Source organism: Melanaphis sacchari, unplaced genomic scaffold, assembly GCF_002803265.2.
Source record: "Melanaphis sacchari strain LSU unplaced genomic scaffold, SCAv2.0 Contig0_pilon_pilon, whole genome shotgun sequence".
Lineage (NCBI taxonomy): Eukaryota > Metazoa > Arthropoda > Insecta > Hemiptera > Aphididae > Melanaphis > Melanaphis sacchari.
This window is the reverse complement of record NW_020270366.1, coordinates 18,095,057-18,167,145: the sequence shown is the minus strand read 5'-3', so window position 1 is coordinate 18,167,145 and position 72,089 is coordinate 18,095,057. Positions and strand designations below refer to the sequence as shown.

The window sequence follows — 72,089 nt, the reverse complement described above, 5'->3', positions numbered from 1 at the left end:
CCGTCCAATATCAATATTTTAAAATAAAAACAGAAGTCATTTTTATTAATATTTTTTTTTTAAATTTCAACTTTTCACATAAGATTAATCTTGATACATCAATTTATAATACTTATTATGCCTATGGGTTTGCATACGTATTTATTTAAAATCTTTTTTACCTTCTTCCAAGGCTGTCCTTAACTCTTCCGGTGTGACTTCAGGTAAACCAACTTTAACAACCCGGCCGCTGAAAAGTCCGACTGCCTTTTCGTAGAGCATTTGGTTAAGTGTTTCGTCTGGTTTTGTCTGGAGTTCACGTTCGTTAACTATTGGACCCTGGTCCGACCGTTGTCGACGGTGAGTTAAGTCTCCATTGACCAGGGTTAGTGATCCAGTTACAGGTAACGAGTCGTCCCGTGACATACGGTCCATTGTTACGATTGCCTTGGCTTTGAGACATGTGATGAAATTGTCTACACCGCCTCCATCGTCGCCGTCGCCGGATCGTAACCCACAGTAAGCTTCAGAACGGTCTCCTAACGCTAAAATCACCACCGCACACATTAACACTACAGATAATCGGCTCATTATACGTAGTATCAGCAAATCTTCTACACACGAATTGTCACTAGACCCGGTATCGAGTTATGTTTGAAAATTACCGTACGTCGAGTACAATATAATAATACAATAATGTTTTGTTAAGTTAAACGCGTAAAGATATAGATTTCGACAGTTGATGGTTTGTGCAATCACTTCGACTGCAGATGTAGATGTTTCGATGCCAGAAGGCGCACTGTTAGCTGGGTTTCCCGACCATTCAATATATATACTACCGCTACGACGCGGGGAGCGGAAAACGCGCACGAGTCACAACGGCTAGGTCCGCTCTTAGCCGACGCCCCTCCGAACGTGCACTTGACCTCTTACATTGTGCTTTCTTCTTATTCTCTCACGATTTTTGTTCGTGGAGTCTACGATGTGGACCAATGATTGTAATATTGTCTTAGCAGGGTCGCCGTGGTAAGGGGGTGGGTGCGGGATAATAGTCACCAGAGTAGAATGTAATATGTTATTATTTCACCTCGGGCATGTCCATATAGAATCCTATTTGGCCGTTTTCGCGAAATAAATGTTCATTTAATTTTAGGCTACCCAAACGTCTACTATATTATAATAATTCTTTTTTGTGATAATGCGTTTTTATTACGTGTAGGCTGGAAGACTTTCACGCGTTGTGAGTTGATGTTGATCATTTGGATTTCGCAGTAAATCGAAAATCGCAATAAAGTAGTATGAAAGAGCTTACAAATCAGTTGAAATTGGTTTTTATTTTTAATACGATTATTCTCCCATCCGATTTCCAATATTTATTTTACTATTTTTTTCGTTGTTATAAGTAGGTATATGTGTATAATAAATAATGTTTTATAGTTAAAAATAATAATAGTCTCGCAGTGAGTTTGTATATATTGTATTTCTTACATTAGAACACTTTATAACTTGAACCTTATGTGAGCATGTTCTTATTTAATTTAATCATGATATTTAATTTATTTTAAATTAAGCTTCATTGAAAACGTATACTATTCTTTATTATTTTATTATTAAATTTAATTAGTTCTTTGTTATTTTTTTTAATTTCATTTGAATTATTTCACGTTTTTATAAAACAAAAAAAAAAACATGAAAAACCAAACCATTTAAATATACAAATATTGATCATAGCTCTGAAATAATAGGTCTCTCTTTATCACTGTCAATGTAAAAACAACATAAGTCAGTCACAATAAGCACCATACGAAATATCATGATAATATTATTAGTTGTTATAATCCTACATCTTTGTTGTATATACGATATATCAATGTACAGTAAAATGTACACATTTCAAAAAATCTGTCACGTAAATCTCTCGTCTTGTGCATTTCAGATTCTTATAAGATAAGATTATTTCGAATCAACATACACCGACGTCCATAAGATTACAAGATTTCTGTCTTGTTATAATATTATTATTTTTTTTTCACAACCACTAAAAATGCATATAATTTTTATAAATTTAAAATATTTTTGTTGTTTACTGAAATTATTCTTGTTTATTCGGTTTCTTCAGTTCTATTTTTGTTTATAAAATGCTAACTACTAGTTTTGTCCGTAAATTTAAATAATTTTATAATTGAGACAACAAAACCTACATTGTATTTGTTAAATTTTTACATTGAATGTTGCATTAATTTGATTATTTATTTATTTATTTATTGTTAATGATTATTATACAACATTTTTGAATTTTTCTTCTACCAAAATATGAATAATAACACAAAATACGTATCAACGTATTGTTCTTTTTTTTGTAAATTTTATCAAAATTATGATTGTAAAATAAATATTACAATTTAAAATCTTTTTTAAATGTTGAATAGAATTATAAATAATAATATCTAAGTATCTAAGTACAATATAATATAATAGTTATGACCTAAAATAATATCGCTTAATATGTAGGTACATATTTACCTACCTATTATTAAACTGTAATTATATTTTTTGGATTTGAACATAGCAAAATATTATTATAACTTACGTGTATAAACGTGCAACACGTCGTATGTAAATGCAAAAGGATGTTATACACTTTCCATCCAGCACAGTAATACGTTTTTTCGTAAATTATGTTTCTTTCTTCTTGGGAACATAATATCCCAAAACAAAAGTGTATCAAGTCTACACGTCTTTGACAAAGACAAATAATAACATATATAACTCCTATGTATAATAAGATGCGAGAAATTTATTCTCACGTATGCAGTGGATAAAACGATTAAGAAGTAGATATAAGAATAAAATATTATTATAATCGCACGCGATTTCTCTGTATGTGCACAATATAATATTATTAAAATATGTATTATACATTAGATGATGTTTATGGTTTTGTTCGCGGATGACAAAACTGCGAGTCAGTATACGATATTGTAATCCTTAAAATAATATGATAACGCTTAGTTACATTATTATAATATTTTTATATTATCCTATCGAAACACCAAAACGGTTTCGCACAACGACATCAGGATAAAAAGACGCTAGTACCTTCGACACACGCATTGTCGATAATATTCATGTATCGAAGAAATCTCTTCCGGTGAGAATATTCGCAAATAATGCAAATAGACAGAAAATGAAAAACACTCGCAGAAACTGAAAGTCCGATCACATTATGATATTATAACGCTAATCCGCCACACATGCATATTATACAGATCATAAACGGCGTACCAGCAGGATTAATATCTTAGAGTTGATTAGAAATACTTTCTATGCACACATAATAATATTATTATCGCTATGAACATTATCACTGATTGATAATAAACGCTATCGTTGTATTATAAGCAAACATAATAACTATGTGTAACACCACAGCTGAGGCATGCAAATATGAAAATCGAACCACGTTATTCGTTGGATTTTTTTAAACGTCTGGTACGAATCACAATAATATAATGCGAAATCCGTTTTGATCTGAAATTGACAAACGGAATAATTTTTTGGACGCCAATATAACTACACTCGTTGTTTAGAAATTTGATTGAGAATTACTATATACCGTTATCGCACCACCACCACACCACGTGCCGCAAAACCCTTCGTTGTAATAATAAAAATATTGTTCCATATTATAATATTATAGTATTCATGGTTTCGGGATGCGTTCCTTATAATGAAATTTAGAGTAAATCGACCAAAACAGATTCGCACAATTCAAATATTCAAATTGAATAAAATGTTATTTTCGACACGGTATTATTGGCCTGCGCAAGCAGCTCGGTTACATGAACGTACTTTAATTTATAAAAACAATAAAAAAAAAATAAATGTTTTGACATTCAACGTATTTATTAAAGAGATTAAATCTGTAATAAATAATATACTTTTGTCCACCAGAGTAAGTTATCTTAAATAACAAATTATTGTAGTATATAAATTATTTTGTGATTTTTTTATGATTTTTTCGTTAAATTTGCTATAAGATAAACTGTGTTTACAAATTATATTAATCTATAGATTTTATTGATTTTCTTAGTATTCTAAACCAAAATGAATCAATACAAAAACTTTTATGTTCAAGTACGCAAACAAAGTTATTTTTATTTGATAATATCAAATGCTATAATTTATTTATACTAATATTTAAATCGTGGTAGTTTTTATAATTTTATGACACATTATTAAGCAAAATTAAAAATTGGATATAATTAAATGAATCATACAACATCTATGTATAAGACGTAAAATATATTCATTATATGATCTTTAATAATATTTATTTATTTCAATAATTATTCACGTATTTCGTATTTTGTGAAGATTTAATTTATAGATTTACAGTCTGAGTTAATGTAGTTAAAACTTAAAATGATTAATTACAGGCATTTTAATAGTTCTGAAAATAATTGCACTGCTATAAAAAAAATACGAGAGTTTTGAGAAATAATTTTTGTTAGATAATTTACTACGAAAAAAAATTCATTACATACATATACATCATAGAACACCCATTATTATTTTTTTAGTAAACCAATCAAGCCTCATAGTGGTGTTTTCAAAAATAAAATACAACGGATATTGATTGGATATAACCTACTAATCTGAAGTTGTTTTAAGAAGACTATTTACTTAACACCGCAGGTCATTTTTCAATGGTAATCCATTAGACCACTGAAGGTACATCAATTTTCGTAAAAGAAAAAAGTAGCGTTATGAATATAATAGTATCCTATTGTGGAGCAACAAATCATTTTTTTTTTTAAGTTTTAGATACACATATTCGAATTTTAGGGAGTTCCTATACGGTGTGTGATAAACTGGAAAATTAATAGTTTTATAAAGTTACGTGGCAACATTTTTTTTTTCAATATTCGAAAAGATTGTACTGAGGTATAAGAAATTGTTCGTTTAAAAATTACGTCTTAAATTGCATACAATGTACATCGCGACGACGGAATAATAATACACTTACGGTTACATTTAATTATATTAATCGACACTGATTTTAATGTTGTTATTAATGTTTCACTATGGTAAATTATCGTACACGTGTGAATATTAGATTTTGTAATAGAATTGTGTCTACGATTTCACGTACACTAATTGACCGGCAAAAATAATTACGAATAATAAGATATTATTTTTAATCTCCACCGGGTTCCGAAATGCCGGCGCAATTCGTTGATCATATTATGACGTTTACAGCTCTCTCTACATATGAATCGTGAATAAAAAGAGAATACAGAACGAAACAAAACGCAGAAACTCGTCACATTAAACGATGATAAAATATAATAAAAATAATGATAGGCTGGAGAAAGCCCGCCGCTGATGGTGTGTATGGCCAGACACATCTGGGCAGATCCATATACTTTGTGTGTATAACATTATTATACATTTGAAGATTATTATGTTGGTAATATAAAAAACATTGACCGGAGATACACACAAATAGTTGGCTTTTAGTACGATGACAGCAGTTGACAATAATATTAGCTTACGGTTATGATTAATTTTTTAATAAACGCGTCGCCGACAACGTTTAATTTATTAGTGCGAGACGGCAGGATGTGTATTGTATATAATGTATTAAAATACTATAATATCACATTCATACTTGGATTAGATGATTTACAAAATATTTGGAACTAATAGTTTAAGTATTTATGAAAAATAGTAAAAATAATTTTTTATAACACCACACTGCAAATATTTCTAATATTTTAAAAACTTTTTTTTTTTTTAATCCATACTTTGGTTATTTTAATTTATTCGATTTTGTTGAACAAATTGAGACTTATAAAAACACCAACTCGTAAACGGAAATATCAATACACTATAAACTAATAATAATCACACCATATTTTTTTTTTCAAGCCCGCACTGGTCCAACCAAAAAAATTGTTTTATTGCATTTTTCGTGGATCCTCTGTATTTGTTCGTGTCGAGTTACGTAGATATGCGCTATGAGACGAACGGATAATTTCTTTTTCACGCTTACTTATTTATATATGTGTGTGTGTGTGTGTTATTCTGCACCGAAATAGACAGTTCAATTTTATGGGTACATACAACGATAATAATAATATTATATAAAATCAACTATGTGTATATTATATACACTGGTACAATTTTATACACACTGACAATAGTTATATATGTTTATAGATTGGTTAGATGTATACAAATAATATGCACAGGTTCGGAATTTCTGTGAAATTGTCATGATATTTGTATTCGTCTGCGAATGCGATGGCATTCGTATTTGACTCTCTCGCAGAATCCCACCGTTTCGGTACATTGGTTCGTACGCATACGTTTCATTACCTGCTTACGCCTGCGTTCTACATATTAATCTACATTTATGTATGATAAAAAATATTATATTATGTTAATACACCAATAGTATGAAGTCTTTGTCCAAATCTTTCAAAACAAATTTAATTAAAATTATTTTTCTTTGTATTTAAGTTGTACCTATTCATATGAGATTTAAGGTGTCATATATGATGTGTCCACTGTCCAGTGATTAAACGATTTCAAGTTTCCAATAAACTAGGCGATACACAAATGTACAGCGTCTGTTCTATGACTCGACATTGTGTTCGGACACCAAACGTACTTTGAGTATTTTTATTACATAATATAATACTGAATGACGAAAAGATTTCGTCGAGGTTTTTTTTTTTAAATTTTCAAATAGTCTAAAAGACAATCATAATTTATTAATTTGAACTATGTGCATCAATAAACAAAGTTTAGACAAATAATTTTTTTTTTCTTTTTTAGACACATTTAGACTAAAATGATTTTCTATCATGATGTGGTCATCGTTGCAAACGTATATTAAAACGATGAAACATTTCTTTTTTTTTTTTTTTATTATTCTCAGATTGATGTACTTTTTATTTTAGATTCACTTAATAATTATTCCTTAAGTTATTTAATTTCGGGTTTTTTGTACTTTATATTTTCACCTTGAAGAATTTTAGTATTAATAGTTAAAAATAGGTTTTATTATATAGGTTTGTTAAATACATTTGTTTGTTAATATTTTGTTTGAATTAATTATTATATAAATTCTAATTTTGTATCTATAAAATAAATTTATTAATTAGCAAATTATCTAGTAACTTCATGCAATATACAAAATAATTTTTTAACATAATATAAAAAGTAAAGTTTTAAATTCAACGTGGATTTTAACATTAGCGTCTCACTTACCTACTTTTATATGATCAAATCGTTAAAAATACATTCAATTTAATTACTTTTTCAGCCATAGAGGAGATGTAGAAAATGATCTAGATAGGTATCTCCCCTGGTCTATACACACGACAGTATTGTCTGTTTTACATCGTTAAAATAATTTATAATGTATGAGTCTATACCGTATATATTTATTAAAAGAAAAAAGAAAATTGAAAACACTCATATCTGTTCGAACAATACATTCACACGTGCATAAAAAGAACGCATGTATGTCAATGTATATTGTACTTATTAGTTTTTTAATATGTCCATATGGACAATTCATTTAACAGTAATAACTACAATTATATATATATATATACAAAGAACGTGTACTTACTATTATTTAAGTTATTTATTGTTATTTATTGAGCTACCATAATAACGTAATTATTATAACTTATTTGTTTTTCATATCATACAAATTTCATTTTCGTCTCATAGAATAGTTATGATTCTCATTGCTTTGTAAATATTAAATTTAAACAAGAGTAATGCAATATGTTTTACTCATACATTTTTCAATACATTACCAATAGAGATATAAAATATTTAGTCTACCTTTTTGGTATAACTTACATTTTTATTTTTATTAATAAAATAGAGCACCTGAAGTATACTGGTTGGATCCTTCACACAAGTTTACTGTTTTGATATTGTTAAAAACATAAATTATTTTTTTTATAAGTAAGTACTATTAAATTCCTTTAATAATACATATACTTTTTGTAAAATTTTTTTATCAGAAATTAAAACAAAAACGTAATGAATAGAGTAAAAAATAATAATAAATACTTATTTAAGCCATAAATGTTTTCTATAAATCAATTTATGAACTTAATATAATATAAGCATAATGTTTATTTTCGAAAATAATATTGTAAAATAATTTAAAAATAAAAATAAACGTTATGCAATATAACTTGTTTGTAAGATAAAAATGGGTAAAATACTTCATTATTAATCAAACATGTAGGTGTATTGTGCAAGAAGTTAGTATAAATGAGCTTTGAATATTATATCGAAAAATAGATAAAAAAAAAGTTAAGAATAACTAAGTATTGAATAATTTATAAATTTAATAGTTTTAACAGGACAAGAAAATCAATAACTGAAGAGACATAATTGGATAAGAGCTGTGATAAGAACAAAAAGCTATAAAATTAAATAAATTGATTTTTCTTATGAATGGTATATTATGGTATATTGAGTATAGACTAGTTTATAGATTAGAGACTTAAACGATGATGTACGTTTAAAAACAAAATACGTAATTTAAATAAAACCTGATATTTGGAATGTAATGCTACACATGACTATAATATGTGAGCAGAACAATAAATTTATATAATTTAATTTTAAATTGAATTATATTAGTTGCAAAAAAAAAAAGTAACTTTTGACTACTTTATAGTAGATTTTGAGTGTATCTCGTCATGCAGTAGGTCATTTTTACTGATGTGTTAAATTTGAATTCAGTGATAACTGATGTACCACATCATATAAAAACGATTTTTGAATGGAAACAGTGTGTTAGCTATTATTTGTAAGGATATTTTATAATTTTGTAACATTACTTTAATATATTTTTTTTTTTTTTTTGAAGTTATACTTTATGTTAATCTAGCACTTTCTATTTATATCAAATGTATTATGTATAAAACATTTCTACATTTCTAGGAAAAAAAATTAAATACAATTTCAAAATTTAAAAATGCTTCTTTTATAGTTTAAAATTAGTTTAAATATTTTAAAATTTCCAGATTCATGGAAAAAGATAAATTTAGTAATAGTTAAAATGTTTCAAGTTTCTACAATTATTATTTATTTAATTTCAATAAATATTTGTAGAAAAATCATTATATTACGTCTGAATATTTAGTTTTGTTAAAATTTTAACTTTTTGATATTCATGAAAAATGAAAAAGATTTTATTCTATTTATTTTTTTTTTTAAATTCATAACTAAATATTAAGGAATATAATATGTCAACAATATTGTTTTAAATTTTCAAATTGAAGGTTGAATATAAATATTAAAAATTGTATGCATTTTCATGTATGAACTAATATGCTCATTTTAAGAGTTATGATATATTTTGTAAAAATATAAACTTCAAACATTTGTAAAATGTATTTTGTTTAATTTAATTTTTAAATTTTTGTAAGGAAACCTGTGAGGAATTTTGTATTGAATTGAAAAATAAAAAAAAGTTTATTACTTGAGATGTTTATAGACATATAATAATATTCCTATAAAATGTAATATAATATAATATAATATATTTAATGAAAATTTCAAGTAAAAATGTATAACTATTCTTTTTTTTTTTTATTTTAATTAAAAAAAAGAATAGTTATAATTAAATGTGGTCAAAAACTAGTTGCAAAAATATTCATTTACTTTTTAGTTTTCATGTAAAATAAAAAAAAAAAGAAGTAAAATAACAAGTAATATCCATATTTACATTTCTTTAAATAACGAGGGGAGAGATATTACTTACATCTTATTTTCTTTCAATAACTATTTTTAAAGTTAAAAATTAAATTATTTATATATTTATTACTGCTCTAAAACAAACAACAAACAAAGACTATACTCATTAATTTAAGCCCAATCAAATAGATTTATAGTTCATCTCAAAATTTACATAAAATGGCAAACGGCGCATCATTAGACTACAAATATTTACGAACGTTAAATGTAAAGTGAAGGTAAGTATGCAACAGGAAAAAATATACATTTCCATTCCTAGTTATCTTAAATTATATCATGATATATGTCTTATAATATTGTTATGATATTTTTGAATATAATATTAATATTATTGACTTACTATAATAATAATAATAAAAAAAAAATACATTATTTTTTAAGTTATGTAAGCATTCATAACTTCATAAAAAATTAAAATTTTACTCTTTTTAAAATATTTTGAAATTGTTATTCGTCTTCATAATTTAATTATGATTATTTTTGCAAAATGAAAACGATATAAAATATTATGTTGTTTCTATTTATTATTAATTACGATACAATTAAAGTCATACACATTGCATTATGAAAAAAATATGTTTTTAAATATTTAAAATGCGTAAATAAAACTCTTATGTGCTTATGAAATACTTCATGTACTTAATACCTATGTAATTATTTATTTTGAACCTATGATAGTTTAGTTAAATATCTCACTTAGTTTAATGTTGTTCGTGGAAATTTATAAATGTTCAAGTTTTGAACATCTTAGTACCATTGAAAAAAGGTTATATTGGCTGTATACGAAATTTATCACCGATAATTTATAGTATTTTATTTAGGTTATCTTCCAAACGATTAAAAACTAAAATTGATTACCTTTACTATAATTATTGAAATAACATGTTTTTGACTTTCAGAACCTGATTATTATTTATGTTTGAAATTTATTTTTTTACACTTTATAAATGAGTATCATACAGTAAATACGTTGTTATGAGAGCCATTGAAAACTAAATGTTTAGAGAGTTCAAATATTTACCATGACTTGTCAGCAAATTTTGGCATAAGAACTCGTAGTAGTTAATAATTATTATAGTGAAGTTTTTTGTGAAAAAAAATAAAAAAAATTGATAACACGTCGCCTTAGAATGAAAAAGTTCTAACGTAATTTTTATAATTGTTCAGGGGAAAGTTTTTAAGTTATAAATGGAATAATTTTTTTCACCGTAAATACTAAATTACGAAAATTTTATGTAGTATCAATTAAGTTCCAAAAAACACAACTTAACTTGAAATTGTATTTTACCGCAATTATTGATCAAGTTAATAATAATAAACTAATATATTGTTTTTAAAATTAAAATGTTGTACATGTAGAAATTTTTTATTCTGAGAATACAAATTATTTATCAAGTTAGAATATTTTCATTCTAAAAAAATATATTATTGATTAAATAAAACTTTTTGATACTGATTAAAATAATTTGTTTTATTCAGTGACGCCAACTTACTAGAGTAAATAATGTTAATTTCTTACATCACGTAATATTACAAACATTTTTATTATGTACTGTATTATTATTTAGTTTTGTAGTTAATTAGTAATTATCTATTAGGTATTATAAGAATTAATATATCAAATACATACTACAATATAAAACTCTACAATACTTTAAGACGTATTTTATGTTACCAAATGGTGCATCTTCAAATTTTAATTAATTACTCTGAGTATTCATAGACTCAAATGAGATTTAGCTTGTGCCAAATTAAAAGGGGTCGTACTCATTCACGTTTACATTATTTTTCACACCAATTAAGTTACAAGTGAATTATTAAGTTAAGATAAAAATGTAAACAAAATTATTTAAATAATAAAATTTGATTCAATTTAAAAATATACCTACTAAGAAAGTAAAATATGTTTTATAATAACCGTTAAAAAGTAAATAATTAAATTATTTAAAGACAAATTAAAAATATATACGAGTATAAACAAAAAATTATAATTACCTACTCATACTATAATTCATAAAATTTTCAATGAACTTATTTTAAAAAAAATCATACATTCTGAATTATACTTTCATTATACATTTTTTCAATATCTGACATTTAATGATAACAGTATAATTTTTATAATTAAAAATATTATGTCAATAATTATACTTATGTATATTATATTATTATCCTATCACACCGATAAAACAAAAATACACGGAAAAATATCTACATTTCGGAATAATATTTTATTATGGCCCAATAATAATTTTTATTTTTAAATATTATATCAGTATAGCCATATTATAACAGTATCTTTCAATTCTAAGATAATATGAGCAGATAATGTGTAATTGAAATTTAAGTAATAATAATGTATAGATATGCATTATTAATGGAGTTTATAATTATATTGTGTTATGAGATACTAAAAGTAATGTTTTATCATAGCTTTTTATACTAATTAATTAGTCATCTTTAAATTTTAGAAAAAGAAATTATTTCATGAAATATAAATAAACTACAAATAGTTATTATTGTGGTGAGACTGTGAATATACATGGATTCTATTGTTATTAATTGGGACCCTCTGTTAATTGTTGAGATTGGAAGAGAGATCTTGTGATAAATTTTAGAATCAATTCTACATTTCAAATCAATTTATTTTCAATTTCAGCGAGGTCATCATCGTGTGACAAAATATTTCACTCACTATAAATGTCAAAAAGGTAAGAGTTTCAATTTATTTCACCGAGTAAAATAAGTAAAAAATAAATAGTTTTACGTGAATATCAAGAAGTGGTGGGTCAAAAAAATTTTAAACTAGTAAAACATACGCTTTATAATATTGGTATTTCAAAAACATTTTTTTTTTTTTTTTTTTGTAAAACAAATGAACCATGAAATATATTTAACGATCTAGATCAATAATAGTCTAAGTAGTATAGATAGTAAAGTCTAGTAGTTGGTTTTATATAAAATTGTATCATAATATATTGGTTTATTATAAATAAAATACAAATCTCTAACTAATGTTTGGAATATGAAGATATAATATAAGTTATAATTTTTCAATAATTTATATACAAATAATTAACTGAATCAACTTAAGTACACATTCCGTTTACTCGATAATATTTTCTTGATAGTTGAAGAATTAATTACTGGACATTTTCCCTAAAAATGGCTTATAAAAGCGTTTTTATAATATAGTTCTTTTATTTATTAACAAGTTTACATTTACGTAAATAATGAATATAAAAGAAAAAAATGTTGAAATTAATTAAAAATTGGTAACGTACACTTGTTTTTAAATTAACAAAATAAATTATTGTTTAGTTGGTTTCCAATTTTTTAGATATTACCTTTATAGACAGTTATAAGAGATTCAGTTTTATAATCAATTGCTAGGTATTATAATTATCAGTGATAATTTATCACTTATTAATAAAATACATTTATACATATATATGGATTAATATATTTTAATATACCGCAGTATATTATAATATTAATTATTTTTAAAGTCTAAAACAACATTTATTATTATTACTATAATAAATAATAGTAAAAATAATTTAACCAATTTTTTAAATAGTCAAAAGCTAAAATTCCTATGTGTGGATCATGGTCTTCTATATCTCTTTTATATTTTTCAAATTCTTTAATTTACAAATGTTCAAGATTTTGACAGACTCCCTTTAGATTAAAATATTTTTAGTAAGATTATTACGTTAAATTTTAATGAGCTGTTTGGTTTAATAAATTTTAGTTCAAACTGGCATTTAGGAAATTATAAGAAATTAAATTCTATTTTTTCGTTTGACAGATATTCTCATATTGTTTATTACAACAAATTGTTTAACGCTGCATTGTTGTTTATGATTTTGACGAGAGCCGTTGGCGAAGAAAACAATACCGTACAGATAATATATCACTCTGTCAAGTAATTTGTCAAGTCATGGGATATTTACTGTCCGTCAAAATAAACTTTGAAAAAAAAGAAAAAACTCTAATTAAATTATTTTTGTGCTATTATTTGGTGATATATATATTATTTTCTTTCTATTCGCTCTACTTTCATAACATATATACATAAATACTGACATCTGTTGAAATGTGATACGTAGGGAGTTTGTACATTGAGTATGATAATATTATATATATATAACAACATTTTAATACATATATACACATACTAACTTGTACATTATTAAATTATAATCGTTACTTGCATAAATCGCATTTATTTTTCAATAGATAAAATATCAAATATCATTTATTTTGTAATAACAAATGGAATAACGTCGTGAAAGAAAAGCGCCGTAAAAGTATTATACCTATACACATAAATTGATCATATATGTATATGTTTATGAATATTATGCGAAATTATATTACTAAACAATAAAATATTGTCCAATATCGCACAAAAACAAAACTAATATATAGTAAATAATTGCTTGTGTCTATGTATCATATAGTATAATGTCCATAATATATAGTTCCATTTTTTCCTTGGGTTGGTTTCACACCACGCTTGGATTGGATAGAAAGCGTAATCCACATTTAACCGCAATGGCGTTGATTATAGCAATAAAGATTTGAATAAACTATTATTATAAAATATTAGTAGCCGATTTGATAATGAATGAAGTTTCATAAAATAATATCTTGGCTGACCGCTTTAATACAATATGTATTTACCATGTATAGAACATCGTCACCGCAACGTTTGCACTATTCGTTTTAAGCAAAATAAATCACCATAGGTATATGACACATAGATGATAAGTATAACTTTAAAAATAAATTAATCTGACAAAAATATGTTTTGTATTATAAAATATGTGACGATTGATGAATCATTAAATACTAACAATTATTTAAAAAAATAAATATAATAATATTAATCAACACACACACGTCATAATATATATATATTTATATTTACATGGAAGCAAATAATAAAGATATATAAAGATAGATTGTTCATATTTAGATTTTTAAGATATTTTTAGTTTATTGAAAATTATAGTATAAACCATGCGACAAAAATAATAATAATACAAGTCCTATACATAAATATTATTTTCCATACAAACTTTTAGGTATAATACTATAATATACAATATAAAAACGTTACGGTTTCTGGTTTTCTTCATAATAATATTAATTTATTTGGGTTAGATAAATTGCATTAACCGTTAACGTATAAAATATTATTGTATTATAATATGTCGTCAGTATTCGCATAGGTGACACACACACAGGACACAGTTTCCATCAATAAATAATGATATAATGCATAAATAACACGATTTTTGCTTGGAATAAACCAGGCTGTGACGTTATATTATTTATATTATTATTTTTATTATCGGCATATTTTCTTCTCTGCTTGTCAAATGCATACCAAATAATGTGTCCGTTCTTGAATTTTGATCAGATCAGATATTCTCAAACATTTTTTCTTCCGAATGCTTTGTGTGCGCGTAATTTCATTATATATACAGAATGTTAATATATATATATCATTATATATTATACATAATACATCTTTAGTGTTATAACCCGATCAATTTTTCAATTTCATAAGAAATTTACTGAAAATATTTTAAATTTTTGTCAAAATACATTATTATTATTATACAGCCAATATAGAATCCATACTGAACTTTAGTATAGGTTTATTAAAATTCTCATCGGTCTATTTAAGCGATATTATTTTCATTCTCCCAATTGCAAATATATTATATCGTATTCTTTATTATATACAATTTTGTCACATATATTTTGTTTATTAAAATTAAGGCCATAATAATTAGAGGAAGGACTTTTATAAATTTGCTTATTTTTTCTGGTTAATATTATCTTGTACTTAATAAATTTCATAATATTTGTGATCAAATACTAAAAGTTTTAATCCATTTTTCCATAGTTTGACATTTTTTAGTTAAAAGGTAATTTTTTGATTATAAGAGCAATTTTAAGTTTTCAGTGCATATTTTGATAGTTTATTGAAACTCAAACTCTTAGGAAAATTTTTATCTTGAATCAAGATCAACATTTTTATTAAACTGTGAATTTTTCATAAAAATGATAAAGACTAATTTTTATCTTAGTGGTCAGTGAATAGATTAGATCTGTGCTTATTGTATTATATTTTTTGTTTTATATATATATATAAGTACATAGTAAATTTAATGAAGTAAAATAATTAAAATAAACTAAAATAAATAAAATATTTAAAAAAAGAATATCATTTTTAGCACATATATATATTGAGGGCATTTTTAATTGAAGTGCTTAAATGTATATTTTTATATACACATTTGATGATTTTTTAGTGCATAAAAGTTCTTGCTCTTGTCATAAGTAACTATGAATATATATTTTCTGACTTATATAAATTATTGTGTTTACAAATTAAACATTTAAGATAAAAGTTCAACAAACTTAGTAAACTGAATAGTAAATGAAGTTTTTAATTCTTAATTATATTTAACCAGGTATATTCTTTTTTAACTTATATTTTTTGTTTTTTTTTATTTAAATTGTTAGCCGTTTTTCTTTAATATAATGTTGGGCCTAACTTATTTAGTATATATGTATAAATTGAAAGTTATAATCCGAACAAGTTATTTATACTCTATGTAATTTAAAAATTATGCTTTATTTTAAGTTATGAATAAATAAAAAATAATTATTTCATAATAACACTAAATAATATTACATATTTTTATTAAAATATTAATCATAATCAGTTTATATATGACGTTTAATTATCTAAATATAATATAATAGCAGAAAATGACGAGGACAATTTTAAATACCTAAGTGTTAAGTACCAACTCAATTAAAAAAAAGTGAATTTTTTGTGAAATAAAAAAAACTGTTAAAAAATTTATGATTTGATTTTTGTCATTGTTTAAAACATTAAAAATTTTATTTTTGCCTTATTTTTTTAAATAAAAAATGTATTAAATATCTGTGATTTACAATTTACATGAATGGGTTCACTTCACCATCAATTAACATAATTTTGATTACAATATTTTAATTATTTAAACATTTTAATCATAGTATTATCGTAAAAAAAATTCTCAAATATATTGTTTGTCGGTATTTTCAATTTTTCATCTGTTTGATATTAATTTATTTAATGTTTCTTTTTCCCTTAATTATTTAAATCGTTATAACAGTGTATATATTACTATATTATTTTTTTAATGTGCCAGTATAGTCTTAAATACAGCAATAATCATTTCGCAATTGTAACGCAGGTACATCATACTTCAAACATTTATAACTATTACGGATTTATTACGACGTCTATGTTACAAAAATTGAAAAATACAACAAATATAAACAATTTATTAATTTGAATAAACAGGAACTTTAATTTTTCACTTTAACTAACTTAAAACTACAAATTCAGTTGTTTTTTTCCTTTTGTGCAATTAAAAAATTTATTAGATCTGGTAAAATATTTACTTTTATTTTTAAATTGTCTGAATGAAATATGTTAACGATTCATAAGAAATAATTCGTGAAGAACTATTATGTTACATTATGACTGTATCTTATACATTATATTTAATATGGAAAATATTTACTGAGAAATAAAACAAAATATTTTTTTTTTAGTTGTACGCGTGTCATAATATGGTTATTTAAATATATTACTTAAAACCGTAAGTATACTGATTAGTCATTACAAAAACTAGCAAAATGATATGGAATAGGACGTGATTTCATTTCTCGATCGAAATTATAGAAATAGGTTAACTCGACTTGACGAAGATACAATATGGCTAATAATATTTATTAGGTGAAGAGTTTTAAACGACACTGTGTGCAGTGAGTGTGCAAAATCAAAAAGACTCAAACATTAATATATTATGATTTGTCTCGTTGTCCCACACATCTGCATAATAATACAGCACTTAATAATTTATTACTATTATTATTAAATTGATGAAGACTGTCGCGACTGATATATCTGATAAAGGTAGGTACGCGCAATGTGCGCGTCTCCTCAATACGATGACGACACGGCACCTGGATAATTAAAATTCCCATAAAATAGCCGTCGGCGTTATACCCTAAATAGATCGCCAGACGAGAACAATATGAAAATCGTAACGATCAAATCGACCTAAATAGTTATATTAGTTAAAAAAAAAATTAAACCTATAACTATAACAAAGTAATATTGTATTCATGTGGTAATAATAATAATTATTTTCGGTTTTACATTCGTTTGGACGTTTTTTTTTTTTTTTTTTTAATTGGATCGGTCCGCCATAATATCCACAGCGTGGAACTGTCGTCGTTAATGAAGACGATGATGATGATAATGATGATGACGGTTGTGATGTTAATAATAATAATAATAATAGTAATAATAAACAGATTGCGTGCGTGCAAGTGTGGAGCACACCGTGAAAATAGCTATTAACACCAATCGGCCAGTTTCGTGCGTCAAACAATAAATGTATGTGTGTATAATATTTTACACACAAGGTACACATCGCAGGTACGACACGGTAAAACACGGTCATCATATACCATTACTATGGTCGTCCCGAAGAAGAGAAGATGTGTTATTATTATTGTCGTTTATCGTTATAACCACGGTAGCTGCGGTTAGGCAATGGTGGTGGCAGCGGCGGCGACGAAGGTGGTGTAGACAGTATGGTGTTTGTCTTCTAGCCGCGGCGCTAACAATCGAGGCACAGTAAACCGTTGGACCGGCAAAACAGCGGCGGTGGCGGCGACGATTCTCGGGTTTGTGGAGGGACATCGTTGGCGGGGTGGAGGGGAGAGCGATTTTCCGACGTCGGTGGGCCGCGCCGAAGACGTCGGCCAGTTCGGTGTCGGAACGCTCTTGCCGTGCATATCACAGCCGTCGCCGAAAGATTCGTTCACGTCCGTTTCCCGCGCACAAATACGCCGCCGTCAACGTGTCACCGCCATGTCGTATGAAACGCCACGGCGACACCAACGGCCGTGACCGACAGCTCGCCACGATGACAGCTACGATGCCACCGCTTGTGCTGGCACTTGCGGTGCTGCTGATCGCCGCCGATCGGGTCCGGTCCGCGCTCGACGGCGGATCTGCGGCCGTCCAGCCCGAAGCGGCCGCCACGGCCGCGGGCGTCTGGTCCAAGTTCGGGCTGGTCGTGCAGAAGAACGCGGCCGGCCAGTCGACGCCGCACACGACCGAGACTTCCGGCATAATCATCAGGGCTCCCGATCCCCCGCTCCCCGGCGTCGGCCCACCGCTGGCGACGTCGGCCGTCGCCCCTACGGCCCTGGGCAAGTCGTGGACGCAGATATCCGTCACACACCCACCGCCCCGGTCTTCGTCACACCCGCCAGCCAAGTCCGTTACCACGACCACCGCCAAGCCTGTGATGGCCACCAGCACGCACGATGCCCGCCGGGACATACCGTTCAGGTATCAGCCGCTTATGAGCACCACCAAGCCGATGATCACCATCACCTTCCCGCCACCTCGCTTGTCCACCGCCCGGCCAACCATCGGTACGCAGGAAGTGACCTCCAAGCGGGTTAGGCAGTACGAGGACGACGACGATGACGACGACGACGACGACGACGATGACGACGACGAGTACGACGTGGACGATGACGACGATCACCAGGATAAAAGTGACGAAGAGGAGATTGAAGAAATCGTCGAGGTCCAACACATCGACTCGTCCGACAGTGAGTAAAAATGCGTCTGATGTGTTTATTTTTTTCTTCTTTTCAATTTTTTTAAATTTTTTTTTAGTTACGCTAGGCATGTAGGTCTGAGTACGGAACGATCTTCCGATTCGATTTTGGAATCGAAAAACCCTTTATTAATTTTGAAAAATACCGCTGGACCCATGTACATTTTACGTTACACGATGGTATCGTCGTCATATATTATATAGTTATTATATTTTATGTACAAATGCGAGTCAAAGTCAATGACGTCATGGATGACTTCGTCTAGCCATTCATCCGACAAATTGCATCTGATGCGAAAAAACGTTGGACGGTATTTACTTTCAATATCCCGACTATGAAATCCATTCAAATCGTCATTATCACTACAGTCGCTAAAAGAAAACAGTATTAAACCCATTAAATGTGTACGTTGTTCGTTAACTGCGCGATATTGAGTTGTGGTTTCGACCTTGGACACGGTACTGATTTGATACACCCTCGTGTAAAGTATATTATGGTTCATTTGGCAATGGTTTATTATTTATTTATTATATTTATATTATAATTCATGAAGTCAGAACACATATTGATGCAAGTGTTTTTTCTAAAATACGTATTACCCATGGTTGATTGCTTCTTCCGGTCTAAAAATCGGTAAACGTTGACCACTATCGAACGTAATCGAGTGTTAGTACTGTATTTATAATCGACGGTGCTCCATCCCTCAAGAATAAATGACCAGTAAATGGAATGTGTTTTATCAAACGTTTTATGAAACGTGTATCCAAGAAAATTGTTTATAATAATAATTCAATATATGCATCATTTTAGATGATACCATTTACATATAATATAGTGTTTTTTCGTTTGACAAACACTGACACATTCCCAAAGTTACTCGTACATCGTGTCTTCAACAAAAAGCCTAAGTATGAGGTTGTAGACATACTCTAATCGAAGTTTTACAGACGAAAATATTATTTTTAATATTATGAAAACAGTAAATTGTGCTTCTGCAGTATAGTCGAATAAACGAATGATAAATAGACTCGCAAGTCGACAATGATTCAACTCTCGCGCAAGTCAACGATGATTCTACTTTCTAAAATCATTTTCCATAGTGAACGATGTAAAGCGAATTTGAATGTTTTATTTAGAGTAGGTATACCCAAATATATATATATATATATATATATATAAATAAGAAAAATAAAATTAAATGCTATTTACTAGATTTCTTAAAAACATCACTGCAATGACGTAGCATGTTGGCGGTCAATGAATATTGTAAAAATAAAATGCCATTGTAAGCGATGAATAATTACGGCCATCTTTTATGTAGCAGGTGGTAGAGTAATATGCAATGGGCATAAAAAGTGCGTAGAATAGCACAATTATGCGACTTTATACACTTAATAAATATATATATATATTTACTATATATACATATTGTAGGTATAGTATTTAGGCCAATTGTTTTATTTTTGGTTCGCATAAAAATCAAAATTGGATAAGATATCATGTCGGACGACGGTTATATAAATACATGCGTGTATGTAAATCGGAGTATATAAAGGTATCATTTATATTGGTAATCTAAATGAATCGTAGAAAAAACTGCCAACAATAAACATGAGTATATTCGTGATACAATTATACAAAATACTACTAAATGTTCATCTTACAGTACATTAAGATATTATTATGATTATTATTAGTATTTCATAGCCTTGATGAAAGGTACTTATTATTTTTGTGGTTTTTCACAGATTATGTAGAAGAAAAACCAGCGATCGTCAAAAAGAAACGCAGGCGGAAAAAGAAAGGCAAAAAGCACAAGCCGTTCAAGGTGAAGGATTTCAAGAAACTGAAAAAGTTCATGTTGCCACTGCTGTTGGCGTACAAGCTCAAGTTTTTCACGCTTGTGCCACTGATGTTGGGTGGACTGGTGCTGATCGTGGCCACCACTGGTTTTGCTGGATTCTTTTTCGCGCTGTTCGCAGTTGGGCTGGGTCTCAAGGGACACCATTGATGAGTCTTCGATAAAATGGTATTTTTTAATTATTAGAAATGCCGAACACGCAATTTAAGCTTTTTGAATTTTCCAACTTTTATCTAGGTTTACTATGTAACGGTACTTATACGTTTGCACAAATTGTCACGAATTATCAAAAAAACAAATTAACAATGCTTTAAAAAGTTATAAATACGATCAATACAGCAAGTTTTGTATAAGTATTTTTAAAATAAAGAAAAATAAAAGTTTTAATTGTCTCTGTAGCTTATCATAACATGATAATATAATTTCATTAGCATATTTATATTAATGAATAATAAAACTAAAACATGACATTATTATAAATATATCAAATAATGACTAATAATGGACAAACTATTTAGAAAATTAATTATAGGTATTAAAATTAAACAAAAATATAAAAAATAAGTACTAAAGAATTTTGATAAGTAAAAATTTTTTTTATACTATACAGTAAATATTTTATATGTATAATCAGTATGAATATAAATTTAAATTTGTTTTGTTTTATTCATACTAAAAATCGTATCTCTAAATAAATATAAAATTCTTATTTTTCCAGGTTATTATACAGGTAATAGAGTAAATTAATATTAATGTACTTACATTTTATAAATTATGTTACTATAATGTATTTTTTTTAAAAATATTTTCACGAAATAATGAATGCTAATGAAAATAAATACTAAACCAACTATAGAAAATGTTATTCAAACTTTATACTTTCTAATTAAAACAATGAAATTGAAATATGTAGTTATAATAATTAAATTATACCGATAATTATTTTTAATTTTCATTAAATTGTTATTAACTGATTTAAAATAATACACTACATAAAACTTATTTATTTAATATAAGATATATAAACATAGTTAATATAATATGATAATATAAATTAATAAATTGGTAATAATACAAATACATATTACATTATTAATAACAAAAATATATTCTAATCAGAGAAATACTCACTGAATGATCAATAACAATATAGATACATATAAATATATATATACAATTTAAAATTTTTAAATATAAAAATATATTTTTAATTCAAAATCATTAATGATTTATAATATGTAATATAGCTTCAGTGAACTACTTTTTAGTTTTCAACTGTTTTAATGTAAATCATTTTAACTTTATCAGTAATAAACAATATGTTCTTGGACTTTTTTGTTTTTACGTGTTCACAAGATAAAATCAACACAAGTTGAAAATTCAGCTTTAATGATAAAACAAATAAAAAAGAAAGATAAAAATTAGGTCATGAAATATTTGAAGTTCTTGATAAAAATATAATGAAATTACGATAAAAACATGTACAATATTTAAGTACGTATTTTATGTTTATAATTATATTAATTTAATATTATTAAATAATCTTATAATAATGAATATCCGAAGAAATTGGTTTTATCGTCACCAAGTTAATATGATAGATTATTCAATGTTTGTGTATTAATAATAATAATTGAATTAATATTTACTTAACTTTTTCGTCCCTAATAATTAATTGATTGAATGAGAAAAATACGTTTAGCTATTTTAATATTTTCTGTAATACATAATACCTACGATATATTTAAATTATAATATATAATATTATTATATTGAATTTACGAAACGTGATATCAATTGGTTTCTAGTGGTTATTTGTTGAGAATTTAGGCCTGTGTAATTTAATTTGAAAGGATAATTACATGTGTATACTCAAATACGTGCTATAAAGCAAAATTAAACACTAAATTGATCACATAAATGCCTTGCGAAAACACATATTTGCATGCTTTTAATTCTTATTATAAGCTTGCTACTTGCAACACATTATCTAATTTTGTTTAATAATCTGATTCTTTAATTACATGAAATTTTAATATTTATTCAAGTACCTAAAACATGCCTAAATTATACACCACTGTTATCACTGATATTTTAAAATATATGTAATATATATTATAAATGATGTATTATACGCATTTATTAAATAATCTATCTTTAAAATAATAATTTGAGACAAATATAGGTATGCAATATAAATTTTAAGTTCACCGAATAAAATAATTTTAAGTTATATTTAAAAACCAACAAATATTTTAAGGTACTTACTTTTATTTTTCTAACACCAATAGTTCATATTTACGGAGTAGTCTTGTTTAAGGATAATATCTACCTCATGTAGATATACGACTGATTCGCATATAAAAGAAAAAAAGATATTTTTGGATTAAGAAAATAGGATACTTCATAAAAAAAAAATATTCTTTATAGTTTTTTTTTTTTTTTTTTTATCAGAATATTTTATAACTTTTTTTATATTTATTTTAAATATTGATGAAGATTAAAGACAGAAATAACTGCTAATATAGAAATTAGAAATTTCCATTTAATGAAAATTAGTAACTTTGGCTTATCCTCTTATTTCCACACGCCTTTTGTGTAATGAATAGTTGATGATAACGAAAAAATTAAAATGAAATATGTAAACTCATAATCAATTGTTTATTAAAATATGAAGTGTTTCTGGATCATATTAAAAACATTTAACATAATATAATAATATTATATATGAATTATTTGGACAAAAATTAATAAACTAATCAAATATTTAATCAATAGTGATTCTATAGGTGCTAGACATTTTATTTAATTTATTTTTATTTTTTTTTATAATCATATAATGTGTCTGTAAACAATCTCTCTGATAATTTAATAGATCTTTTAAATATTAAAAACGACAGTAAGAAAATTATAATCATAGAAACGTTTCAGCTTATAAATATTTGATACTCTTGGTTTAGTTCTGGTCTATTTAACACATCATCGGCTGTATTTGCACGACCTGGATTTACATTATTTTTTGTATGCCATTCATAATCCAACACTATTATTTTGCAAAACCTTATAATAAATAATATTATCATGAAAAGTATACATATTATACATATTTCATTGTACTCGCATATGTGAGCATTATAATATAATATTTATAATACACCACTACACTTTTAAAACTATTAACGTTAATATAATATGAGATTTTCTCTTTGATGAAACAGCACGTCATGTGCTCACGTTTTTACATATGTATGATAGGTATGTGTATACAAATCAAATGTCTGATTAACGGAATTAAATATGTATGCAAAAAACATGTCTAGACTATAAAAAGAAAAAAAACATCAATCAAATTAAAAAATATATTTCCTTCACTTTATTTACATTGTATCCATTATACCCTATGGTAGTAAATATGCTAAAAGTCCTAATTTCATATTTCAGTCAATTTATTTTGTCGATATTAAAATATATTTTCATGTAAAACATCATTTAAAACGGTAATATTAATTATTTTTTTTAATAAACTTTATCTATCGTAAATTTCTACAAGACCAAAATGTATATTTATAGTTTTGATAAACAAAGATGTTTTAGAATAAATTCTAGAGAGTTAGTATAGAGTATTTAAATAAATTGTTGAAACAAATAGTAAAATGTTACTGTTATAAGTAAGAATACTATAAATTATACTTTATAGTCATAAAAATAAAAAGTAAAATAAAATGAATATGAGTATTATACAACAATGGATAAAATAACTCACAATAACCCAGAAATGTAAATAACAATGATGAATTTATATGCCTATTAGGTAACTAGCGATTTGGATATTTGTATTAGAGCTTAATTTTATTGAAGTATAGGTTCAATTCCAATCATAATTATTTCATTTAAAGTTTTAAATCATCTTGCAATTTGAATTAATAACAATAATTGGTGGTTATAGTTAAAATATTATATTTTTTTTCATAATCTTAATGCTTAGTTATTTATTAATTATAAAATATAATGCAAAAATATATTTGAATTAAAATTAATATATATATTTATATCTTGATTGACTGTATTGTCACGATTTCAATAATTCTTATTATAATGATACCTATTTAGTGAAATTACTACAAAACTTGGATTATTTTTTTTAATACAAATATACAATTAGAACATATATTTGTACAACAAACATTTATATTTTAATCGTTACAAAAATAAATATTCTATTTGCAAAACAATTGGTTCCAAATAAAATATGGTCAATTATATACTCACCTATTTAGTTATAATTGTATTTTCTTAGAAACTCGTTAATATATTGTTTGTTTGATATGTATATTCGTATTGTTATCGATACCTATGTATTTAAATACGAATATTATTACACTAGCGTGAAAATGCTGATGTGCTATTTACAAATTACAATCGTGCCAAAAACGATTTCACTAATATTGCCATACTTAATTTGATCTTTAGGAAATATTGAACTGAATAAGAATAATTATCATTGAAAAATACACCTAAATTATTATCACTATAATACTGTTCACCGTATGGATACAATATGGGTTGTGAACGCTATGGTAATCATCGTTAGTACAATTTGTCATGATTTTTAACTGTTTAATTTCACTGTACATTACATTTATTATTTGAATTGTAAAATATTATTATGATAGATTTAAATTAAACATTTTTAAGAAATTCAATTACTTATAATACGTTATCATGAGGTATACGTACAATTAACTATTTAATTATTTATTGATTATTACTATTATAGTGCTAGGTATAATATTATTAAATATTAAAGAAGTATAATTTACCCATATTAAAAATATATTTATAAATATAAAATTTATCCAAACATGTACAGTTATATATTAGCTCAAACTTCCCTGGACCAAACTTTCTGTTTCCATAATATAAATTTCAGATGATAAAATATTTAAGGAGGGTGTTGATGAAACAGGTCAATAAAAATATGATTTCGAGTCGATCACGATTCCCATTCGTTTATTCTAGAATTTTTTTTTAGAAAACAAAAAAAAACATATATATAATAAGTAAGTTTCTCTATGAGGTATTTGTTTTTTATTTATTTTTTTTTTTATTTACATTTTTTTGTTTATCCCACGAAGATATAACACCATTCAATTATACGATTTAACCCATTTCATCATACTGTGTAGTCAAATGTGCATGAGTAAATAAAAAAAAAAGAAGGTGACTAAGGGATTGTGTTAAGTCAATTGTTACAAATATTAAAAATTCCTGAATTCAATCACAAATCTATTTAAGTCGTTCGCCGCAAAACATGTTTTTTACGACTATAGTAGGTAGTATAAATTTGAATGACAAACAAAATTCTGATTAAAGGTAGAAAGTTGTTACTATATTTTATTATTTTTAATTGACTCAACAACTAATTAAGCTGTCAAAATATTGATTTAAATATTTATATTATTAATTATATTACAGAGATAACTACAATACGTATAATATTATATGATCAAAACAAAATTCTCAATTACAATCTAAATTAATTGATATAACAGTATATCAGGTACCTATATAATCCCATAAAAACTAATAATATATTTCATGTTTCATATAATCTTCTTAGAGTAAATCACGGGATCATACTTTTTTCTGTCTTTAGTTTTTAATTTTTAATCGATTAAAATAGACATTTAACATTTATATTTTATGCCTACTTAATCAGCTTTTTTTTTTTTTATTGCTTTTCAACGACACTTGTATCAATGATGTCCATCGCTTTTATACGCGAAACACATTTCATTTTCAAATCTTTCTGTCTAGTTGAAAAAAAAACAATGCAGTTATGAATTATACTATACAATACTCATTGATAGTTTATAGACTATGGTAGTGGGTGTGAAGCACGGTGGAAGTTAGTTATGGGAAGAACACAAAAATCAGACCACCTGATAATATTATTCATAGCCAATGTAGGTTACGAGTCATGAATGTTATTTGTCACGGAATAAATTAATTAGCCCGAATAGGGAATACCCTCCCCGCCGTATCTATCCTAGCATCAACGTTATTCTTCCGATATAATTCGATTCGGACATCGTGTGATAACCACGCGTCATTAGTGGGATGGAAGGGGTCCGAGATGAAGAATCGTCTAGCGCAGTGGAGGCCGCGCGCATCGTTAATCAATTATAATATTAATACAATACGTATACCTTTAAACTGGCGTGTTTAAGAAAATTACACACAGACATACTTATTACAGCCACTGAAATATAAACTGCCTCCGTATTATACTATATCATGTTATTATTGTGTAGTTTAATGTGAGCTAATTATTTCGCGTTGTTATTGTTATTTATATTTTGTTGCCGATTGTTCGTATTTATATTATAAAGGCACAACGCGCACGTTTACACACCGTTACGTATTTCATCGCGCCCGTTTATGTATCTTATTACTACGGTCAATATTAATACATGAACAGATAATCATATATGAGTGCAGTTACGCGTATATCATTATTATACTTTGTACTATGCGAGACATCTTTGTATCTTATACATATTATTATTATAGTTATTATCATTATTATTATAATATATTTATACCGAATCGGGTCGTCGGAACTCTCGCGTACGTGGGAACCCATCCCACGTTCGCCAGAGTTTCGACAATTCTTCGGTTACGCGATATGCTGCGACCGCGGCAAAGTCGATGACGACCGTTGATCGATGTCGTCGCGGTGTTAAAAAGTGTGACGCATATACGTGTAAGAATAATTTATGGAAAACGATGAGAAAAAAAACACTACACGCATATTCGCATCTCGTATTGTCTCGCAATTGTTACGCACTATATTTCTCGTAAAAATAACGAGATAGTTAATAGTTATGATATTATTATGTACATACTATGATGACTGACAAACGAATCCGTTTTTTTTAGGTTTGTGGCGTACGCGACGTCTTTATACAACTATGCGTCGCATTGAAGACGTTCAGGAGGACGCAGGATGATGAAATTGACCCGTCAGCGGATACACAAAATACAAAAAGAAAAGAAAACACGAACAAAATTATATAAAAAAAAAAAAAAACAACATATAAGAAACAAATTATATGAGACGTGACAAAATACATATTATTTATATTATCATATTATACGTATAGCAAATAGCATATATATTACTATTGTTATCAAACCATTGGATTACTATATACAATATACATGTATTGCTCAAGTCCGATTGTACAATCTATACCTGTATCAAAGAATATGTACCCTTTGTGAGAGATACGGTCTTAAAATATTCGTTTTTTCTCTCTCTATTGTTATTTTTGTGTTTCGTATTTTAGGCATAACTCATATAATTTATCATGCAAGCGAAATCTCGATCAACGCGCATAGTTTTAACGCAATACTGTTGTTATAAGTATTTAATTAATTTTTATTTATTATTATCATTAATGTGTAAATAAAGTTAAAATATTATTTTACGAAATATTTTTATTTGTGTAACGACGCATTGTACAAACTATATAACATTATTATCAGGACGTATTTATTATTGATGATATCAAGCTAACTTTTTTATTATTATTGTCGACAATTATTTATCTATTATTTTCATAAGAAATCGGGTGTAACGAAAAAATTATGACACATTTCGAATTAACTCGTCGTCGCATCTACGCGGTTTGACACACGACAAAATAATATCGCGGACTGAATGCCATTGCCATGATATCCTAATTATTATATTATTATACAATCATTTGATATTTGTGTCCGCTGTGTTATTTGACGTGAATCAATACGAACATTGTCATAATTTTATCGATTGTAATGATATGTTTTATTATATATTTATAACAATATTTTTTTTTATGTTTAACGAAATATACATAAAGTCTACTAAATACTAATTATATAAATACTTCATCTGCCGAAATTATTTTTAAATACTAAAAAACTATAACTATAAATATATTGACTTATTCCATAAATAAAATTCCAGCAATCTAAGCGTAATTATAAATAATATATAATAATATATATTAGTATATAAAATAAGTACCTAATAGGTATAACATGTGCAAAACGTAAATAGTGGTAATTAGTGTGTCTAGGCACTTTTGAAACTTAATAAATTTAAAGTAATAAATAGAAGTTTCGCAAAATTAATGTAACTTAATTTATATTAATTCATGATGCTACCTATTATATTTTCTAAAATTTTGTTAATTATTGTTATAATAATATAATAATATAACATAATGTACGTAATATCAACGATATTGTTCTTAAATTTTCAATAGCTAAACAGTATTTAAATAATAAATGTAGTTATATACTAAAAGCTAAATAAAATAAAAAAATATAAACAAATAAAATAATAAATGTCTGTACAACTTATCCACATAAATAAAATAATAGAATGTTTGCTCCAACTGTTGAATATTTGTTCACATTATTAAAGTTTTAATTGTACAAAAACTTATCTTAACTTATTACTTAATTAATAAACTTTTCTTTTGTATAGTATTTAAATAACTAAATCTAAATTTATTGAAAAACTTAGTTATAGTGATTTTAAATTATTTGCCTATGATAAATCTAATTAATATCAATATGTAAGATAAACTAATATATATTATAGTTTGACTTGATTTAAATCGTTGTGCAGTTATGTTAGAATTATTTAAATCTCGCAATTAATGAGAAAAAACATTATCATTATAATATTATTTACAATTTGTTTGTAAACATATGCGTTATTGTTTCTATTACTTAATAGGATTTTTATATATTTTGTAGGTAAGTATATTTAATAATTATTTTAAATTATAACATAATATACACAGATATATATTATATATAATTCGTATAAAACAATACAATTACTAGATTAGACAGATACTATCAGTTAAATTATTATAGTAAATATTATATTAATACGGTTTACTATAGCCTATAATAAAATTATAAGTATAGCAATATAGGCTATAAATAATACAGTATGATACAAACTAAATTATACTCGTACATACTTATAAATATTTTCATATTTTTTTTTTATGAATGTATTTTATTTAAAGTGTTATATTTATATATCTAACTAAATGAATATTCAATGTAGAATGTTATAGATAAATTTAATGAGGGTTCAACATATCATTTAGAGAGAAATAAAACAAAAAAATAAATAAACGGTTTTTAAACAAATTAAATTATATAATAACAACAGAAATTAACAAATCACAATATTAAAGATCATAATGCAAAAAAAGTCCAGATTAAAATAACACAAAAAGTAGTTTAGATGTATTCTTAGTGTGAGAGTACGTAATATTAGTGAGTAGATAATTAAAATCATATGTGATTGCATCACAGCTAGGGAAGATAGTCATAATTGACTGTAATCAGATTCATTTTGAAGGCATGGTATAACTTCAAGAGAATTTTACTATAAGAGTACAACAAACGATAGAATTATCTTCAGTTTATTCATGTGCTAATTTGAAATATACTATTATTATTACAATAATGTGAATAATGACATATAAATAACGTTAAATGTGATTAGTTAAATATATCAATGCAGTACGTATTAATATTCCGATATGATATTACATTTGATAACTTAATATTTATACTAAACTTTGAATACATTAAGTATAAAAATAAATTATAAATGATAATATACTATATTATTACTGTATTTTGTATAATAATACTTACCAAATACTTTCGAATAATTTTATTAAGATTTAAAACATTGTATTATTTTTATGTTCTTCTATTATATATCTAAGCCCTTGCAATATTTTGAACTCAATTAATGACCTCTAATTGTATTTTTATTCCATTATAATCTTCTAAAATACGATTAAAGTAAACCATGATAAAATATTTAAATAATAATTTATTTTAAGTTTTTTTTTCAATGTAATTGTGATTAATTTTATATGCATTTTAAAATAATTTTTAATTGTTATCTTTATCTTTAATTTTTTGAGTTCACAAATTATTGCTTTTTAGTCAACAGAAATACAAACTATTTAGATAACCGTTCATTATTATACTTAGATTAATACATAAATCATACTTACTCGTTACAAATTTAAGTTTTTTTTTTTTAAATATAACATATTTAAGAGTTTAAGGTTTAACTATTAATCTATAGTAGCATCCCGTGTTTATCATTTATTACAAAGAATATGGTCCATTTATAATTTTTTTTATCATGTTTGACAGAACGATAATAATAATAATTATCTAATAATTAATAGTGTACTATACTTGATACAATAAAATATAACAAAAATATTTTTACTTTAACAAGTATAAAATATTAAGATTGTATAATGTATGATCTATTCAATTTCTATGAATAATTAAAAAGTGACTAATTAGACCTTTATAGTTTTTTAAATAACGAGAGAATTTTCTCCTATAATAATTTATTGATAGTTATTCACTTAGAAATAGATTGGTACCTAACCTATAGAAATCGTTATATTATTATGTATTTATTATATATTAATATTATTCACACAATTTTAGATATCTACAATGTAATTATACATGTATTATAAGAATTATTATACATATTATACATAACAATAAGTAATAACCATAGCTTATTATCAATTTATTAATTTATATTATTAATTTGGTAAAGTAATCGATGATTTTTTTCTTCGAGTTTTTCAAGATGATAAATCTAACCTTGTATAATACTTATAATAGTTTTGATATGTATTATTATTTATTACATACCGAATGCTGAATTTAGAACAGGTGCCGCCCTAAGCCCTTTTAAATATGCTGCCCCAACCCTAAGAAAAAATAATGTAGTATTTATTTCTCAAATTCATGGATTTACTTCTATGTTTTTTAAATATGTATATTTAATATTATATAGTATTTATTTAAGCAGTTATATAAATACATAAAATATTTATATGGTTTTTTTTCATTTTTTACAAGATTTGCCATCCTATGCCTAGGCCAGTGAGCCTATTCATCTAACTGCAACAGCTATAATAGACGTAACGAAAACCATAAAAAATATTATTTTTTGCGATGATCGTGTTAAACATGTATCTGCAATTTGTTATAATGCCGATAACACTATATTTCAAAAAAAAAAAAAAGAAATATTAATGAAGACAAAACACAAAATTGCTTAAAAAATAATATAATTTCATAAGCAAAGCATTCTACCATTTCTACCGATTAGGGCTATAATTTCAAATTAAATTGATCTTAACCACTTTTAAAACCATTACCAGCTAACTGTAGTTTACCGAATAAATCATAAGTACAGGCGGATATTCCAGTAATCTTTTGTGAAAATTGTTGAGCCTGAATCAACTTTAATAACAATGCATACATTTATGATAAAATGACAATTGTTTAGAAAGTATATCCACTTTATTATACTGTCATTAATTATAAATATTAGTAATTCCGTCGCTTTAATGTCTTGTATAATGCATTGATAGTTTAATTTGGTTTCAAATAATTAATGATTAATTATCTGTTAGATTATTAAGTTAAACAATTTTGTTGAGTATAAAAGTTTCGAGTGTTATTATTGAAAAAAAAAATCCTCCCGATTCAACTAATTTATCCTTTATATTCAAAATAAAAATGTAGTTTTTTTTTATTTAGAAGTATAACTTTGTAACTAAAATTTCGTAAACAATAAAATTGATATCACACTGATATTTTTCAAAATTTAACTCAAAAATAAAAAAAATAATTGTTTTATTTTAGTTAGTATTATATTAAAAATGTATATAAATATAAATAAAGGACTATTAAGAAAAAATATTCTACGTGTGTAGATCATTTGTATTAACACTATATAGTGTATGCAAGACCGCATCTAGGGGGGGGGCAGTCCAACAAGTCTAGACCCTCCTCAAAAAAAAAAAATTCTTAAATAGTTTAAAAATGTATAAAACAACTATTTATCTTCAATACCAACATAAATGGCTAAAATTAAAATTTAATAAATTCATGATTGATTGTTATGTGCCATAACATCGTATGAAAATATTATTTTAGCGTCTAATAATAGATTTTTTATTGATCGACAACGACCGCTATCAATGCCGGTCAACGTTTCAACGGTAATTATTGAGTAAATTAAAAATATTATTATTTATTTTAACTATTTACCGTCGTCTGCCAGAACAATGATAAATACATCGATTTGATTTATTAATTTCACTTAAATGAGTAAACGAGAAACAAAAATTTACTATTAACTTACAAAGGTACGTTATATTATTTTATGTATTTTTATGACGTGTATAACTTTATTAATAATTTAACATTGTTTTAACTTATATACTTTATTTTTAATCAAATGTCAAAATTTAAATTAAGTAAATATACAATATACATTATACAGGTTTTTTCGCCCCCTAAGAAAATAATTTCTGGATACAGCCTTAGGTGTACGTATACCGTCCACGCAGGCTGGACTTAACAAATATATGAGAACCCTCAATAATAACAACAACAATAGTGATAATAATAACAATAATATGTTATTCGTATTTTACTGTCTCGCACCCGAGATGGAAAACTGAGGCCTAGAAAAAAATGTCAGAAAAGCGTACGTTTCGGCCTAAATCATAGTGGCCGTCGCGCGTGAAATCGTTTTCCCGCTGAACCACGAACTCAATAACCGCTGCACGCAGTGGTACAGCCGTTCCGAACCGCCACGCGCGTCACAATGTCGTATTCGCGATCCGACCGCGAGATCCATTGTCTCGCTTCGATCTCGTTACACGTTTCGATTGTCCGAAAAGTCTCTCGGCCACCGGAAACCGCCGGGACACACGATAATCGCACCCGAGAGATGAGGCGGAGACCTCCATCCGGCGTATAAATACTTCCACGTTATCGTTTAATTGCCCATTCGCCGTCAATCGTTTAATCGTCAACCGTCATCCCCATCATCCGCGTGTCACCATGTCTCTGTCACTCGATAAACCATCGGTAGCGTTTAGGCCACCGTCTCTGTTGTTGTTGTTGCTGTCATCGACATTGCAGTTACAGGTGCTGACCACGGCGGCGACGCGCCACAGCGCCGTCAGCGTGCTGGCGGCCACACTGCGCGACGAGGGTGAGAAGTGCGTGCGGTCCGCCGACCTGTGGCCGTGTCTCATCACCAGGACCGGTGCAAAAGTCGTGGCTGCTGCGGCCGCGTATCCGGGAGAGATACCGCTGATGGGTCAATATTTGGCCGTGGTTCCGGACGGCCGGGCGCGGACTTCTTCGGGCGTCGATGGGTTGACGGCGGCGCGCAAAAACGGAACCTCGCCGTCCACGTCGGTGTACTCGAAAATCACGGAATTCGCGGAGAGGCGGTCGCTCAGGGTGTCCGTCCCCGTGGACGCCATCGGGTGGCTGATAGGCGTTACGACGTCCGCGCCCGTCACCGGCGGTGGCGACGAAGGCCGAGGCAAAAAGGACAAGGGCGCGGGCGTGCTGATGCTTGGCGGCATGATGATGATCACCACGCTCATGTCCACCGCGTTCGGGGCGCTGGCGCTGATGGCTGCCAAGGGGCTCATGACCAGCATACTCGCTCTGATGCTGTCCGCGATGGCGGTATCGAAAAAGTCGGGCGGCCACGGCCACGCCAGGACCACGTACGAAGTCATCAACAACCCGGGACCCCACCAAGCGTACCAACAGGCGTCCAATTACGGTTTTGAAGGCAACGGGGCTATCGTAACAGACGTGAGTGTACCTATACATAGAGACATCATTTTGTGATAAAAAAAAAATATAAACATTTGATATGCGCGCGTAATATCTAAACGGGTATGACAGCGACGAGTTGGGATTTACCGATACTTGTAATTTGCACTAATATCTATAATGTGTAATAACAGCATATTATCTATGTTGTGATGGTGTATATTATGTCTAGATTAAAATCGTTTGACAAACACGTGTACACTCTGCGTACGCTCGCGTACGTCATAAATCAAAAAAACAATTAAATTCTAGTCAATTTAAATTCGATGTCGAGGTAAACTCATAGAGCATGTTGTATCCGTATCGTACAGCGTTTACGAGTATTATAATTTTAACGCGTATAACAGTGTACATTCTAAGCCCTAAGGTGCTAAAAACATTAAGTAAAACTACGGACTATTCATTTAGTCTTGTATTTACCACAATTATCAATTTTATTATTACATACAAGATGATAATGATATGTTAACACTTAAAAAAAATCTCGAGTATATTTATTTAATTTCAAAATACGCCCATAAATACATTATACGTGGGAAGATTCGATGAACAGCGATTCAATAAAAATTGATTTAACTATATTTTAAATTTTAACGTGACTTTATTAATAATTAGTTTATATTTTTAGATCAATGCAGGTCAATACAATGCAGCTCAAACCGAATCAATTCAATATGGTAATCAGCAATATGATTAATATTAATTAATTGTTTTAGATTCTAGTACTATAATATTAATCAATTAATTAATTAACAAAAACTTATCATGCATTTAAATTTATTTATTTATTTTTTAAATTATACATTGTTATTAAACAAATACATAATACTTTTAGAATGTAATATTATTTATTTATTATATAAATATTATTGGTCGTGTAATAATTAAAAATAAAAAAAATTGATATTTTACGTCATTAAGACTGTTATTTCATTATGAGAAGATTTCTTCTTTGACGAGGGTTCCGACGATTTCCAATTTACAGATACCAAAAACTTGGCAATGAACGTGAAAAACAGCGCTTTTCCGAGCGTCACGGTTATCATATTCAAGAAAAAAAATATCACAACGAAAGTTGCCATTATGCTTCCGCCCAGCATCATGTTCATCGAACTTTTTTTGATTTTTTTTTTCTTCTTTCCCCGCCCTTAAAGTGAAACAAAATGTAGTTAACAATCAAAAACTCAAACGAATCTGAAAAAAGTAACTGCGTACCTTCTGGTAGACCTGATTTAGAGTCTTGAAACGGATCTAGACTTCCGGCAGCGATCTCTTGTTGTTGTTCCTGGCTCAGTGAAGTGTCGTCATTGAAGATTTTATTGATGTCAGTGATGGTGTTGTTGATGTTGATGGCACTTATAGCCTTTGGACAAACCGAACAGGGTAAATTTTGTGTATCTACTCGGATAGTCTGTAACGACAGAGCCACGAAAATCGCAAAACTCAATTTCCGTGACTTCATGACGGTTATCCCGTCAACTAACGCGACGGGAATTGTACTGTGATATAGCAAGACAAAATTGAACATGAACTTACCGTCGGCCGCCGCGTAAGTATCATAAAAATAGTCGGGTGCTGCGGCTAACATGCGTCTGTCTGTTGCGGTCGAAAATCGTCACGCACTTCCAGACATGTAGGTTCTGATCGAAAGTATGTCTGCAGTACGCCTATAATATACCCACATACTCTTCAAAACGTGTACTTAGTATTAAAATACATCCACGTGCACCTATAAATGATATAAATTTATGTCATTTTGCGGCAGTCTATTATAAACAATATTGTACGGAGTCCGCATCGGCAGATTTTGTTCATTAGTTTCGCGCGACGAGTTGACTGGCCAATTAAATATTGATGATAGAAAAAAAAAACAAAAACCGAAAACTAATCGAAAAATAGAAACGACATCCCACCGAAAGTTATATATATGTAGCGCGACGTCTGCAACTGTATCAGTGCGAGTTTCGATTCATCCGAACGACAACCTGAGCGACCGGGCTTGTATATTGTTATATTTATAATAATATATTCAACATTATTTGACGTCGAACATGTCCGCCATTAAGTGGTGCCTCGTCGGGATCATGGTTGCCGTGCGGTTGTCGTCCGTCCACAGTGATACTGGTCCGGAAAGGTCGTTCGGCGTGTTTCGATGCACTGCCGCCGACGGTCCGGGCACGTGTCTATTCAAAAGTCTACTCAAGAATGCATTGCTGTACGCTGCGAGTCGAAGGGAAGACGTTTCAGCCGCCGCCGATGACGGCAAATTGGGCGACAGCGGCGGTGGTATTCTCCAACAGCAGTCCAAAGGCATTGAAGAATACCTCATAGAGCAGATACAAAACATAATCGGATTGTTTTCGTTCGGATTTGATCTGCCAAACGAAGTCACCGCTCCTTGGTCACTGCTCAAGTCATCTTTCCTCAACGGTGAGTTAACTGAATGCAATTAAGTGCATATTATCTTATATATTCCACATAAAGACATATTTCTACTATACGTGTTCGCGTGTACTTACACAGTTATCCTTTGATATGCGATTAATTGATGGTATCCGTGTTAAAATACTTGTTCATTACGCATTCTCATATACCGATCAACCTCGTTCATGTATAAAGGTAGACCGTTTGTTTGAAATCTAATGATAAATACAGTTAAAATTTGTGGTTAGGAGAATCAGGAGAACAGATCGTAGCGAACACCACGGACTCGGTCATCAATACCCGAACGTCATGTACGCGATGAACGTGTATGGCGGAAACCCTCGTTAAGCTTTTTTAAACGTACTTATATAGTACTTATTATAACCTCCGACTTCACATATAACGTTTTTTTTTTTTTTACGATTATCCATGACGTTCGAACGATTTCCAAATATCGTGTCGATGACGATAATATATATTTTTTTACATAATACGATGTTACGTATTATTATCACATTATTAAAAAAATAAATAAATAATCGGACGTAATGTTTGTTTTTCCTCGATACCGTGTATCGGGTTGCAGGTAGAGGCAAGAAGAACAAAAACCTCGGTCCCATGCTTGCCGCCGGCGTGGCCGTGATGGCCGGCACGCTGATGCCGCTGGCGTTCGGCGCGCTGTTCATGTTGGCCGGCAAGGCGATCATGACCAGTCTGATGGCCATCACGATTTCCGGGCTGCTGGGCCTGAAGAGCCTGTTCAGCAAACACGAATCGGGCCACGTCAAGTCGTACACGGCCCCGTCCGCGGCCCATTACACCGAGACCCAGTTCGAACAGGAGATGGGCATGTACAAGGGCCAGACCGAAGCCAAGATGCACAGCTCGTTGGCCAACTATTACGCGGGCGAGACCAATCCGCCGGGCGCGTACTTCAAGGGGGTGCGGCCGGCGCGGCAACAGAACCAGCACGACGACGACAACGACGGCGGCGGTTCCGACCACTCGGCCGGATATTACTCGCAGCCGGGCCCGATAGTGCCCGACAAAATCGCAGTGGTGGAGAAGAACGACTAGACGGCTGCGATTTCGCGTACGGTTAGGTGTATCTGTCTGTCGCGTAGTATCGTGTTCGTTTGTCGAAGATCCGAATAATAATTATTGTATTTTGTCGTCGCCGACGTTATTGTTCGTCGACACGGTACGATCGTTATTATACGTAAATTAACACGATGTTATACCAGATATTAGAGGTACACTTCCGGCGAAACCCCGCGGTAGTTCGTTATATTTGTGGCGTAAAACTTATTGATATGTTATAACTTCAGAAGGAATGGCGGGAAGAGAGGTGCCAAAAAGGACGAAAATGAGACTATATTATTATAAGTGTGATTAAATGACTTTCTATATAAGTAATAATATAATCTTGTAATTATGTTTTGGCAATAACATTATTTATTTGTAAAATAAAGCGTTTAATATTATGTTATACAGTGTTTATAATTTTCACGTTGGTGGCTTGAAGTTTTGTTTTTTTTTTCTTGACTGATCCTGATCGTAAGGTTTTGTTAAGCCATTTTCCCCACTAATGGATTGTCCGTCGGCCTAAAAAAAAATATTTAAAGGCACTTCTCTCGGTCCTGTGTGGCATGGAGATTGAATTGACATGATCCTGCTCCGAAATACGTGAGGAGAGTCAATGTATGGGTGAAAAAAGCTATATATTATTATGTTCACCATCGTGTGATATTCATGTACATAGTTGTTGTATTTAGAGTCATTGATAAAAAATTTCATTGTAATATTATAGGAGTGAAAAAAAATCAACTAATGTTTGAATTGTCAATTATTTTAATTTCGTACACACCTACATAATGTTGAGATTAATTACAAAGAAAATTAAAAAAAAAAAAAAATAGATATTGGTATGATCAATACATATTATCACTATAGACTAGAAAGTATTGTAAAAACAACAGAATTAAAACATAGTTAAATTTATTATAATATAAAAATAAAGAAAATCGTAAAATAAATTAAGTAAATAGTCGTTTAACTACGTATATGTGTACGTTTATTTTAGAGGTCTCTGTTTCACGTGTAGTTAAATTCACGTGAATCCGTGAATTTAGTTATTAAATCACACGTTTATACGTGGAATTTTATTTCTAATACATTTAATATCTTCTGATGGTTTTCTCGTTTCTACATAGCAATGTCTGTGATTAATGGTTTATTTTGAGCCAGGATGTGTAGAGAAAACTAATATTTTAAAATGGGATTATTTTACAGTTATCTACGTATGTGCGATCTATTGACATTTTACGTACACTTAAAAAAAATTAAAAATTATACAAATTATATAATGAAAACATAATTTCATGAATAAAACACGTAAAAATAAATAAATTAAGCCATAGCGTATGTGCCGATCGGTTCGTATCGTTTGTAGGAATTATCACGTCCTAGTTGTGTATGCAGTAAATACACATTACTCCACCTATCTTGCCATTTATAATAATATTGTTAATGAATCATTTGTTTTTAGAATATAAGGTACAGATATTTTTAATTTTTTAGCGAAATTATTAACATATCTTTTTAAATATTTTATTATAATTTAATATGTTCAGTAAATATTATGTTTTAAATGCTCTTGAGTTAAATTCACGGGTGTTTATATTTTAATACACGTAAACAAAAACACGTGATTACGTGAATCTAAATAATTCGCATTCAAATTCGAGAGTTCTAGTTTATTTATTGAAAAACAATGTGCATAATATATTCTTCAATAAATTCGTTAATATTAACACTTTACTAATATTTTTGTTATCCAAACGAATTGAACAAGCTAGCAAGCTAGCAAACTTTACATTTAAAGTGTCACGCGTAAACTTCCTAAATAAAAACTGATAAATCAGTATGATTTCTTCGTATTTTATTGAATGAATCAGATACATTATCATTGTATTAATAAATATTACTTTTTTAAGACTTAACTACCCATAATATTGAGTATCTATATAGTTAATTATTATATTGTAACTGTTTTTACAAAGTATAAAAAAAAATAACTGTTTAATTAGACAAAATAGATAGTTATATAACTACTGTTTGAATTTATTGTTCTTCAATCGGACCATAATTTAACCAGAGAATATATCATGCAAAAATGTATATACATTTCAACTACTGAATAGACAAAGACATTACTTTGTAACATACTTTATGACTAGCTATTTTATTATTTATTTTTGATCTATAAATAAGTATGATTAAACATACCTACTATATGCCTTTGCTTTATTTTAAGTATGAACAAGTTTATTTTTCATATGGAATGTATATAATTTATAATTGTATTTCAATAAAATACCTCAGAGCGCAGTTATTGATGTAAAATATATATTTGTATAATTATTAGAAATTTTCTATAATAAATAAAGTTAATATATAAGTTTAAGTTACATATAAAACCATTGCATTTTATAAAAGTACTATACTTATTGCCTATGAATTTAAAAGTCGGTCACATCGTACGTGATATTCAAGATATTTGAAAATTTAAAAACTAGTTGACAAACATCATATATCATTACTATTTATTATTTGTTTCATACTATCGAAAAACTACATTGATACGCTTTACGAATTTAAAACCACACATTAAATATAATACTATCTATATTCAGTATTTATGTAAAGAAATAAGAAAATGTCTACATAAAATGATGTATTACACTAAATAGGTGTATAACATGATTAAGTAATAAAAATAAAAATAAGGGTATAAAATTCAAAAAAAAAACTTTTCACATCCAACTGGTAGCTCCAGATAATAATTGATAAAATGACATTTTTACTGCCACAAAAGGTGATGGCAGTAAAAAAATAAAATAATTAAAAAAGCACATATAACCATTGTAAAATCAATACACTCATTGCTCCGCTCAGATTCTAAAAAAAATTGTGTGATATTTTTGTTTTAATGTTTGATCAATAAATAATACAAATAATTTGGCCACAATCATAGATATATTATAATCAACTTCAAAGAAACGCCTTAGTGATGGTTCACTAAACAATATACTTCGTTATTATTATTATTATTATTTATTTATTTTTTTTGTGGTCTCAATATGCTCTAAAAAACTATATTAATATGTTATAGAAATGAAAATTTCTTTAACCAATAAGTTGCGTGATGAATGATACACAGTTTTAGATCAATTAATTTATAAATACATGAATAAAATGTGTAATTATCGGGAAAACTCTAATCAGTTATAATATTGTAATATGATTAAATACCTAATGTAAAATTCGATAAAACTATAAATATTTACATGTACAATTACTGTGAATTTTTAAGATACGATTTTTAAATCAATGTCGTATATTAATATATAATATTTATACATTTATGTTTTTACAAACATTAAGAAAATTAAAAATGATCATATTGATGTGCTCACTAGAGCGTAGTGCACCTTATCACAAAAACTTTTATTTTTCTTTTATTTGCAGTTTTTGGTTGAAGTATACATAATCTTAAAAGCTAATGACTCAATTTTTATCAAAATAAAATCAATGAATCAATTTATATCCTTACCAGAATATCATACAACTAATTTAAATTTATAATCCAGGAATTAAATAACAAACATAGAAACATATATATAATATATAGTTTAATTGTGACTTAAAAACAAAATATTATACCCCACAAAATTGAAGATAGTTGTTTATCGTTGTTATTTATTTTTTACGGTTAAATACATATTATGTATGTTTGTATAGATATATAGTATTATGTATTATCTGTACAATATAGATCAAGTCAGTATTGTCAACATTTATAAAAAAAAATTTAATATTTTAAAGAAAAAAATGAGGGTATCGGTAAAAATATTTTAAAAGTCAAATGAATAACAATTATAATCTAATTTTGACATTAAACTGTTTATATAGGTATTATAAAGTTTAGTATTATCATAGCACTATGTATTTATATAATATTACGCATTTATAATATTAGATCACTAAATAAAATAGAACAATATATTTATATATATATATATAATAATATTGGCTAATCACCAATGTCTTGAACCTAACTTCGAATTATATTCTGTTGTACGGAAATTTCTAGTAAGCTCACGAGACATATGTATTAAAAAGTAATATTTTACTTAATTTAGAGAATATTTGTTTTCTCTTTTTAATATGTATAAGTATGTCATATTTCAGTTCTACGTCTATAATAAGTAATAATAATATCCTTGTGTTATTAGCTTTATTATTGGAGTAAATTGATTTACTATATTATATTTAAAATTAAAACCATTACTAGCTGTGAAAACACGATAGATTTTTCGCTATATTTTAATCCACATCACGCAAATGTAAATATTGCATGATGTGAGTTATGAGTGCCTATGTAAAGCATTATAAAAATTTAAGAATGATCATATACCCATATTGTAGAAACATTTAAATATCGAAAAAAAACTAAAGTACGATCACATATTATGATGTTTTCAACTTAAATTTTGATGTTGAGTAAATTCACACTTATATTATATTGTATAAATTGGTTAAGACATAAGATTAGCTATATTAAATACAAAATTGCCATGTTTTGGGGTGAAAACAAAAATGACACGAGCGTCTTGTCGATGGTAAACGAAAATACTGATGTAAACATTCTGACTGTTACACGTGCATTCATATAGGTATACAATATAACATATTGTATTATTATCGTGGTGCACGGTGTATTTTCCATATCGATACATTTTGTGGTCATATTATTATCTTACATGTACCTATTTCACACATAATTTGACAAGTCGGTCGGACGACAGCACATTTTATATCGGTAACGATAATCTATAATATATTATTATTATTATTATTATTATATGTGTAATAATATACCACCAACACATATTATGGATTAGGTCGGTGACCGTGAAATACGAATTTTCAAAAACAATAACGGACGCAAATAAGTACTTGTATCGATATAAAAAGCATTATTTTTCGATTTTATTTGCAAGGAAAAAAAATGTAGGTATTATAAGAACATACTCGTATTATTGTTTACAAAGGTTTATAATCTCACAAATCGATGACCATAATAATAATAATAAAATCAACACACTTATGATTTAGCTGATCACGTAATAGTGCTGTTGAGTATGAATATAATAAATATAACCACTAAAAAATAACAACGTGATACGTTATACATTTTATATTTTAGCGTTCACATAAAATTTTACAATAAATAATAATAAATAAATTAGGCATTAATATATAGTATTATAGTAATTAATAAGGTACGAAAAACAATTTTGTCGCCTTAAAAATCATTGTAGCCCGTCGGTGGATTGCGTGGGCGTCGGAGAGATTTCCGCTGGTGGCGGCGGACCATACGCCATGGCGTGTGCTCCGAGCGAACGGCCGTGGGGCCCGTGGCCGCCCTGCGTCGGCACATTGATCACCTCGTACGTGGTGCCGCCGTGGCTGCTGCCGCCCGACGCCAGTTTCTTCAGCGCTAGTATTGCGGACAGCATGAGCGCCAGCATGCTGGTCATCAGCGCCTTACCGCTCATCATGGCCAGGGCGCCCAGCTTGATCGGCAACAGCGTGCCGGCCACCATCATGGCGCCCATCAGCAGCGGTCCCGCATACTTGTCCTTTTTGCCTCGCGCTGAAAAGGCCCACAAAAAAGGTTTATCATTTATTTGTTTGCTTGCTTACGTTATTCATATCTCTCGTGAACAGATATTTTACCATGTCCGATTTATGTTTCGATGGCGAAACGATGTTCAACCGCGGTTTGGTCAACCTAACGTCTAACCTAATCCTACTCCGACATTGACACATTTGCGGGGTAGTTTGAGTTAGATTTTTTTTTTTTTGTCCCTTTCCGGCACGGGTACGGTGTCCGTTAAAATGTACTTTAACGTTTCGGTAGTGAGTCATTTGAATGGCGTGAATTTTTACTTAACCGTGTATGACACGAGTATTTCGCAAAGGATTAAAATGAATAATAAATCAATTTAGGTAATGTTATATATATAGATATATTAACATAGAATGTTACATTTTTGTTGTTGTCATTTTTCAACAAAACTATCGTTGATAAAGTGTATTATTTATTTGGGAGGTTTATTTAATTGATACTTGTACACCTGTACTCATCGCTAATTAAACACTTTTTTCCCGTTACTATTTGCACATTGCACTTAAAACACGAACTAATTATAACGAACAATTATAAACGTATTGAAAATGAAATACTTTAAATGTTAAGTGATTCAAATTTTTTTTTAAATATATCGCTTTATAAGTTATAACAGCACTTATTTTAACTGTATAGCTTATATACTCAAATAAAATTTGACATGGCGCCTCGAATCAGTCACTGGAATTGGTTTCGCATGACTACGATTTTGTCCGTTCATGTTTAAACGTTCAAATGCCTATTTTACGGCTATATCGTTGTGGTACACTGTTTACTCTAAAGTGCAATTAAAGAGAAAAAAATTGAGGTGTAACTGGACAATACTATGTGTGATAAATTTCTTCGACTCGCCCTCACGCGGGATTCAATAGTTTTATACTTAATAAAGAATTTGTATTGTAAATGCTCTATTAATTGATAATTTATTAATATAAAATAAAATAAATAATTAATTATACATAGTATAAATATAATAACTATAATGAGGGGATATTAATTTAAAAACTGTTGGTGCTAAGCACATCAAACCCCCCCCCCCCCCAAATTTCGCTTGTGGATTTATTGTATAAATAAAATTATTTAAAAATAATCAAAAATTGTTTACAACCAGCGAATAATTAGCGTTTAAAAAATGGAAATTATAGTGAAAATTGACAAAAATGTTTGCGAACGGACCGACAATATTTCTGTTTGACTAGTATGTATTAGACGAAAAGTTATTTAGTATATTAAAATATGAGGGCTGTAATTATCCATTGTTATTATCAAATTATAATGTATTGATACTCTGTAAACCACTTGACGCTTGTATTAAAAAAAAAAACCCCTAAGAAATATTTTTGGGCCATTTCACTAAATCGTATTATTTATTATTTATACAGTTCTGTTCAACGCATTAATATTACAATAGTAGCTTACACTTTTTTCTCTAAAATTTAAAATATTATTTTTTACATTTCACACTAATCGGTTGCCATAATGTCTACCGCGGAAATTGAGTATAGACAGTTAAGTACGCATTATACGTCCGATTTAAATAGAAATTATTAAATGAAATACTATATAAATAAATGAAGTCAAATCTATTGATCACTCAAATAAAAATCGTGATGTTTAAATGTCATTAAATAGTATTATTTATCAAATGATCTCATAAACTTGATTCTTTAAATTATTGTACGCGAACAAATGGGAAGTTTACAGATGGCAAGAAAAATTTTTTTTTTCCCGTGTACCTGTTATACGTGTACTAAAAGTATTTCGTTGAAAGTTTCCGAATATAATTCCGCAAATATTTACAAGTACCTTGCGCAGAAAAGGGGTAAAAAAATAAACAATATTTCGACGGAAAACAAGTGCGGCCGGACGATAAGGTTGGCGCGAATGCGGTCGATCGCGTCGTTGAGGAGTAACTATATCATAATAAATACTGTGAAACGATTTATTCAGTTTTAATTACCTTCGATCAGAGTGCTTTTGAGCGAGTCCAAAAAGTGGGCAGGTGCCCGGACGCTGATGGCGCGGGACTTGACGAACGCCGTCAACGAGTCGACGAGCGCCGAACCGGCGTCCACGTCTGCGGCCGTCTGCGACGTCGATGACGACGGTGACGTCTGCGCCGGCGGCGGGTCCGACTCGCCGGCGGCGTTCTTGACGAGCGTCACGCAACCGGGAACCAGGTCGACGGGTTCGGCGGACCGGGTCAAGGCGTCGACGCCGGTGGACGCGGCTCGCATCAGACAGTCGACTGCGTCCGGCGCGGCCGTGCACTGGGACGCCGCCCTGACCACGGCCAACGGGACGACCGCTGCACCGGCGACCGGCCGGCACGTGGACTGGAGCAGCAACACCGACGCCACTACGACGCACAGGCACCGCGATCGGACCGCGGCGAACATCGACGACGACATGTTTGTTTGTTTGTTTGTTTGTTTGTCCGTGCGTTACTGTTCGTCCGGCTTGACGTCAACGTGTGATCCGCTTTTGTGCAGGACGTCCGTATTTAAGTGACGACGACCGCAGTCGTTTTTTTTTCTTCTTCACTCGTTCTCGTCCGTCGGCGGCGTACACCTATTGTAATCGTCACTCTGTGTTTGCTGTCGCCGGGCCGCGATAATCGCTGAGTTTCGCGACCGCAAACAGAAACGGACGAGAAAGAGAGAGAGGCGGATTATTGGTGACAGAAAAAACAAATCTAAAAAGAACGTATCCGACCCTGCGTGACGACCGATGCGAAAGTGCAATAAATAATAATAATAACGATAATCGCGCGAAACTATAATGCGCCCGCAAGTGCACCACACACGTCGCATACGCCCATATCACGTGTGCGATAGTATTATCGGTTGAGATCGCGGATATCGGTGTCGGGTTTTTGGCCGCTGAGCCGCTATGACGATACTCTTTACTGCGACCGTCGCGGGACTTGCGGATTATCAACACACGAAAAAATTGGCCACGGTTCGATTTCGAGTCCCACCTTTGTCCGGACCGCGCGGACCGTCGTTATCGTCCGGTCAATAGGCGTACGATGACATTTTTATTCATCAGCTATTTTAATGTGCTAACTACGGCGATAGTGCAATGCGTATAAATCAAAACATCGAATGTATTCGTAGTGATTACATCGAAAAAAAATTGCTATATCGGAATTGACTCTCACCGTTAAAAAAAAAAATGAACTTCCCCACAACGAGTAAAATCGCAATCGCTAAACCGTCTTCAAACGAAATGTAACCCAGATAAATATAAAAAAAGAAAATAAAGTACATAATTCGAACGATGACATGACGTGCTATTTTAAGATGGGTTGAATCGTGTTGATAAGTCGTAAACTCGAGTTTATGAGTTTTTCGATAATTTGATACGTATATAATTTTACTCCGTTAACGATTCAACGATTGACATTAAAATTCTTTGTATATACTACCATATCTATAATATCTAATAGTTTAAACCAAATAATTTTACCAAATTTGGCTGTTCTGTACACAGTGATGAAACCGACATGCAAATTAGTTAAATCCAAAGCCTCACTATTATCACAATATATCTGAATTTACTGTAAATACTTACTGTGCCTTTATAAGTAGTTAAATTAATTTTTAAACAATGATATAAAAGTCAAATATCAAAATGGCATTCTACATGTTGTTTAGAATTATTTTAATAATTAACGATTTAATACATTTTAAAGTTAATACCTATTTGAATATTTACTGCGACTACACAACTTAATTATCTTTGTTTATTTTTACTATTGTAAAATATGTATTTATTTGCATTTGCATGAATACTATTAATGAAACTTGTGTACATTTTAAAAGAAATTAATTGTAAAAACTTTATAAAGTAGGCACTAGATAAATTGTATTATACAATGTACTCGTATGAACGCTGAATGGTACATGAAAAGCATACTATAGTTTAGTACACATATACTATTATGTACTATTATGTTCAAAATATTCATATTCTGTTCGTAATAGCGTTTTTTTACTAACGTTTTTTTTTTATTAACAGAGCGTACAGAAATCAATTAATTTTGTATTTAAACGTATTATTAAATTATAACTTACCTTTTTACAATACAATAGAATAATCTATACGTATAGACTTTTATAAATGATAATGCTTTGTTAAGTTATAACTCGTTTGATGGGAACTACTAGATATGTTGAGTGAAGACACATATTAGTATATTATATTAGATGTGGTATTTTTATTGAATAAAATTATAATGACCGTTTAACTAATTAGGAAAGTATATGGGACTTTTAAAACCATCAATTTATTTATTATATGATTTGATGTATACACAAAACATGATAAAATCATATTTATTTTTTTGTAAACATAAATGATGAAAAATCAAAGGATAGCTATAGATAATTAAAGGGGAAAATGTTTATAATAGGTACCTACGTAATAACCAGTCAGACATTAAAATGTATTTATAGCTATTTACAATTAATCGGTAAAATGTAACGATTGTTATTTATTAACGAGTACCTTTAACCATACAAATAATTACAGTAGCTACCATCGTATTGCAGCGTATGTTACAACGCAATTTCAATAATTACAGTAGGTTAAATTTATTTTGAATTATATTCCTGTGAAAGTTTACACAATTATTAGATCACGCTGTTCCCATCACATGTGCGGTTAAAACGATGTGTGTTAACGGTGGAGGTGTGATATGGTATGCATATGATTATGATAAAAAATTATTAGTTTTTATGTCAGTGAAAATAATATAATGCATATCATCATACGTATTTTTTATTAATGGATGTTATATATACATATATTGTTTACAACTAGAGCTCGTTGTGAATAATAGAACATTATTATAAATTAAAAGTTATATATTATAGATGAAAATTATATAAATTTAATAGATATTCTTTATTTCTACATTATGATATATTATGCATTATTTGCATTTAAAATTTGTTTTTTTCCTAAAAATTGCTGTGTATGACAGTTTTATTGTGAATCTCGTAATTAAGTAGGTAAGGAAAGTGATAAACGAATGGTTAAGATGTATTAAATTTGAATTTAACAATAAATCAAAGGACAAATAAATAATTCGTTTCTGAACTGTAAAGATGATTTATTAGCCTTTATTTCTAAGGACATTTCATAAAGTAATATTTATATGTCTATGCGTAAATTATTTCTTTTCTATTAGATTTAAGTAATTTTAGTCAAAAACAAAGCATTTTATCTTAATATTATTAGCAATTATTAACTTAAGTTAATCTTAATATTTTAAATACCATTTTGCTTATTAAATAATAATATAAATAATAGCCGACATTTTTAAGATCGAAAGAATAGTAGTTTTTAAATTACAAAAAAATACCTTTCATGGTTATTTTTTGTTTAGTAGATATCAAATGTTTTAAAAATATAATATTTTTGAATTGTTATAAAATAGTTTATGTGAATTCTTAAATCATCTATGAATTTATGCTTTTCAATAAGTATAAAAATGTATTACATAAAAAAAAATTCGAAAACATAATAAATGTCTATAATAAATAATAATATAAGCAGAAGTAGAATGGTTCAAATTTCTATGTTTAATATTTATTGAATTATAGTAAAAATTTAAACTTCAATAATTCAAATTATTGTCCATAAATTATTTAAGTAATTAATGCTAATTTATATTAAATTAGGAATGTTTGAAAAAGTTTTTATTACATTGTCATAATATCTTATAGATGTTAAAATTTAAAACTCATTTTATTTTTAAAAATAAAATATTTTAAATATTTTGTGTTATTAACGAGCTTTGTAAACATTTAAAGATTTAAACGTAAATAAAAAAATATATATATTTTTTTTTTCAATGATAAGACCAATTTATGAAGAAACATGTATTTAATTTTTTAACTAATTTATTCACAAGTCACAATCCAGAATATTATCATTTATGTTTATAAACTAGACTTTCTTGAGTAACTGATTCATAATCTATGTGTAGAGTCGAACCTATTAAAGCTGTCGATTTTAAATTTTGGATATAGATTAATATTATAATGTCACAGTGCACTAAGAAAAGATTTTTCAAAACTTTGATTTTAAGAGGTTGTAATCGGCAAATATCAAAAATTCCGTGTAAATTTTATACCTATAAACATTTCAATAAATCATCACTTTTTAGTCGTGAGCTTCTAGCTCAAATTTTTAAACTCTTGGACAGTGTTTTAATATTTTAGTGTTAGTACACCCTCAAGTTTAGTAATTTAGGCACCAAATAGACTCATCAAATGTATCGAGAAGTTTTATTTTAAAATTGTAGTCTTAAATAATTATTTTTTATTATAATAAACTTATTACAATTTCGCAGACAGAGCTGCGACGGGTAACCCGATAATAATATATAAATCGAAAAAAAGTTTATAAATAACACAACAAATACTAACTTATTATGAAATGTGTTTGATGATTCATAACTGGAAAATATTGATATAAATATTTGTTGAACATTTTAAGTCACTTAAATCATTATTTTTTAAATTACAAAAAAAAAATATACAAAGTAAGTAGATATTGTAATCATAAATGTGTTTTGTGTAAAAAGTTCGGTTTTCCCTAATAATATTTTTGTTTTTTTCTGATTATTATGAAAAGTATTGGAAATTTTCACTTTTTATCTACCAAACTGTGAATTAAATTTAATTGTCTATCAGAAATCATTTATATTTTCTACTAAAAATGGTTAAGGCATACGTAAAAATAAAACACATCATTGTAAAATCACTAAAATATTATATTATGTTCATTTTTCCTTTTAAAATTTTAAATTGGCAAAAAATACTAAATTTTTAATATTCTTTTTAAGTTTTTTTTTAAAAAAAATTTTGATTTCGCCGGTTTTTTTTCTAGGTACACAATAACTATACAATTTGTATTATTTTGTGTAAATGACAATCTATAGTGTAGCAATACGTAATATTTTGTATCAATATTTTTATTCTTGGACAAGTGTTACGTGCTGCAATGACAATAACAATCTAAATTTTAAAAACTAATAAATTTTTTTCACGAATTTAACAGAATTATTTTTATGAAAATAAAATTAATATAAAATAAATATTTGGGAGACTAAATAATCATAAATAAATATTGTGCTTAGCGTAGTTAAAATGTTAAAGGTAAAATTTTTTAAAAGCTGTTATAGCCTAGTGAGAATCATCGATAAAATATGATTTTGAAGAAAACAAATTTCAGTTGCAAAGAATTTTATATGACAAAATCTTATTTTAAAATTATGTACTTAGCATAGCATTATTGATGTGCTGCGTTAATACCCAAATATTAAATTGTGCGCCTTATACTTTGGAAACGCAATAGCCTTCTCACGAAAGTAGGTAATTTTATCTTCGATTTATTAATAGGTGTTTTATTATTTATGTACCTACTACCTATAACCACATAATTTATTGTAATTAGTAGTATTTTCATATACATTAAAATTTTAAATTAACAATATAATTTTTAACAATACCTACTTTTTTAAATATCTTGATTGTAATTTGATTGATTTTAGTTACGTTTTTTTATTTTAAAATTAACAAATTTTAAATAAGCTATATTGTCTAATAAAAAATAACCATCTGATTGTTAAAATTTAATTTAATTTTAGTGTTGTATCAAAGTTTTGTGGTATTTTGAAATTAGTAAAGCCGTCGGTATATTTTAACATTATGTTAGATTTATCTGACTATTAATATCATTACACTAGTTTTATATGGTTGTACGTTTATTACAAAAAAAAAAAAAAAAAATAATAATAATAATAATAATAAAACACAAGTTATTTCTTCCATTTCCATGGTTAATAATAAATATTAATATTTACTTTGTTAATTCAAAGTATATATTTTTTATTTTTTTACCAGTTTTTCTTTTCTAATGAAATCGTTAATTTTACTACAGCAGTTATTGATACCATAATATAAAAAATGTTCAATATTATATATAATAAATTTAAGTAACGACTTGATGAGTATTCTTGATTAGGTTAATCTAACACGCTGTGTATAAGTATTGATAATATTTACGTGGTCGTTGTATTATTAATTCTTACATTTTTTGAATTGCAATTGATAAATCTATAAAGGTGTAGTTTAATATAAGGCTGTTAAAATTTAAAAGTAGATATACTGTAAAAAGATTTTTAGTTATACCATTATTGTTTTACGTTTAATTTATTTTTTTTAATTACATTCTATTACCTATTTATGTATCAACAAAACATAAGCAAGATATTCAGCTAGTTACAAAACATATTAACATATTACGATCCGTATACCTGAGTATTTATAACTTGCTTAGATATTCATTAAGGAAATGTAAATGTCTTATAGTTATGAGTACCGTTTTAAAATTTTAATGGTCAGAAGTTTAACTGCCGAAGAAACTATAATTTTTGATGATGTGCGATTGTGTAAAAATAAAAGTGATTTATCGCGATAAGCATGAGTTGTATGGTCAAATAATTTTTTTTCACAAGAATTCCAGACAATCATCAACCTCTAATAGACCATTAAATATTCGCTTAAACGTAAAAGTAATATCATTAAGCAGTCATGTTTTGCTTTTGAATCACACATATAAAGTTGAATAGAAATGAAAGTTACTGCGTTAACATTCGGTTAGTAGATTACAATAAAATATATGGAAAAGTTTTTGAATGTATTTAAATTAATTTGCTGGGTATTAGTATACATCTGGCTTGTGGCTGTGTTGTGGTTGCTTATCCGACGCCTTGCGTTGGATTCGAACCACATCAAACGTTGCACTACACAATATGATAGCACCGGCAAAGATAAATTGGCATAGTTTTATTAATAATAATATATTTGAATGAAAAATCATTTCGTGATAATTTGCTTTCCATTAACTTTAGTAGTACCTATACCATATTTAGGAACTTATAACACGTTTAATAGTGTAATACGCTACATCTGCATGTCAGTTGTAAAACTATAAAGGCTAATAACTAGCAGAAGGAAACGAATTGAACATTATAATGTAGCGAATGATAAAGCAAAATATTATATCCATAGTAGTTGTCAGTCAAAACATTAATGAGTACAAACCATAAATCAAGACAAATGCATAGAGCAATCGAAAATTAACAGATAATGAGTCATTGTCTAGCCGCTACTATAAACATGGTATTATAATTAATAATATTCATTGAGAATCATTATGGGTGAGATACACATTAATTTATTCAACAATCCACACAGAAATGCCTTAATATAAAAACTATAGACATTAATGTGGCATAATAATATAACATTCATTTTTTTTTATTCAGTTGGAATTCTGAACTTTTAAAATCAAGCACTACATGATTACATACGGATCATTATACCTATAGATTTTTTTATTTGACACAATCTTTTAGAATATTTAAAATTCAAACTTCAATCTTAAAATTGGAAAATGGGATTTTTACCTAAAATCAGATTTTGACAAAATCAATATTATTTTTATCGTAATTTATGTACGAATAACTATAAGTACTTGACATTTTCGCTGAATATTTTATTAGCGCTTTCTAGAAAAGATAATATATGATATTTTATATATTTTTGAGCTATATACAGACAATCGCAGTTGTTAACTTTAAAAAAAAGATCAAGCTAAATTTACTGAAAATTCAATGTCACATTTTTATTTGAAATTTATAGTATCTATTCAGAATTTATTCAGAGAGTTATAAACTACTGATGAGAAACCTACATTTAAATATATTGGTTCAGTGTAAATATACATTTTAGACATATATATATATACTATATATTTTATATATTATTTTATATATTATATTATATTATTCCTATATCCTCGTTATGGTTAATTTGAATGTTTGTTTAAAATAGTAGTTCTTATATTTTTAAATCTAAGTATTAGCGTAACGGCTAAGACACAGAATGAAATAATTACGTTGAAACAGAATTTTTTTTTATATATCATATTTCATAATTAAGTATCATAGTGATATTTTATATTTTAATCAATATTATGATATGGTTTATTAGTTCAATTAACAAACGGTTGGTATCCCAAAGAGAAAATAAAATAAATTAATTTGAACTTCGACATTTAATTATTTAATATTGGCTAACGAGTACACGTTCTAGGTGTGAAGTTGTCGAATAACAGAGTGAAAGAAAATCGTTATCCGAGTGTGTGAAGTATAATGTGTAGTAGTAAGTGTATACAAAATATATTATTATAATAACTGTGGAAGTTGTCTATAAAAACGTATGACATCCGCTGGTGCGTGAAGAAAAAAACAATTTCGCTTGTTTAAATACTACAGTGTAAACTAAAGAAGAAGTACCGCACTACTATTATTGCTATTTTATTATTTACTCAATCACCAATATTTGCATTTAAAAGTGAAAACCTTCAAGCCAAATAGTACTGCCACAAGATTTAAAAAAAAAATATTCTCAAAATAACGGTTTAAATAATTATTTCATAAACTCGAAAAAAAAATATCTACTACTTATACTTAATAATCGATTTTCGACGTTTTTTGTTGTATCGTCAAAAGGTGTATAACACGAAAATCAGTTAAATTAATTCCTATACACTCGGAAATCTCCTAAAAAAAAAAAAAATGTTTTAAAAAAATAATGGAACGTAACGATTATATTATATTATATTTTTTAAACACGCTTCGTGAACGGGTGTTTATTAAACTCCTTAAACTTACACTTAAATACTTGTCATTAATTTGTCCTTGACCGATATCGTATTATACGATTATATTACTAGGTTTATAGGTATCGATAAAAAGAAGTTCAAGGGCGGTTACATTACATCTCCATAATATTATGTATGGCCGGGTAACGCGTTAGCGTATAGGGATGCTATCTACAATCTATATAATGGCTACAGGTGGTCTGACTGCATAATATTATGTTAATTAATTTATTATTATTAAATTCACACCAATACATTCATCATTATTTTAATTATTATCCCTTTATCATTTAAATCCTTTTCATCGGTACAACAACTATAAAAATTATGTCATAGTATCGAAGGAGAAAAATGTTTTATTTTAACGATTCAAACTATTATAACTATAATTAATTAATTGAAGAAATTTCTGTTTGAACAAAATTATCACTTCATGTTTTCATTAACCTTATTATTTAAAGTTTGTTATGTTGTAATTATTTCTTTAGAATGAAATAAAATTAAAAATATACTTACGTTATATTTATCTACTGAAAAATATAAAAAACACTTAAAGAGTAAAAATATTTTATGTATTTCTCGTAAAATATATTTATATTTGCTTAAATCGCATATTAATAATACTACTGGCGAAATCAAAAAAAACTATATTAAAGTTAGTTATATCATGTGCACTTTTTTAAATAATTATTAAAAGAAATTAAATCTGTAATTAGCTTAATTATAAAAAACATGTTACCTATAAAGTATATAATATTACATAAGTTATAGGTATACGTATTTATGTTTTACGTAAAGAGTAAACTGTAAACATAGTCCTATAATTAGCACTTATTTTCAGTTAATATCAGTTTTAATGTGTTTGGTGGAAACTATATGTTAATTTCTTTTGAGACTCTTATTTGAATTACATTCATGAATAAATTTACAGATGTTATTTACTGTACAGTACGTATCTATTAAATATGTTATGATGTCATTGAGACCGTAGAGTAAACATAAACCTATCAACAAGTCCTAAAAAAATAATAGAACCTAAGGAATATAAAATCCATTAGGTACCTATATATTTATTATAGCACTTACAAGTTTTGAATTTAACTAGAAAGTTATTTATTCAACAATAATTGTGTGTACTTATCGTGTTTTAAAATATTTTAAATCATTGTTGTCATATGGTATTGTGATTGAATTGTTTTATACACTTAAAATATGTTATCCATCATTACTTATTAAAAATGAAAAATGATCAATTTCTAAATTTATATTGAAATTAAATATAAAATAATTTTTACGTAATATACAGATATTTATTATATTTAATATTTATCGTAATAATTATACTATTATAGAACAAAATCATAAAAACTAACCTAAACTGTAAAGGATTTTGTTTTTGAATATAATATACTTATATTATTAATTATATAGGTATAATATTTACGGTTTATAATAAAAAAATATATTTTATTTTGCACTGTGTACGTATAGTTTGAATTAATTTTAACAGTATTCTTTCATTTATATTTTCTTATTCGATTAATTTTGTTTATTCTGCATGCATTACATCGCACTTATTGAATATAGTACAACGTATATTTTACAGTGTTGGACATAAACGTGCAATATTTACACGGGGCATTATGCCAGATTTTGTCGTGAATAAATCAAACTATAAATTGCATTAACACTGAGGTCACTGGACAACGCAAAAATTGTCAGTTGATTTTCCTTTCAATATTGTGCCAAAATGGTTTGATATAGCTATACTTAATCATAATGCTCGTTCTATTTTCTATATAGGTAGGCGTACAACAACAATATTATTTTATATAGGTCCCTACCTCATTTCACAAATAATAATATAGGTAATGTCAGCAATCGCGTTCATTGATGTCAGTTTTTCATCGAACAACATCTTATACATTATGCACATATAGATTAATAAATTATCCACACCCGTAATATTAAATTTATGAATTGTTTACTTTTTTTCTTCAAATAATATTTATTTTTTTCAGTGTCAATTCAAAACGTTTATAATGGCGTTATTAAAAATAAAATTACAGTTCTTGAAAGAGATTTCCTTCGATGATTTTTTTCTAATCGATTATTATTAAATATTTTTGATAGTATTTTTTATTTTCAAAACAACATAATTATACTAGTAAAAAAAAAAAAAAAGCTTTTTACAGTAGTGAAATTAATAAAACGAATAGTAAACAATTTAATAATATTTAGTATTTGAAATAGGTATGAGTAGTTTCTATACAATTTTAATGATTAGACAAACTATTGATTATTTTCTATCAATATTGTCGCAACTCGCAGCAGCAGATAATCATGATTTGTTACGGCCTCTTGAACGACAATATAATATTATTATTAATATAACAATTAATATGTTGCATAAAAAAAAAAAAAAAAAAAAAAAAAACATAAAAAAAATGCGTAGCATATACTTACAATATTATTATATTATAATATAGCTGTTGTTTCATCCGGGCGGCAGGCACCCATCATAATATGCAACTCTCGCGGTTAATGACACGAAATAATAGCGATTCAGTTGCATTTAATCCGATACGGAACTGATCAACTTTCGTTTATGAATGGAATGGCCGGTCATACGAGAGTATAATAATTATGTTATACTCCGTAACCATCAATGGAGCGAAATACATTATGATTCACCTCGTCGATGCCGCGTACAGTTTTTACCGAACAGGACTTTACTATATATTATTATTATTGTGACGCAACGACAACCGGTTCGATTAGGTATGAGTGTGTAATATAGGTATTAATATTATTGGTAGTGTCGTTTTAAAGTCGAAATCTTTATCCTACTTGATATAACTGATGAATCAAATACGACTTCCGATTACACACCGTTGCGTTACAAACGTTTGTTAAGTTATTTTATTAGTATAATTCATCCTTTTTCACTTTCACCGGCATTACATCCGGTCCATTGACTTGACCGTTAGTTGATTGATTTATAACACACATAGACTTTTTATGGTTTGTGTATATAAAAAAAAAACTTAAATAAATGAGTAAATAAATAAAACAAAATTATATTGTGACCAAAATATTAAACGGAAAGAAAATGTACAAAAGAAATCTCTGGCGATGCCTTTTTTAATTCGTCGCTTCCGTTATTTTCTATAACCATAAAAATCCATCTATGAAGTATGCGCATACATGCAAGGCTATTGTTATAAACTATGCGAATAACCAATTATTTGTGTACAAAAAATGAATACAAAATTACTGTGGTAGACATACCTGTAGAGTGTAGACTGTACGCTAGTACGTGTTATGTAAATTTTGATTTATTACTGAAAAAAAAAAACTGGCATGTTACTACTCGTCAAAACAATATTACGTTTTCAAGAAACTCTCGAAAAAACATACTCTATAGTCTATTATATAGCGTGTCCAACTCGACCAGTATCCTCTTGTATAATTTCAGTAGAAATTATTATTGAACATACACACAGAACATGTACCTATATTAAAGTCGAAGATACTAATAGCTTTTTCGAAGTCTAACAATAATATAATATGTTATTAACGACATTCTTTAAAATGCAATACTATAATATGGTTAATACATCCACTCTATATTATTAATACCATCTTCTAGTTTGTTTTAACTGAAACATATTTTTATTTAGAATGAATGTAAGCTATTATAATATTAAGCAGCTTATTAACACAAATGTCCGTGACATCATATTAGATAAGCAACATTTTTACTACCGGTACTCTCTACTCTCTAATATTTGTTGTCAAGTAAATAATAGTACAAAAAAAAAAAAATCATAGTAATCAATATTATATTAAGTAAAATTTCAATAAATGGAATTTTGCGCATAAAAATATTAATTATTAGTGCTTCAATTAAAAATAACGAGATAAGAAAGTCCTTATTCTTTAAAAAAAATATCTATACCCCCTTATAATTATATCCTTATTAATAAAATATTTAAATATTCAGGTGCGTACATATTTTTGCGATCTGCATCATACATTAATAACTTTTTATAGAACTACTATAAAAAATGTAATCGCTTCATATAAGAACGTGAGCTTCAAAATTATAGTTTAATATAATACGGGACTTAAGTGCGGTGTGTTCAAAATTATAGTTATATTTTTACCTAATTAAATAATGTTTAAACTATAATGTTTTTATACTATTATGCATGTTATTAATCTTAGTACATCATCTTTGTTTTTTTTTTTCATAATAAAAATATTGTACAGAATATATTAAACCAACGAAAGTATCAATATTTTTTTTTTAAATTTAATTTTGAATATCATTATTTATACAGTAGTACTACATAAAGTACTTAAAAATTGTGTTATTTTTTTTGTTTTAATTTATATATTGTAATAGTTAAATCACATTAAACAGTGCCAATTTGAAAATACTAGATTTTTGTAGACTATTAAAAGGTCCATATAAAAAACTGGATTTTTAAATAAAATACGATTGGTTGGCAACCCTACTATTTCAATAAAATAATTAAATATTACCTTAATATAATCATATTTTCTGAATAATTTATTAGTTTGACATTTTATCAATTAATACTGATATAAAACTTTATAATATTATTTAACTTGTTTAAATAAATTCCGTCTTATCTAGAAATTAAATGTTTTATATAGTATTGTATTACATGATTTTTACTTTAAACTATAATCTAATAAGATAAATATCTAATTTATTACTCTTTTTAACAGGTTTTGACTATTTTACTCACGTTGAATTATCTAACAGTCTATTTTTATATGTTATAATATATTATTTTCTACGTACAGTCTCACTTTCTCATTATTAATACCATACTATAATAAAAAAATAATACAATAGTGATGTCATCAATCATTAGTATGTACGCGAGCACTATTAATTGCACACGATCGCAGTTCCGATGTTCCGAATAACTCATTTGCGCGTTTATTTTATGTCAAAAGCCCAAATATTAATCAATTATATTTTTAACAGAATTGACGAATACGAGATTAATATAAATGTAATAAAATAAAATAATAACTTTAATTTATAACAGATCATAGGAATATTCATTAAAATGTATAACATTGAAATATAATAATCCTCTAATATAACGCATATTTTCTTTGTATCAGTTGTTTACTGTTAGCCATTTATATTTTACTGTTATGTATCTTAAAAAAAAAATAAGCTAGTTAAGGGATTTGGTATTATTGTATGGCACGAACGGATTAAAAAATCATACCGATAGATATATGTTGTGGTCTTCGATTCATCTTAATTTGAATATTTAAAAAACACCATTATTTTAATATTTGTAATTTAACTACGTAGGTATTAATGAAATTAAATAATATAAAAATAGCCACTAAAAAAAAAAAAAATAAAATAAAATAAAACATTAAAATATCATCACGAAAAAATAAAACAACTATAGATATATATTTTAAATTATACAAAATTTGTTTTATATAATTTCGACTGAATATATTGTAATATGTTCAGACTGTAAAAACAATAATCGATCATTTTCATTGACAAACCTGAAATAATAAATCTGTTAATTTCAGAAAAAAAATATACTTCTATAAAATCTCCAAAAACACAATTAGTGTATAAACTATATAATATATATCATCTATCTTTATTTACGTCGGCTTTTCTATCTCATTTGTTTTGTGTGACTTTAACATCGAAAAATATTTAAAATTAATTTAATATACTTGGGTAGTGACATTTGTATTTGTTGGCGAGTACGTGACATCACGACTTGTGTTTTTTAGGTATTCTTTGTCCTAATTTTTTTTCAAATATATTTTGTGGTAAACAAGTCTAGTATAGTGTCATAGCGTTGACATCAACTAGATTAGTGAAACCATTTTTCTAAGACTCACGATTTCCAATAAGCTTTTAGAGTACACAATATAATAATAACAAGCCTATTGCAATGATCAAATGTCAAAATCTTTTATGTTTTTTTTTTTTTTTTTTTTTGATTTGGCAATAATTTCTAATGAACCAAAAATTATTTATTCGAAATACGAAGTGTGTTACAGCTGGCAAATAGTTATGATATAGCTGAGTACAAAATATGATATGTGTACTGTGTACAACACTCCTTGTAATATCCGAACATGCATGATGCATATATATATATATATATATATATATATACGTTTGCACTCATACGCGTACGAATGTGGGACAAGTGGTAATTTCGATCATCGTTAATGCCGTTGTAAAAGACCAATCCCATTGTCTCTTTCTCGCTGAAGTTATAATTTTGCGACAGTCAAATATGTGTGACCCGACCTCCAATTTCAATATTATAATTACTGTGTGTTTAAACTGTTCGAAAATTCCATACGTCGACCGAAACAATTCCTCGAAATCCTATTCTTTATCTACAATAATAATAATAATAATAATAAGCTATGAACACTGATTTTCCCCGTACACCCGTGCATTGGTAGATCCGGTAATATAGTTTAAAACATGTTGAACTTGTAACTCGAAATGAAATTCGAAAAAAAAACTTAAGACGCCGCTTTAGTCTCCTGCCGTAGATAAATACATGAATCCCATTATCTGGTCGTTATTTTTTATACTCACTATTATTATTATAACATAATGTATAATACTAGCGCGTACTTGTATATTTATAATGCAGCCGTATCGCATTGCATCGTACCGCCGCGGTACAACAAGGTCAAGGTTGTCCATAAACATCACGTAATCTCGGCGGACAGCGATGACCACGAGCGTATAGTCTGGGTTTTATAATATACATGATAGTTTTACACGTGTTTAAGGGAACGGGGGACTGATTTGATCGGGCTTGGAGAAAACTATGCAGTGGCATTTCAAGGATTACTCGTGTGCTTTTCTCCATCCTCCGAGAGTTTCTCTCACATCTGTATATGTTCTACTACATTGTAGTGTAGACATAATTTTAATAGTCTCGTCGATATGTCGTACGATCTTACCGAAGTCCTCACTTGTCTGATTTATGATATATTTTATTAGCATTGACGACGACAGTTTACGACGATAGATGATTTAGTTTCTTATGATATATGCATACATACGCGTATATATATACGATTCGTCTATAACATAGCGTCACGCATTCGTTTTATTAAAATGAATGCTTATGTATTAGATTAGGATAGGTTTATCGGGTTTTCGTCACATATAAAGTATATCATTCACAATAATCAATGTTCCCGATACGATAAGGTCTATACGTATTATTAGTATACGGATATGTCAGTTGTTTTAAATTCAGATCCGGCGAGCGCGTGCGCTATAATCCACCTACGTGTGTGTTACAATGTATTATCGCTTGCCTGGGTTCCTCCTGGCCGTGTTATATAAATCTCTTCACGATTCCAGTCATGATTCATTAATATTGAACGAGGCGTTTTAAATTTTCTTTCCAACAATCGTAGATACCAGCCCGTATATATGTATATATATATATAAATATATACATACACATATTCAATTCCCTAGACTTTCCCTACTCGATATAATTATAATTGTTTTGTTTAGACGACTGTATGGTAATATATATATATACATTTATGTGTTGACACACTCTGAGTTTATTCTAATAATTTTTGACAGATAATGCGTCAAGAATGTATTGATGAATACGCTGATGATGAATTTAATTGTAAAGAGGCTAGAGGCCAAGAAGATAAAAAATGATATTTTATACGAGGTCGATTTCCGTGACACCTTCCTGACATATGCCAATTTAGCTTTCGATTGAGATAAATACATAATCAATTTTAGGTATTGTAATCGTGCTGCTTTCGAATTTAGTTAAAATGTTTTTAAGTTTATCATATTAGGAACGCAATATGCCAACTTAAGATTAATATTATACAAAGAAAATAAGAATAAAAACAGTTGTAAATTCATCCTGTAAGAAATGCTTAAATGCGAAAGAGCAAAGTTCTTAATTATTTAAATGTAATTTAATATAAATTATAAGAAAAGGGAAAACTAACTACATTTTTTTTTTTTTTGTTTTATAAAACAATGCATATTGCAAAATTAACTTATCTAAAAATAAATACTTAATCATAATAAATAATTACTTAATTATTCTTATACTTGAAAAAATTGAGGAAAAAAAAAATTTATATTATATTTATTATATTTTTTTATATAGAAAACTGACCACATTTTCAAATTATTCAAGTTATTATAAAAGCTTACATTAAATATTGTACTATAAAATAAAAAAATGTTAAATTTACCTTTACCATATACTTTGTTTTACAAATATATTTCAAAAGCTATATAAATTGTGAAACTTGAAATTATGATACATATTTTGTAAAATATAAAATATTATATTATAATACGTTATACTGATATACATATACAGATAATATAAGCTATTAAAAAAAAAATCTTACCGAATCAATTAAAAAAAAAAAAAGGTACTATATTAACAAAAGTAATAGTATTTTACTATGTCATTGGACATAATGGCTTTCTTCATTAAATATTTTCATAATTTCGCACCAGATAAAATATTTTAAATCAACTTTCTAACCTTTTTATTTTTCTATTAAGTAAACACTTTGCTGAAAACGCGCACCTCAAATCCGTTATTTAGTGTAGAGTAAGAAAATAATTAATACAATTAATTAAGTGTACAAGACAAAAGCTCTTGTCGTACACTTGTAGATACCTACAATTACAATTATAATATTAATAATATATATAGATTTTTAATATTACGTAGTTTTCATTATGGATGTCGCCAAAAACTCTATTACATCATCATCATCGTCGGCACGTGCGGCGTACGAGACCGTTCACCGCTGTTGACCTGGAGATCGGGGAAACAAAATCGGTTCCCAAAATGCAGTCGTTCACCTCCGGAAACTTAAAAAAAAAAAAAAAAACGATGTGTAGAAGTAAAAAAAGAATTCCAAAAATCTTCCTTCTCTATTCAAACATAATGGGGGGAGGTGGGTCAGAGTGACGAACCGATTACTCAGACGGACGTAGGTGTAGGGTATACGATATGAACCTCATCGGTCGCATATTCGCTTTCTACCGGGGCGAGGTCCTCCACCTCTACCACCACCTCGTCGACAGCGTCTCTACGCGTTTGCCATCAAATTATTAATAATGATAATAATGTCGTTGTCGTCGCGGTGGTGGTCGACTAGCGCGCGCGCGTTTAAACACGAGTGTCTTCTGGTGGGGCAAACCTTGGCTGAAAACAGGTGCGGCGCGATATATAGGGACGACTGTCTGCGTTTCGCCCCATTATCGTACTGACCGTTCGTCTGTCCGCATTCAAATCACCGAAATCGCGTAAATAACGTTTACCACACACACCGTAACACGTACTGCCGTTTCGTGTCTCTCGTATCGCTGCAGTAACCAACGATATTAATATTATATAAAATGCGTTTCGCGAGTTGCGCCGTATTGGCCGTGTTGCCATTCTGCTTGCATGCTGCCGTCGTCGTGTCCGGCGACAACAACTACCTGGAAGAACCGCCGCAACAGTCGACTGTAAGCGGAAACTGGGCATTGGTTACTAGGATAGCTGACGAGTGTGCCAAGGATGTGGATACAGCAGCCTGCTTGGCTGCCAAAACAGCAGCTGCCCTCGAAAGAGCAGCCCGAACTGCCGGTTCTGTGCAAGTGTTGCCCGGTCTGACCGTACTTAAGAACACCGAAGAAGTTGCGTCATCGCAGAGGGACTCGCGTGCTCTTCCCACTGAAGAAGAGCTCCGTGGACAGCTCCAACAGCAACCTTCCAAAGTCACCGACATGGTCGTTAACTCAGCCATCAGATTCCTCCAATCTAGGACCCTGCAACTTAAATTCCCACAAACCAACCCCGAAGAGCTGTCCCGAGCTATTGAAGAAGGCAAGTACCATCATGGTGTATTATGTTACTATTATTATTGTTATTTATCGCCGTAGTCTATTTCTTAGTTTCTAGTTCTGCTTTCGCGCTGGGCGTTAAACTCTCTTTTTTTTTTTTTTTGTTAATAATTATCGTGTTTATCACAGGCCGTGGAAAAATCAAGAAGAAGGTGTTGCCCATCCTAGGATTCCTAGCCGTCAAGATCGTTGCCGTGTTGCCCATCCTTTTGGGAATCATTGGATTCTTCGCACTCAAGGCGTTGGTATTCGGCAAGTTGGCTCTGCTTATCGCCGGTGTGATGGCATTCCAGAAGTATGCTAGTGCATCTGGTGGCTTCGGCAAGATCGCTGACACGTGGAGCGCCGGTAACGTCCAGGCTGCCCCATGGTCCGCACCTGCCGCCCCCAGCACCAACGGTGGTGGATATTACAGACGTAGCATGCAGGAAGCTCAACAGATGGCGTACAACGGACAAGTACAACCGTCTGCCCAGACCATCGCGTAAATTACCCGTATAGAAATTTAATATCATTTAAGCGTCACTGCAAATCGCAGTTTCCAAAAAAATTTTCTTTCTCTTAATCGAACTTATGAGTTTTAATATTATTTACAACGACTATATACGCATAATTGTGTAAGGCCTTATTATTATTATTATTTTTTTTTTTTTTCATATAAACTGTTTTTGTAGTTTCGTGCAACAGTTATTAGATAAAAATCGGATGGTGTGACATCTGCATGTTATAATTATAATATTATGCGAGCGTATTTTTCGTCGCTAGTCGATATACACCGTATATGCTGACTTACGACGTAAATTCGCTCGTTATACTCGGTATTAGATTATTGTTGCTTTCCGATATTCGAGTAACTTTTTGCCATATTAGTCTTTAGTTTTCACGAAAAAGACTTATCTAAAATTCTATACTTACCACGACAAAGGCATCTGACAAAAAGTTACCGAGCCGTGTTTGGCCAATGTGGCTGATTTTTTTCAAACACAAAAATAATTAGATTATTACCTGTAAACTCTAAGAGTTAATATAATAATATGATTAATTATTTTATTTTTTTTTTTTTTAAGTTTAAATAAGTCATCGATTTTATTAACATAATATTATTATAATATATAGAATTACGATGCATGCCAAAATTTAAATAAAAATGTGTCATTGTAAATATTAAATACGCATTTGATGATAATAATAATATAATATATGTAATCAATTACTGAGTGTATTTATAATCTTTTGTTTTCTGACGTATGCAGATGTGTACACCTACCTACGGTTATATTTGTTTTGTTGTTCAAAAAAAAAAATAAATATATGTATATATATGTGTGTGTAATCATAATAAAAAACAATGGACTGAGGTGTGAGCGGTGGTTGGTCGCGCATAAAAGCAGCACACACGTTTTGTATGTCATACGAGGTATGCATTTATTGTTTGATTTTGATAATTTACTTTGTAAAAGAAATATCGTCGAAGAGAAACGCGTTGCTCGCTAAATTTCAATAGGAAGTCATGGAATTATTTTTATGGCTTCGGGTACATGTGTACAGTCAAATGTTATCCATTGCCGTTGCGAATTTGACTTTTCTCAATACATTAATGTCGTGCAAGTAGAGTAACGTGCTTGGCAGCGTTTTCTCACATGTCTGCCAACAATTAGCATATGGTTAATGGTTTAACGATACACCGTATTGTGTATAGGTAAAAGAATATAATATAATATGTTCCACGTCCAAGATACATCATTTTAACTACTATATTTCAACTCTTTCATTCGCGTTGAATGAATGGTAAATTTAATATTATGTGATTTCAAACGTGTGATCACTCATTACTGCAATATAATGTAAGTATATAATCATACAGAACATTAATGAATAATAATGTATTATTCTAAGAGTTTGGTTAGTTGTTACACATATGCCGTAAAATATGTATTAAAAATGTTTAAAAAATGGCACATAATGAACGAGTATTATGAAAATTGAACTTTTTATTTTTTTAGTCGTGTTTTCAATAAACTATATAGTGTTATGTATGCTTATATGCGTAACGATGGTTGAATACATAATATTTATTAGCGATATTACTCTCCAACTTCCTATTCCAACTCCATGAGTTGCTGAAAAGTAAACAAAAATATATTCCAATAATTAATTCATGATGATAACAAAAAACTATTATAAACTAGTACCTATATTATCTAAAAAATCGAGTATAGCCAATAAGAAAAATATATTCGTCAACGGTTGAGTGTAATTGAAGTAAATATAATATATTTATACATATAAATTATATATTTTTATCGGTATTTAATACTATTAACCTTTCTTTTACTATTTGTTTTTCCGCGACTCATCTATCCAAGTTCATACGATTCTGCACTGAGTCCTCCAACGACCCATATAATTACTTTTTAGATGATTATAATATAATATTTTTAATAATTGTCATTATAACAATAAAATATATTACACTATATTTATACTATATTGTTAATATATTGAAGAAGTGATTTGTTTAAATTTTATAATATTATGATAATAATATTTTCAATAGACAATAGTATACACGTGATATGAGTAGTAACGATATTGACAGACTTAAAATTCACTTAATATTATAATTTAAAACAAAAAATAATTTTTAATGCATAATAATTATTGTATTTATTTTCGTTATTGTTTCGTTGTTAAATAATAACTTCAAAGTAAAACAGGAATAATATTAGAAGAGGAATACAAGAGGAATTTAATTGTATACACAAATCACAATTAAAAAATGTATTTTCACTGAAATTTCAACGGATCATATCCTACATAATAAATACCTAATCAATAACTAGTAGAAATTGTGCCGACTTATTTAATTTCGTTAAATTTGTTTGAAAATGTATTATCGTGCGTAACTTTTTCGATAAACTACGTCTATTGGTATACTGCATGTACTATAGAAGAGGTTTATTGCAAGGTATATAATTATTAACAAATTACTGTACGTTAAATTATAAAAAAAAAATACTGGAAATAAATTAACTGTTACATTTTTACTAATGTATTTTAGTATTTATTATTGTGTTTAAAGACACTTTCTATGGCACACGTCATATAATATTACGATTTCCTTAGATTCATTAACAAACTGATATAAACTACGTAAATGACACCGTATACAAATTGCTTTATTTTTTTACACACAATTTAATGAAATGTAATAGTACCATGTATTAATAATTTATTTATGTAATCGAGGACCGTCAATGAAAGATTTCTAGAATACAAAAAAATTTACGTTACGGAATCGTGTTATCTCCTTACTTTTTTTCCAAATAACCATGTCGTTTGCGATGGTTTAATATGTGTATAACAGATGATAACCATAAAATGTGTCTCGTATAAAATTTTTTAAGAAATATATATTTATTTTTTATTAAGCAAAATAACGCTTTAACAACAAAAACTATTAGCGTGTAATTTACATTTTATATTTTTAATTTTTTTTTTATAGAAATATTATTTTGTTAAATTTAATTAAATTTATAATTCAGACATTTTTAGAAAATGTATTAATTTTATGTTTGATTCCTTGTCAGCTCCTATGGTTTTTGATAATTTTTCAGACAGATCATTTTTATCCTGAGCTTTTTGTATTTTAAGCACTCAGTTAATATGTGTTTCACTGTTGTTTGTGTTCCGCATATAATACAAACTGGTGGTTCTTCTTTAGCCATTAGGAAGCCGTGTGTAATTTTTGTGTGACCTATTCTTAATCTATTAAGGATTGTTTCATTTTTCCTATTGCTGTTTGAGGGTCACTTGAAGGTTGTTCTTTTAATTTAACTGAGTTTTTGATTTTGTTCTTTCCGTAATGTTTCCCTTTCTATTGCGTGAATAAATATTTAATGAGATAAACTTAAAAAAACATGGTTTGGCACCGGAATTATTTATTTGGGTTTCGAGTTTTGAGTTCTGGATACGTTCATGTATTCAAACACTAAAAAAAAAAAAATAATAAATAAATAAATCATGGTATTGTCACTTCAAATTAAAAATAATACTATAAAATATGATATTTTAATAATTAGTCACTATAAATACGCTGTACAGTTTTTGATACCAGATAATACTAGTCACATCTATATTTTAAATTGTTATTGGCTCTACATACTTAGACTTATTTCAAAAAATAATGTTTTATCAGGAAATTAACTTTAACCAAAATCAAAAATATAGTTCGATTTTATTTTCAAGTTATTTAAAACAACTATATTATTTATTTAAAATTTATTTTAAAATAAATAAAATTGTTAAATTTTAATCAAATATCTGAAAAATTGAATTAACTACATAAAGTATATACTAATACGTAAAACATGAATATGGCAAAATAAAAAATGATTCGAGTTAGATAGAAATTGTTATGGCTGTTACAAGTTCTGGTTAATTATTGGATGTAATTATCTGGTTAAAATACTTGATAGCTTGTAATTTTAAGTATAAGATATTTTTTTATCAATTTATATACTCGTACATTGATATTTTATTATTCTTTATTATTAAAGTGTAAATGTTTAATAATGTTAATTTTTATATTTCAACTCAACTTTAATTTAATGCTTAGATAAAAGATATTTTTTTTTTAACTTTTATTGGAGTTAATTTAGCAGTTAATTCTTACATTAAATAGTTAATGATGTGAAAATAAATAATGCACACATGCTTATACATTTTATATAGTATCTAACAATATGATTGATTTGCGCCTTATAATATGATATAGGGGTAAAATATTTTTAGTTATCTCCTATAACTTTAAATTACGTTTAATCTTCAAGTTTTTTTTTTTTTTTGAATACAATACATTTTTTGAATCTACATAATATTATATATAAAATATTAAAACACACGAGTATAAATTCATGTGTGATATTTCTATCGTCGTAACATGAAAGTACACTAGTCATATATTTTTATTTTTATATTTCTTGATTTCTGCATTTGTTTTGTAATGTCCACGAATTGCGCCATGTTGATGCAAATGAAGGTTAAATTATTTTGTATAGTTTTGTATATTGCGAGTAAAACGCATGCCATTACGTATTTTAATTATTTCACAAATTCTCGTATTATGGTATCTTTTAGCTGTGGTGATAAATAAGAAACAAATAAAGTATTATCTATCCTAAAAATATTCAAGTTTTTATATAAGTATAGTCATTTAATTCATTCCCTGTCTTAATATTGTCATATATTTATAAAACTGCAACTGATTATTATAAAACTATAGATTTTGTGTTTTTCCATAGTTACCATCGTGGATTGTGAATACGTGCTCTTTCTGATTGAAATAAATTTTAACGTTTATCATTTAAAACGCCAAATTGTAAAGAACAAGTGCTAAAATGATAGTATGTGCAGACATTTTCTTGACTTATGAAAAAAAAACTATTCTGTGATATTTGTGACCAAACAGTAGTACCAAATAAACGACTTCAAGTAATTCAACTGAACTTAAAGTTAAACTTTTTATTTATTTCATATTTTTTTTTGTATAATTTTGCATATCTTTAATAAGCAAAATACATATTTTATCATTTATATTGTACATACACGCTAGAGTTTTTAATTTTCTGTTTTCTAATATTGTTTATTATAATTAAATTTGAAAAAAATATTAATTTTTGACCACAAAAAAAGCATTGACACCATGCATAAACACACAAAAATAAAATACTTAACAAATAAGAATGCTATGTTAAAAAACAATAAATTTGTCACTTTGGTATTCGAATCGGATCTGACCACTTGCTATAATAATTATGACGATCATTCAGTTTCACCTTCATTTGTCAATAAAAGGAAGCCAATGCGATGTAATACCATAATACATCGTACATAATATAGGTATTATATCGTTGTTGATCAATCAATTTTTCATCGTCGTACATCGACGATAGTGTTATGCCGTTGTTTGATAACAGTGACTCGGTGACTTTAATGCCCGAACACTCGTCGTCACATTAAGACGATATTTTACGCATATTTATGTGCCAGCAGTGCAACACTTGTAACCACCTGGGTATATAGAAAGCCACTGACTGTGACTTGTAAAAAATTACTTATTCCTTGTTTGGAAAAACCTAATTTCTTTGTCGCTCATCGCCACTTTTGTCCTGAGTCTCGTTGTTATTATTATTGTGTATTTTCTTTTCACCGAGACTCTTTTGATTATAATAAAAAAATACATTAGTGGTTAATTGAGGTGAACAAGCGCTCTAAGGCAGGACCAATGTTCCTCCAACGTTCGCGTGAACGCTACTGTTTGGTAATAATTATTATCCTGTGTATACATAATGCACTTTAGTCGAGTCTAACTGATCGATTTCTAAAACGTATATATTTATATAAATAAATATATTATATTATTTGTAATATATAAAAAATGTACACACATACGCACATAAACATTATTTTCATCGATTAGACAACGATCATGTCATTTTCGGGTCTTGCGTAAAAACGTTTAAACAATAATGACGATTGTGCACCGTAATACTCATGTAGAGTAGATTTATACCATTTTACAACTATATAATATATAATAATGTAACATTGCAATTGCTACTGCTATAAAGTACTGTGAAAATATAAGAATAACAGTGTAGTGGCTACTGCAGCCACTACTGTGATTTTTATATATTGAATCGAAGTTGAAAAATTAAAATCAATAGATACAATTATAGGCAATACATGATGCATTCTCCAAATAAATAAATAGAACAATAGGAACTGTGCCGAAAAAATAGTTTTACGCGCAGTATTAAGCCACTGAATTAATATCATCATAGTTTTGTCTGTACGACGAGACAGGTTGTGTATGATTCATTTATGTAAATGCATATATTTTTATTCACATTAATAATACGTATCATATACAGAGTAATATTCACCATACTTTCTCTCTCTCTTTTTTACTTTAGAAGTTAATTCATTTAAATTTCGATTTTTAAAATTTTTAATTTTATTTAAACAAAGTTTTTTTAAGACTT

At 28.2% G+C, this 72,089-nt stretch overlaps 7 protein-coding genes across 7 annotated transcripts in view; 4 read left to right on the top strand and 3 right to left on the bottom strand.

Annotated features, from left to right (window-relative positions):
• The window catches only part of LOC112594131, a 3,458-nt gene extending 2,665 nt beyond the window's left edge, over window positions 1-793 (bottom strand). Inside the window, exon 1 of the mRNA XM_025338780.1 lies at window positions 162-793. Coding sequence (XP_025194565.1) covers window positions 162-570 — 409 coding nt within the window. The 5' untranslated portion in view covers window positions 571-793. The remainder of the gene's footprint in view (window positions 1-161) is intronic.
• Window positions 794-18,654: 17,861 nt separating this feature from the next.
• On the top strand, window positions 18,655-28,466 carry LOC112595002 (uncharacterized protein B0303.4). The gene is made up of 3 exons (XM_025340066.1): window positions 18,655-19,500; window positions 21,258-21,538; window positions 28,313-28,466. The coding sequence occupies exons 1-2, from the start codon at window positions 18,753-18,755 to the stop codon at window positions 21,518-21,520; spliced, it is 1,011 nt and encodes a 336-aa protein (XP_025195851.1). The 5' UTR covers window positions 18,655-18,752; the 3' UTR covers window positions 21,521-21,538; window positions 28,313-28,466.
• A 5,862-nt stretch (window positions 28,467-34,328) lies between these two features.
• Window positions 34,329-35,904, top strand: LOC112597999. Its single transcript, XM_025344294.1, has 2 exons — window positions 34,329-35,134; window positions 35,784-35,904. Exons 1-2 carry the CDS (start codon window positions 34,361-34,363, stop codon window positions 35,850-35,852), a joined length of 843 nt encoding a protein of 280 aa, XP_025200079.1. The 5' UTR covers window positions 34,329-34,360; the 3' UTR covers window positions 35,853-35,904.
• Window positions 35,905-36,063: 159 nt separating this feature from the next.
• LOC112600144 lies at window positions 36,064-36,743 on the bottom strand. Its single transcript, XM_025347316.1, has 2 exons — window positions 36,371-36,743; window positions 36,064-36,302 (listed from the first exon to the last, which is right to left on the bottom strand). The coding sequence occupies exons 1-2, from the start codon at window positions 36,741-36,743 to the stop codon at window positions 36,064-36,066; spliced, it is 612 nt and encodes a 203-aa protein (XP_025203101.1).
• A 380-nt stretch (window positions 36,744-37,123) lies between these two features.
• On the top strand, window positions 37,124-38,981 carry LOC112596823. Its single transcript, XM_025342640.1, has 2 exons — window positions 37,124-37,585; window positions 38,166-38,981. The coding sequence occupies exons 1-2, from the start codon at window positions 37,207-37,209 to the stop codon at window positions 38,654-38,656; spliced, it is 870 nt and encodes a 289-aa protein (XP_025198425.1). The 5' UTR covers window positions 37,124-37,206; the 3' UTR covers window positions 38,657-38,981.
• Window positions 38,982-43,897: 4,916 nt separating this feature from the next.
• On the bottom strand, window positions 43,898-46,796 carry LOC112596648. The gene is made up of 2 exons (XM_025342410.1): window positions 46,297-46,796; window positions 43,898-44,300 (listed from the first exon to the last, which is right to left on the bottom strand). The coding sequence occupies exons 1-2, from the start codon at window positions 46,745-46,747 to the stop codon at window positions 43,957-43,959; spliced, it is 795 nt and encodes a 264-aa protein (XP_025198195.1). The 5' UTR covers window positions 46,748-46,796; the 3' UTR covers window positions 43,898-43,956.
• A 17,608-nt stretch (window positions 46,797-64,404) lies between these two features.
• On the top strand, window positions 64,405-65,697 carry LOC112591518. The gene is made up of 2 exons (XM_025335365.1): window positions 64,405-65,026; window positions 65,173-65,697. The coding sequence occupies exons 1-2, from the start codon at window positions 64,555-64,557 to the stop codon at window positions 65,529-65,531; spliced, it is 831 nt and encodes a 276-aa protein (XP_025191150.1). The 5' UTR covers window positions 64,405-64,554; the 3' UTR covers window positions 65,532-65,697.
• The last annotated feature ends 6,392 nt before the right edge of the window (window positions 65,698-72,089 follow it).

Coding starts and splice junctions, on each gene's coding strand:
- LOC112595002 (XM_025340066.1), top strand. CDS start 18,753: ATGAAACGCCACGGCGACACCAACGGCCGTGACCGACAGCTCGCCACG. Junction 19,501..21,257: donor ACACATCGACTCGTCCGACA/GTGAGTAAAAAT, acceptor GGTTTTTCACAG/ATTATGTAGAAGAAAAACCA.
- LOC112597999 (XM_025344294.1), top strand. CDS start 34,361: ATGTCTCTGTCACTCGATAAACCATCGGTAGCGTTTAGGCCACCGTCT. Junction 35,135..35,783: donor ACGGGGCTATCGTAACAGAC/GTGAGTGTACCT, acceptor TTATATTTTTAG/ATCAATGCAGGTCAATACAA.
- LOC112600144 (XM_025347316.1), bottom strand. CDS start 36,743: ATGTTAGCCGCAGCACCCGACTATTTTTATGATACTTACGCGGCGGCC. Junction 36,303..36,370: donor TAAATCAGGTCTACCAGAAG/GTACGCAGTTAC, acceptor TTTCACTTTAAG/GGCGGGGAAAGAAGAAAAAA.
- LOC112596823 (XM_025342640.1), top strand. CDS start 37,207: ATGTCCGCCATTAAGTGGTGCCTCGTCGGGATCATGGTTGCCGTGCGG. Junction 37,586..38,165: donor CAAGTCATCTTTCCTCAACG/GTGAGTTAACTG, acceptor ATCGGGTTGCAG/GTAGAGGCAAGAAGAACAAA.
- LOC112596648 (XM_025342410.1), bottom strand. CDS start 46,747: ATGTCGTCGTCGATGTTCGCCGCGGTCCGATCGCGGTGCCTGTGCGTC. Junction 44,301..46,296: donor CAAAAGCACTCTGATCGAAG/GTAATTAAAACT, acceptor GGGCCTTTTCAG/CGCGAGGCAAAAAGGACAAG.
- LOC112591518 (XM_025335365.1), top strand. CDS start 64,555: ATGCGTTTCGCGAGTTGCGCCGTATTGGCCGTGTTGCCATTCTGCTTG. Junction 65,027..65,172: donor GTCCCGAGCTATTGAAGAAG/GCAAGTACCATC, acceptor TGTTTATCACAG/GCCGTGGAAAAATCAAGAAG.